The following is a 72,089-nucleotide window of genomic DNA, read 5'->3' as shown; positions in this document are numbered from 1 at the left end:
AATCAGCAGTTCCCAACTTAGAAGGATGAAAGCTACCTGTCCTGCCACCACAGTGCTTGCCACAAACCTTCCTAATGTAAAACAACTGGTCTGAAGCCCAAGTGCTTAATCCAAAAGACTTGAATGATAGCTACACTTTAATCAAGTTACAACCAAGCAGTAATAAATACCATTGAATACTTTAGAGAATGTCTGGATTAGTGCTCAAGTTACACAAACAAAGCTAGATCCAGCAGGCCCGAATCCAGTCTATGCCACAGCAAACAAACTTCAGTAAGAAACAGTTCGCACTATAAGCCTTTAACCAGAAATTCCCAGCTCAGAAGGGCAGAGTCCAGCCTCTCCTCCCACAAGAGTGCAGACCACGAACCCTCTTAATGTAAAATAACTGGCTTGAAAGCCCAAGTGCTTAAACCAGAATTAATACACTTTTAGAATAACAGACACTGAGCCCTCAATCAGCAGTTCTCAACCTAGAAGGATGTAAGCTACCTGTTCTGCCACAACAGTGCAGACCACAAACCCTCTCAGTGCAAAACAACTAACTGGTCCGAAGCCTAAGTGTTTAAACCAAAAGGCTTAGAATGAGTTACACCAAGCAGTAATAAATAAAATTGAGTATTTTAAGATGATGCAAAAGTAAAAAGAAGTAGGTAAAAACACAAGTACAGTAAAAGCAGATGAATTTTTTTTTTTTTTTTTTTCTGAACAAGTGCTGAAATCAAAGAAACAGATTTGAGTGCTGAAACTAGAAAACTGGCTAGTTATAAGAAAAAAAAAACAAGCTAGAAGGCTTCCCTCAAACACAGAAGGGCTTGGGGGCTCAGAAGCCTACAAATAGTCTGTACCACTTAACAAGAAAGGCAGGAAATAAGCTTAATTTTTTTTTCTATTTCCCAGATGCTCTCTTTGTACACAGTAGGAGTGCCTGAAATCAGAATATGATCTCACTGCACTCAGTTGAGTGAGCAAATGAGATGGGCCCAGAGGCAGGCTGAGGGGCGGGCAGTTTCAATGCCACAAGATTAACACCAAAAATGGCAGTCCTTGATGGTATACTTTTGATAACACCTGCATTAACAGTTCTCTACAAATGTGAAGACCGTATTTTCTTTAACGCATTCCCATACATGTAGACAGATACTTCTTGCTGCACGGTGGTAAGTCTAGGCACTAAACCAAAGGGTAAAAAGGTCACACAGACAAATTATTCACTAAACAAAGCAAGAGACAGAGCAAAGCAAGAGTTTCCACTACCTGATAAAATTCTTGTAATGCAGGCCCCTAAAATATAAGCAAATGACCCCATAAGGACCTGACATGTTTCAGCAACACAGCTTCCGAATGCCCATGACTTTTTCCTTTTTCAAAGGCTTAAAAGATACTTCAAGTATATACATGCAATGTACTCTAGAGCTTAAATTGTCTCTACACAAAACAGCCACAGTAGAAAGGTTTAAAAATATATAATAATAAATAATAAAAACACAAGACAAATCTCCTCAATTCAATACAGTGTTAGTCAAGAGTTGACATCACAGGAAAATGCTTAAAATAATACTGTAGAATAGTCTGACATAAATATAGAAAACAGCTAGTCTAATCTTACTATTTTCTATCTATTTCTAAGAGAAACAATGTTCTAAATAACTTGCATACATACAGAGCAAAGCAAAGGCAAAGAGCTGGTGAGTTGATGTGTTCAAGTTCAGACAAAATCCAAAATGCTCTGATTCTCTCTCTCTCTCTGAGAAAGTCTTAAATTGATGATACATCACTGCTGACTCATTTTAAATTACGTGATTCTTAACAGTTCTGTTTTAACTTCCCAGGCTAACAGAAGCTCAACATTTATATTTATTTTTGTAATGTGCACCTGCAGGAAGCCACAGCAATAAAATACATTATATATGTAAAATCTAGCAATTAACTCTGGTCTCAAAACAATAGAAAGAATTTGCTGGTCCAGGCATCATGGCTCAGAGTTTAAGATCAAACAGTCATACAATGCTTGACTTATCAGCTTTCTTCCAGCAAAGTGCACTGTGGTTACATTTTTGAAGCTCAGTAGAATATTTAGTTTAATCATAACATATAGTTCTCTTTTACATTTGTAAAACCAGCCTGTGGATTATATTAATATTTACAAATCACATAGCATTGTTTACAAGATTCTATCTGGCTGAGCTGGCAGCCTTTCAGTTTTTCACACCATCTTTAATGATTTTTCAAAAGGCAGCTATGGAGCCCTGAAAAATCACATTACATCAATCAACTATGAATTTATACTAGACCCTCTTCATAACCCATTGGTGAGTCATTCATGGCCTTCTACAGCATTTTAAATAACTGCATTAATAAATTCATCTCCACGAGGCACACACACAGTAAAAAAGTATACAATAAGCCTAAACAGTGGAGCTACAAAATCAACAAATGATTAAACCAAATAAAAGAGCATGAAAACCTTCAAACTTTACTTAACCCAATGCATCAACATTAAGGTAAACTATATCCATAAAGAGGATAAAAACGAACTCTCCCAAGAACAAGTGGTGTAAAAACACAAACAATGAAGATAAAATAAAAGTAGATACACCACACCACGGCAAAGAATAATAAAATCCAAAACAATTTATTGCAATGTCGGTAAGCGCTTTCACACGGAAATATGTGCTTCATCAGACCAGGTCTGATGAAGCATGTATTTCCGTGTGAAAGCGCTTACCAACATTGCAATAAATTGTTTTGGATTTTATTATTCTTTGCCGTGGCGTGGTGTATCTACTTTTATTTTATCTATATCCATAAAGAACTCACAAAAACAATTAAAAGAAGCAGAGATTAATCTTTGGTAAAATTTCTCAAACAGGCAGGCTACAATAACAAACCCATCTGCAACCACATGCAAAAAATAATAATAATAATAATAAATAAATAAAGAGCAGAAACAAAACAGTATTTCCATAATGGAGCCAACAGATATAGCCAACACTCTAGCTTATATGCTTGGAGCAAATTTCACTCCACTGTGGGGAACCCCATTCACTCTTCTTCTCTGCAACAAGATCTCAAGCAAGATCTGGCAGATGGTGCAAAGGGCTATGGTAACAATCTGTTAATGAGCTACTACCTTTGGTACAGTGTTTGATTCTTTCAGCCTTCATTTGTTTATTGTATGATCTTGAGTGAATTACTTAACCAGACAAGTGTTTTGTGGTAACTGGGAATTTGGGATGGGCTCTTTAATGGTCTCGTGGACTGCATGTCTAACTACTAATAAACTTCTAAGTTACTTCCAGTATGTTTACCTATGCTCTTAGTAAGGTAAGAAACACTAGCTCATGAGACTAGATAAGATACTAGGATTCCTTATTTGTGCAATTAAATATAATCCTCTGTATCCCTTACTCAGTGAAACCTTTTGCATGTGATACTCCACTGGTGCCATAAACACAAGAAGCTATTCAGCTTTAGAAAAAGAGTATTGAAAACTAGCTATATCCCTCATATCTGGAAGCAGACTATTAAGATCTCAATCCACAATGAACGTCCCCCCTACAGACTCTGATTATTACTGACTAATCAGCTTCACAAGTTTGTTTTGCAAGGTGTTGGAAAGAACCATCCTGTAATGTATACAAACAGGCACAAGAAACCTGTCTCCATGACCTGTGCCAGGACAGGTTTGTCGATACAAAAAGGCAGTAAAAACTGCAAGAAAAAAATCAACCAAACTGGAATTTCACACTCCTAACTCCTTACCTTACTGTGGGTGACTCTCTGGCAGCAATGATGTGATTCCCTTCCCGCGCACGTTTGTGTTTAAAATTCATGCGACGCACGCATGACTGTTGGGTCCTAAAACAGGTCTTTGCAGCTGAAAAGTGCTATGGTTCTGGGTGGCACCTATGCACAGAAGACAAAAACATATTGCAAACACCTGTTGCGTCTGTGCGACTGGACGGGATGCAAAGGGCATTCTTAAAGAGGAACGCCCTTTAAAAAAAACTTTTTTTTTTTAAATTAAAATAAAATCAGCCGGTTCCAGGGGGGGTGCAAGTGCACCCCTTTGCACCTGCCTGTGGGCGCCCTTGGTATCAACCCAAGTACCTATGTCCCTTACAAAATGTTAATTTTGTACTGGTGAAAATACTATACTTTTAGCATTTGAGCCCATTGTTTAGTACAACGACAATTTACTAGTGAGAGCTCATTCAGGAGAGTGTGGGTGTCATAGGATGAAATAGCAGTAACCTCCAGTTTGCAGTCATCTACAAACTTTGTTAGGCAGAGGTCTTGGCTTTCTGCTTAAATATCTAAGAAGTAAACAACAAAAAGGAAAGGTCCCATTAGTGAGCCTTAAGGGACACCACTGGTCATTTTCATACTTACTGATGAGGCATCTGCAGCTCACGCTCTGTGGGATGTCTTCCAGCCAGTCTGCTGTCCGTCTTACCACAGATGGGTCCATTTTTAAAGCAATTAGCTTCAGAATGGTGTCAGCATGGGGAATGGTGTTGATGGCCTTCACCAGGTCAAGATACACCATATCTACTGCATGGCCACCATCTACAGCGTCTGTAACCTTTTGAAGAAATTTATCAGGTTTAACAGACAAGATCTACCCCTTTACAAAGCCAAACAGGAGTGAGCCTTGATACAGTTTATGAGTTTAGTTATAATACACCCCATCATTTTGCAGATGAGGCTTGTAAGGCTGATAGGACTTTAATTACCCAGGTCAGTTGTAAGGCCACCTTTATGGAGGGGCATCACCACTGAAGGGAGCTACTCATCAGAGACAAAGCCTGTATGCTAACCTTAAGTTAAACAATTTGAGTGTGCATCTGCAAGGACATGTTTAACACTATTTATTATGCAACCTGGTGTATGACATGTAGCATAAAATAAAGATACAACAAAGAAATAAAGATACAATCAGAAGTGGCACACCTACAGAGTTTAATAACTACAGACCAATAGCGATTCTATCCCTCTCCAAAATATTAGAGAAATGCATCCAAACACAGCTGATGCAATATCTAACCTCAAATAACCTGCTCTTAGAAACACATCATGGCTTTAGGCCCCAATACAGCACCACTAATGCTCTGCTACATTTTACCAGTGTAATAAACCAACATAGAAACAATGGTCTGCTAGTGTCCACCATGTTCTTAGACATGTCAAAGGCATTTGATGCTGTTTTGCACTAGCAACTAGTCATTCAACTCTGCTCAATAGAACTTTCCCAAAATTCCTTGTCACGGTTACTTAGTTACCTACCTGGAAGGCAACAAGCTGTTAAATGGCAACAAACCTACTCATTCTTTCAACCAGTTACTACAGGTGTCCCTCAGGCTCATCCTGGGTCCTCTCTTATTTAATATATTTATTAATAACCTCCACTCACCACGCCAGTTTAGTTCAGTATATAGATGATTCAACATTAATATGTGCAGCCTCAACAATAAATAAGCTCCATGACATCACCCAAAAATGTTTCTCCTCTGTAGAAACCTGGCTCAAAGAATCAAACCTCCTACTCAACCCCAAGAAATCTAAATTAATGCTTTTTATCTCATAAAATTGCCAAAATCAAAAGGAATCTTTCACCATAAAGTCATCAAATAATACTGTCAATGAAACTGCAACTCTCAGTAAATGTCTAGGCATTATAATAGATGACAATCTCAAATATGACCAACATATACTACACACACCATTAAATCTATACACCAGAAACTAGGCTCCTTTTATAGGATCAATGGATTCCTTACAGATACTGCAAGAAAAACTCTAGCCACTGCCTTCTTACTGCCAACCCTTATATGCTGCTCTGATGCTAACAAACTTAAACAATACTCAAAGAATACAATGTAACTCCTGCTACAATAAAATAGCTAAATTTGCCACCAATCTCCCTCATAGGACCCACCATTGACATAGCTTAAAGCAATTAAACTGGTTTGAACTGCAAAATACCAAACATATGCACAACTAGCTACAGCACACAAACTCATTCATTATCCAGAAAAATGCCCTGCACTAAAAAACATATTACTGCCCTACTGTCCAATAAGGGACCTCCATTCTTGTAACAAATTCTTACTATTCACAAATAAGTCAAATAATATTACAGGAAACGCTCTCTACTCCCATTACATTGCTAAACTCTGGAATAGTATTCGCACACAAATAAAACTATCCAACAAACTCACTAGTTTTAAACCACTGCTTAAACATCTTAACCAGTCCTGATCCTGCACATGCTCATCACCAAGTTAAGATTTTGTGTTCACTGTATGATACTCTTCAAATACTCTCCTTAAACAAAATATTTTCAATCTCTCACTGAAATAAGAAAACAGTTTTTTATACATAACCGTTGTCTGTAAAATCCACTAAGTTGCACATGGCCTTTCTCTTTAGTAACTTCCACCTTTGTAAAATCTTAGAATGTATAAATATAACTACTGTATGTGTATAAATGTAAATAGAAATGCAACTACTTTGTGTCTGTTTATTTATTGGCATTTGTTTACTAGAATGGTCCATTAGGCCATTAAGAGACCATTTTCAGTGAAGGCCCAGGGAGAAAATCTCCACAAAACATAGAACAAATAATAGAATTAAACAATGTGATAATTTACACAAAAATATAACATTATATAGACTATATAAAATATACATAAAAAGTAAATGTAAAAGACAAACATTAGCAATTCATTCTTGGGGTTAAAAAAGTTAAATTAAAAGTGAAATGGGTATAATATGCAAGAACTTATACTGCAGTTGTAGTTAGGATATCAAGACAGACTTAACTGATAGAAAAATTTGAATATATATGAGAACTATTTCAGTCAGGTTATGAAGGGGGCAGGTTTAGTACAAGTACAGATCCAGTTAGTAGAGAGGTGTATACGCAAAGAAGTTTTGAAAAAAGCATGACTCTGGATGGTACAAATAACCATTGGGAGGGCATTCCAGTCTCTGACTACTACACAAGAGTAAAGTAGTTGGCCTGCAGGTAGTTTGGGCTTGTGAACTTGAAAAAGGTGCTGTTTTTCAGACCTCAGGGACCTGTTGGGAAGGTAGTGGGTAAATAAAGATATTACAGTAGGACATTCTGAGGGTTTGAAAATGATCTCGTATGTTGTAGTTAATTGAAGGTATGAGAAATAGTGTGGGAGTTCAATCCAGTTCAGAGATTGTGGGGATGTACAGTGATGGTTACAATGTGTAGAGTTTGTTGTGAACTTGGCGATCTTGTTATAACATGTTTCTAGTTTAGTTTTTAGGGAGGATAGTAGGTTAGTAAGTAAGGAGGCACCATAAATAAGACAGGGAAGCAGATAAGTGAAAGCAAGTACTTGTTTAGTGGGAGGAGAAAGGAAATGTTTATGCCTGTAAAATATACCTAGTTTTTTATATGTTTTTTTGATATGTTGTATGTGCAGGTTGAATTTTAGACTTTCATCAGTTATTACTCCTAGCAGTTTAGTGTGGCTAACTACTTCAAGTTTAGTGTTATTCTAGGAAAGTACAGAGAACTGACATTTGTTTATGAAAATGTTTTTCTTGGGCGTGAATATAATAAGTTCGGTTTTGTTGGGATTATCAGACAAGTGGTTATTATATAACCAGGTCTCTATGGAAGTAAATTCTGACTGAGTGATTTGTTGTAGATCTGATGTAGTGTTTGCGGAGCATATAATATAGAGTCATCTGCATATTGTATGAGAGGGGTTCACTACATAATCTCGAAATTTTGAAATATCAAATTTCAAAATCTCGAGACCGTATAGCTGAAACCCCTAAATACCGAAAGACCAGAAGTGTGAATTTCAAAATCCCGAAGTTCGGAGATGTTAAAGTAGTGCTTCTGGTGTTGCTGTTTGTGAATGGATAGGTTGAAGGTCAGTAAGTATCTATGTTTAAGTGTGTTGGTTAGGGGCTTTAGTGTGTGTGTAAGTGTGTGTTGTGACTGTGATGTGTGTGTGCGAGGGGAATGTAGGTAGGTGGTGGTGTTTTCATGTTTGTCTGTGTAGAGTGACCTTGGAGTTAGAATATTTAAGTGAGGGGGGCCCTGCTTGTATGTAGTGTAGGTTTGTGTGTTTGTGTTTTGGGCGAAGGTGTGTGTGTATATGTGTGGTGTATGTTTAGTGTAGGGTTTGGGATTTTGAAATTCGCACTTCTGGTCTTTTGGTGTTTAGGGATTTCAGCTATATGGTCTCAAGATTTTGAAATTCGATATTTCAAAATTTTGAGATTATGTAGTGAACCCGTATGAGAGACATGACTGAACGAAAAGTGTAAATGGTTAATAAAGACACTGAACAGTAGCCCTAATATAGATCCTTGGGGAACACCTGTAGAGGTGTGAAGATATGCTGATAAAGAGTTTTGCCACCTAACTGCCTGATGCCTGTCTGATAAGTAACTGAAAAAACAGCTAATGGATAGTAGGGTTGCTAGACCAGTATTTGAGAGTTGGATTAGAAGAAGTGAGTGAGATACTGTATCAAAGGCTTTTGTTAAGTCTAAAAATAGGGTGGACATAATTTTCCCAGAGTCTCGAGCTTTATTGACTGTGTCTATGAAGGATATTAAGACAGTTGTTGTGCTGTGTCCTGGTCTGAACCCATGCTGAGATGGAGACAGAATTTGGTTCTTAAGGAGGAATTGCAGGAGTTGCATGTGTATGCCTTTTTCAAGGAGCTTAGAGACTGGTGATAAGATGGCTATAGGTCGATAGTTTGAGATATCGGTCAAATTGCCTCCTTTGTCAAGGGATAGAATATAAGCTCTTTTCCAGAGTTTTGGGACATATGCCTCTTGGATGGACCTGTCGATTAGAATACTAACAGGGTAGGCAATGGCTTCTGCAGCAAGTTTTAGATATTCATTGGAAAGCTTATCTGCTGTGTTAGAGCTAAGTTTTAACTCTAGAAGTAATCTTTTAATAGTAGAAGTCAGACAGCTACAGGCCCATGGAACTAAGTATAATGGAATGTAAACAAATGGGGCTTTTTTCCTCGAGTCTCCACTGAAAATGGGCATTACCCAGTCGAACTTTCCCAGTTAACAAAACCAAATAAATAAAAAGGATTGTTGTATATTAGAAATCTGACAAAACAAAGACTCTTGCATTTTTTTATACAGATGTTAGTGTTATAAAATGCTTTATGGAGAGTAACAAACCCTGTTGATAAGCTGAGCGATACACTTAAATGGGGCAGTCCTTGGCGGTACTGAATATTTTGACTCTGACCTTTGGTGAAATGAAACCCTAGGAAAAGGACTCCATGGGCCCATACCTGTCCACTGTCCTTTCTGCATATCTCCAGTGTGCCTCCTACACCCCCCCTCCTGGCCTTGCTACACCATTCAGATTACTTTTTTTCCTGGTTTTCTCATACTTTGTTGTACTCTTCAAACTTTTCCTGCATTCTTTCAATATATCCTAACTGGCCAATACTGCACTATAATAAATGCAAAAGAAATAATCAGATTAAGCCAGAAATCTCAACTCCCCAGAAGATACTGGATCCCAGATGCTCTGAGTTGTACTTTAAAGCCTTTTTGTTTTGGAACTGTCTGCAAACAGCTAAAGTTAACTTTGAACCTAACACCACTCAAGTATTCAACTGCGGTACCACCTTTATCATTCTTATAAGAAAAGCGCAGTCCGGGTCTGAACTGTCTGCAAACAGCTAAAGTTAACTTTGAACCTAACAGCACTCTTAATTATTCAACTGCGGTACCACCTTTATCATTCTTATAAGAAAAGCGTAGCCTGGGTCTGAACTTTCTGCAAACAGCTAAAGTTAACTTTGAACCTAACACCACTCTTAAGTATTCAACTGCGTTACCACCTTTATCATTCTTATAAGAAAAGTGTAGTCCAGGTCTGAACTGTCTGCAAACAGCTAAAGTTAACTTTGAGTATGTGTCTACCTGTTTGAGCCAATATTCATTATCCCCTGGAGAGCACTCTGCTTTGGCTTGTAAGTACCTCCCCACCACCACTCATGTTCCATTTTCTCTCTTATTCCCTTCTGTTAGCAAATAGTATCCATAACTGATCAAATACTGTGTGTTTGGTAATTTAAACTGAGACCACAGTAGCCTACTGATACAAGGTTATCCTGTTTTTCCACCTGAGAAATGGTTAAGAAATGACTTACAGTTTCAGAGCAGTTCTTGGTCAATTCTGATTGTTAAACACAAACTTGTCTTTGCTTTAGCTCATTAGCAGCAGTACAAAAGAACTGCCTGCTCACACCCTTGTTCCCCCCCTCCCCCTTCTCTATTACCTTAAGCGAATCCCAAAGTTAATGAATATTACCTGTGGCAGGCACCATTTTTAAAACTACAATCCACCCTGCTACAGGCCCCATGAGGAGCTCAGTGTCCCTCCAGTAAGTGTTTTATAACTGTATATGCTTATTTATGTTGAATTGTGTTAGACATCTAATATGATTTATGGTTTATTACTGGAAGTTACTATGGCATGCTAGCATTTTGTTTGTCTGCACCAAGTTGTTTTTTGTATAATAGTATGGTCTATTTGCATAGCTGCACCTTGTTCACTAATGTTATTCATGTATATGTGTTGTGTGTAGACAGTTCATACTGGTGTCTAATTATTTCTATATAATTATGCTGTTACTGGTGGATAGAATCACGTTAGAGACCCAGGACAGAGTGCTGCTCACTATATTTTTATCTGTGACTGCATAACTGTCAGCTGTGGTCCCTTCTCACTGATATTTTTGCAATTGGCTCAGTATCTGCATATACTAGTAGTTGGTTCAAGACATATTTTCCTGTATGCAGTAGCTATTTGCTCAGTTTGTTTTTTGTAATCTTTATAATATATCTTTACCATCTCAAAAGTACTTACTCCTCTCTGTACTCTTCTTTTCTAGACCTAACAGCACTCTTAAGTATTCAACTGCGGTATCACCTTTATCATTCTTATAAGAAAAGCGCAGCCTGGGTCTGAACTTTCTGCAAACAGCTAAAGTTAACTTTGAACCTAACACCACTCTTAAGTATTCAACTGTGGTACCACCTTTACCATTCTTATAAGAAAAGTGCAGTCCAGGTCTGAACTGTCTGCAAACAGCTAAACTTAACTTTGAGTATGTGTCTACCTGTTTGACACAATATTCATTATCCCCTGGAGAGCACTCTGCTTTGGCTTGTAAGCAGCACCCCCCCCCCCATGCATACACACTCAGCTTCCATTTTTTCTCTTATTCCCTTCTGTTAGCAAATAGTATCCATAACTGATAAATACTGTGTGTTTGGTAATTTAAACTGAGACCACAGTAGCCTACTGATACAAGGTTATCCTGTTTTTCCACCTGAGAAATGGTTAAGAAATGACTTACAGTTTCAGAGCAGTTCTTGTTCAATTCTGATTGTTAAACACAAACTTGTCTTTGCTTTGGCTCATTAGCAGCAGTTCAAAAGAACTGCCTGCTCTCACTCTTGTTCTCCCCCACCCCCTTCCCTGTTTATTACCTTAAGCCAATCCCAAAGTTAATAAATATTACCTGTGGCAGGCACCATTTTTAAAACTACAATCCACTCTGCTACAGGCCCTATGAGGAGCTCAGTGTCCCTCCAGTAAGTGTTTTATAACTGTATATGCTTATTTATGTTGAATTGTGTTAGACATCTAATATAATTTATGGTTTATTACTGGAAGTTACTATGGCATGCTAGCATTTTGTTTGTCTGCCCCAAGTTGTTTTTTGTATAATAGTATGGTCTATTTGCATAGCTGCACCTTGTTCACTAATGTTATCCATGTATATGTGTTGTGTGTAAACAGTTCATACTGGTGTCTAATTATTTCTATATAATTGTGCTGTTACTGGTGGATAGAAACACATTAGAGACCCAGGACAGAGTGCTGCTCACTATATTTTTATCTGTGACTGCATAACTGTCAGCTGTGGTCCCTTCTCACTGATATTTTTGCAGTTGGCTCAGTATCTGCATATACTAGTAGTTGGTTCAAGACATATTTTCATGTATGCAGTAGCTATTTGCTCAATTTGTTTTTTGTAATCTTTATAATATATCTTTACCATCTCAAAAGTGCTTACTCCTCTCTGTACTCTTCTTTTCTAGACCTAACACCACTCTTAAGTATTCAACTGCGGTACCACCTTTATCATTCTTATTAGAAAAGCGCAGTCCGGGTCTGAACTGTCTGCAAACAGCTAAAGTTAACTTTGAGGATGTGTCTACCTGTTTGAGCCAATATTCATTATCCCCTGGAGAGCACTCTGCTTTGGCTTGTAAGCAGCCCCCCACACACACACACACACACACACACACATATACAGTCATCTTCCATTTTCTCTCCTATTATCTTCTGTTAGCAAATAGTATCCATAACTGATATATACTGCGTGTTTGTTAATTTAAACTGAGACCACAGTAGCCTACTGATACAAGGTTATCCTGTTTTTCCACCTGAGAAATGGTTAAGAAATGACTTACAGTTTCAGAGCAGTTCTTGGTTAATTCTGATTGTTAAACACAAACTTGTCTTTGCTTTGGCTCATTAGCAGCAGTACAAAAGAACTGCCTGCTCTCACCCTTGTTCTCCCCCTCTCCCTTCCCTGTTTATTACCTTAAGCCAATCCCAAAGTTAATAAATATTACTTGTGGCAGGCATAATTTTTAAAACTACTATCCACCCTGCTACAGGCCCCATGAGGAGCTCAGTGTCCCTCCAGTAAGTGTTTTACAACTGTATATGCTTATTTATGTTGAATTGTGTTAGACATCTAATATGATTTATGCTTTATTACTGGAAATTACTATGGCATGCTAGCATTTTGTTTGTCTGCACCAAGTTGTTTTTAGTATAATAGTATGTTCTATTTGCATAGCTGCACCGTGTTCACTAATGTTATTCATGTATATGTGTTGTGTGTAGACAGTTCATACTGGTGTCTAATTATTTCTATATAATTGTGCTGTTACTGGTGGATAGAATCACGTTAGAGACCCAGGACAGAGTGCTGCTCACTATATTTTTATCTGTGACTGCAATTGGTTCAGTATCTGCATATACTAGTAGTTGGTTCAAGACATATTTTCCTGTATGCAGTAGCTATTTGCTCAGTTTGTTTTTTGTAATCTTTATAATATATCTTTACCATCTCAAAAGTGCTTACTCCTCTCTGTACTCTTCTTTTCTAGACCTAACACCACTCTTAAGTATTCAACTGCGGTACCACCTTTATCATTCTTATAAGAAAAGTGCAGTCTGGGTCTGAGCTGTCTGCAAACAGCTAAAGTTAACTTTGAGTATGTGTCTACCTGTTTGAGCCAATATTCATTATCCCCTGGAGAGCACTCTGCTTTGGCTTGTAAGCAGCACCCACCCCCCACCCCATGCACACACACTCAGCTTCCATTTTCTCTCTTATTCCCTTCTGTTAGCAAATAGTATCCATAACTGATAAATACTGTGTGTTTGTTAATTTAAACTGAGACCACAGTAGCCTACTGATACAAGGTTATCCTGTTTTTCCACCTGAGAAATGGTTAAGAAATGATTTACAGTTTCAGAGCAGTTCTTGGTCATTTCTGATTGTTAAACACAAACCTGTCTTTGCTTTGGCTCATTAGCAGCAGTACAAAAGAACTGCCTGCTCACACCCTTGTTCTCCCCCTCCCCCTTCCCTGTTTATTACCTTAAGCCAATCCCAAAGTTAATAAATATTACCTGTGACAGGCACCGTTTGTAAAACTACAACCAGCCTTTGAGGACCTCATGCTCGGCTCTGCCATATAACTTATTAAAACTGCCTGAAATGGGACACAGCTAACTGATAGTTTGTGGAAATACAGGGTACCTACCTGAGTCTCCACATTCACTATCATATGTTCATTTATCAGTTTACTCTGTTACCTGATGGTTTCCAGCCCCCTCATAAGAGCAACTAACAGGGTCTCTACCCACTTCACTCCCCACCCTGCCCCCATTTCCTCCCACCCCCAGTGGTCCTACCTTTATTACACTCACAAACCCCTCCCATCATTCCAATAGCCAACCATGGCACTAAACCCAACACTACCTCCTCCATCTTCCCACTACTATCACTCCTCCTCAGCTAACATGTGCAAGCATACCTTACCTATGCTCACTGCATGCACTCTCCTTGCATATCTTACATCGTACCAAAATTCCATCATTCCCCCACTCAACCACTGCTACTGTACTACTACTCACACCACCACTCATGTCTCACCCTCACTCAGCTCCCCTCCCACCAACTCAAGAACCATCCCTATGTATCCCCCGCATATTCTAGCAACTATATTACTCAAGCATAAAGCATCCCTATAACTTAACATAGTAACCCTCCCACCATACCTATTACCCATAGAGCACAATCATAAAGTTTCCCTAATAACCAAACACATTCAAAAACTGAGAAAACTAATAACCTCATGCATATCAAAACTATCCCTAAGTGGAGGCATCCACCCCAACCCTGGCCCTACCATCTCCAACCCCAATCCTCATAATCAGACTAGAAACCACAACTTCTCCCATATCACAGCCAATAGAAAGCCAAGTGACTTCCTTCTACTAAGCCTAAATATTAGAAGTATATCCAACAAAGTCCATGAACTCCATGCCACCATAGACTTGTACTCCCCAGATATAGTCATCCTGACAGAAACCTGGCTAAAACCTCACATTACCAGTGAGTAAATCCTCCCTACCAGTTACGGCATACTAAGAGTAGACCGGCTAAACAAGAAAGGAGGTGGTGTAGCTATAATATTTAAACAGCATCTAAACATCCAGATCTTAAAATCATCAGGTCCACAAATAGGCAATGAAGAAATAATATATACCAACCTCAAAATAAATGAAAACAAAACCATCAACATAACTGAATGCTACTTCCCACCTGGCTAAAACATCCCTCCACTAGAAAACCTCCGCAGCTGGTCTACCCACCATCTCCCCCAAGAAACTATAATTTTAGGCGATTTCAATATTGACTGGCAATCCTGTTCTGGCAACCATCCAACCCATCATGTAAACCTTCATGGTTTCACCCAACTAGTCCAGTCACCAACCAGGATAAATAAAAACTCCAGCAAGTACACTACCCTCAATTGGATACTAGTCAGTAAGAGCCCCCAGTCATATATAACAGGCTGCTTATCATATAGCCTCAGTGATCACTCCCCAACATTCATACTCAAAAAATACCTATACCAAGCTAAACCTGTCATCTACCATCAAATACGTAAAAAACTAAACGTTAACCCACTCACATTCATCTCATCCCTCAAAGAATGTAACTGGCATCCTCTAAAGTACCTGAGTCTTGATGATGCAGTTGATTTTTTTTAATACTACCTTCCTGAGCATCCTTAATTACCATGCCCCCATAAGACTTTCCAGAAACAAAGCACAACCCTCCCCATGGCTACAGAAAACCACTAAGTCAGAAATGAAAAACAGGGATAAAGCCTGGGAGCACTGACGCAAAACCAAACCCCCTCAACTAGACAGAAATTCCTAGAACTACACAATAGAGTCAAAAACCTAATAAAACAGGACAAATTCCAATACTACCAGTCTGCCCTAGACTCCTCACAACACAGCCCCAAACAATTCTGGTCCTCCATAAACTCTATCCTCCACCCAGGTAAAGTCAGTACCCCTTCTCCTAACATCCCTCACTCCTCCAAAAATGTTGCTACCTCATTCAACACACACGTCACACAAACCATACTATTACTAGCTAAACAACACAACCCCCCTCCCCTCCAACCCAAACCTTCAACTAGTAATCTCCTCACTGCCCTCTCTTTTTCTCCTGTACCTGCCTCCAACACAAAACAACTCTTAATTAAACTTAAGCCCTCCAAATTAGCAGCAGACAACCTCCCAAGTGAATACTTACAAATCACAGCTGATGCTCTGGCCTACCCAGTATTCATCTTGATTAACCACTCTCTGTCAGAAAGTTACCATGGAAAGTATCACATATAATTCCCCTCCACAAAGGCGGCCCCTCCACATAACTAACCAATTACCACCCCATAGCTATTCTTTCTCCACTCTCCAAAATACTAGAGAGATGCATTCACTCTCAGGTCTCAGACTACCTCCTTACTAATAACCTCCTTTCCAGTACTCAGCATGGTTTCCGACCAAACCATAGCACCACCACTTCCTTACTCTCCTTTACTAACACTATCCTTCAGCATAAAAACAATGGCTATCTCTCCTCTGCTACTTTCCTAGACCTATCTAAAGCATTTGATATGGTTCCACAAAAACAACTCATCTCTGTCCTCAATAACCTATCCTTCTCTCAATCAGTCAACAACTGGTTTCAAAGTTACCTGTCTGACCGCCAACAATCCGTTAAATGGCAGAATGACATATCTCCCCAACTACCTGTCTCTATAGGGGTTCACCAAGGATCCATCCTTGGACCCCTACTCTTCTCTATTTTCACCAATAATCTAGCCTCTGCCACCATACATGGCACACTCATACAGTACGCAGATGACTCAACCATCATCTGCTCAGCCCAGTCCCTACTCAAACTGCAAAAAGTCACACAGGAAGCCTTTTCCTCTGTTGAAACTTAGTTATCTGATGTCCAATTAATACTCAACCCAAACAAAACTAAACTACTCATCTTCCAACCCACCAAACATACTCAAAACAACTCTCACTTTAACATCACAGCAAAAGACAACACCACTATACACCCAACAGAACACACCAAATTGCTAGGAGTGGAAATAGACAATAAACTAAAATTTGACATTCACATATCCATGACCATAAAAAGTCCACAAAAAACTAGGAGCATTATACAGAAATAAGCAACTTCTCACCAAAGCAGCAAAGATTTCAGTAGCAAATTCCTATCTTATTTCCACACTACTTTATGCCTCTCCAATATACACCAACCTAAGGCAATGCGATCTAAACAAGCTAGAGACCTGCTACAACAAAATCGCCAAATTCGTCACAGGCACATCCTACCGTAGTCACCATTGTCTCTCACTTGCTGAACTGGGCTGGCTTGAACTCCCTCACCTCCTTCAATGGTATCAACTCACACTCGCCCACAAACTAGTAAACCATCCACTAAATGTCCCATCCCTCCAGAATCTACTCCAACCATATCGCACCACCAGACCACTAAGATCCAGCAACAAAAAATCACTTGCAGATCACTAAAGCCAATAACTCTGCTGGTGAAGCACTATTCTTTTGCGCCATAGCCAAATTATGGAACTCCCTCCCACCCACAATTACCTCCGTACCATCATGCACCCACTTCAAAACTTTACTAAAAGCGCACATAAAACATGCTGGCTATGCCCTTGCAATTCCCACTCTAATATCACCCACCACATCCAACCACTACCTTTCTTTCCACCCCACTAACTACCTTGATTATAGCAAGCTCAGATGCTCATAAGCCTACTACTTATTATACAGCAGGAACTTCTTATTGTAACAGTTATTAATGTCTGTTATGTACTTCGCAGATAAAGATTCTAGTTGTCTACTGATGTACTATGTTATTCATCTGTAACTATGTTTATAATTAATTGCTATGTTAATCAAATTGTTAATCGCTATGTAAATCCAATGTAACTACTGTCTGTATATTTTAACTGTGGAGCTTTTCTGCCCGGGCCTCCGCTGAAAATGGACCTACGTCCAGTCTGACACTCCCGGTCAAAAATGTAAATAAATAAATAAATAAATCTTTTGAACTAAATATGGCCTGAATGAACAAAAACTGTGGATAAAGAAAGAAATGTGTTTTTACTCTTTATTTTATTCCTGTATCCTTTCACCACTCACTAAATAAGCTGGCTAAGACTTTGGAGGAAGTAATAAAATTAAACTGATAGTCTGCAGGCTGATTGGGCCTCTGAACTTAAGTCAGGGGGTTCTAGGAGCTGTGAGGTATATTATAGAGCTTTTTTTCCCCAGCCTTTTTTTTTTAACAATTATGGCCTGGACAAATATCATAGCTAAGTAAAGAAATTCAATAGTATTTTTTTTTATTCAAGGAAGAAAATAAGCTGTGCCTAAAGCTTAATGATCAAAGTTAACAATAAAGTATTTCCCAATAAATTAAGACTATAAATGCTTACAAAGCTACACAAATCATATTTTAGAACAGCCTCTGTCCCCCTGCCAAAAGGGAAAATATGATAGTTACCTTCTGTGCATCCCACTGATGTTAAATTGAGATGAAAGTTAATGAATAAATGGCCTCAGTTACATACATTATACAATTTGCCACTTCACCCCCAGCCCTAAAATACAACTACTCTTTGTATATTCATCTGACAACCAGAATATAGCAGATTTTAAATAGCTCTACATTCACAGTATGCTTCCTTACCTTCCTGCCCCCCCCCCAAAGTTAGCTACCTTTATTCGCTTCTGATATGATTGTGAGAAAAGTGAAGAATAAATTATCACAGTCATATATTCCAGCCTGTTGCTCCTAGACAGTACACAACTCCTACACAAGCTATAATGACCAGACTGTCACAGCCACACACAAGCTATAGCAACTTTCTGTGCACTGTGCACACCTGTAAGCAAGGCCAGTTGCAGAACAGGTGGGTTCAAGGCAGAAGTCCTCACTAAGTATGTATTAAAATCCACTTCTACAACCTGAGTAGTGGATGCAGTCAGGATTTATATATTCTGTGATGCATTTATCTTATTTTTGAAAGATAAGGACTTGTAGTGTATGGATAACTATGATTCTGCTCTGAATTAGGGGAAAAGACATGCTTCTTACACACCTTTCTCATATCAGAAAGGTTCTTAACAAGCTTTTGTTAAGTACTTTTTACTGTTGTTAAGCGCTAGTCACCACAGACAAGTAGTGGGAAGCTGTCCACTTCAGCAGGACTTTTTGTTTAAAGTATGAATGAAATGTTTAACAGCTTCCCATCTCTCTTCTGTGATGGTTGCTTGTCTGTGTGGCAACAGTATTTGTGTTATATCAATTCTTCTTTTGGCTTTTCCCAGTTAGGGGTCGCCACAGCAGATCACCTGTCCGCTCATGATTGGCAGTGGAGTTTTACAGTGTTGAGTTGCCAGCCTGGCACCCAACCTTTCACAGAAGGTGCGCACACTCACACCTAGGACCAATTTAGAGTGTCCAATCCACCTCTACAGCATGTCTTTGGGATGTGGGAGGAAACCAGAGCACCCGGAGGAAACCCACATGACCACAGGGAGGACATGCAGACTCCGCACAGAAGGCACCCCAGCCGAGGATCGAACTGGAAAACCTCTTGATGTGAGGCGGCAACGCTAACTGCTGCACCACCATGGCCACCCATTTGTGTTACATCACTACTGCACTTTTTTTTTCTCTAACTCTTGAGTACATGGCTGCTGGATCACATACCATGCAGGTGCAACATTAGATTAATTTATAATTTTCTTTGAAACTTCTGTGCAGTCATTCTGCAGGTACAGTTGATATAAAAAGTTTACAAGCCCCTGTTAAAATGCCAGGTTTTTGTGATATAAAAAAATGAGACCACCACAATCAATCATTTCAAAACTTTTCCCACCTTTAATGTGCCCTATAACCTCACAATTCAATTGAAAAACACATCTGTTGGGAAAAAATATAAATAATAAAAAACGTACAATACGCTGGTTGCATAAGTGTGCACATCCTTAAACTAATACTTTGTTGTGTGTGCACACCCTTAAACTAATACTTTGTTGAAGCACCTTTTGATTTAATTACAGCATTCAGTCTTCTCGGGTACACGCCTGCCATCAGTTACAGAGACTCTGATTAACCCCAAATAAAGTTCAGCTATCCTAGTAGGATTTTTCCTGACATTTACACTGTTGCCTGCTACAGCAAAAGCCATGGTTCGCAGAGAGCTTACAAAGCATCAAAGGGATCTCATTTTTGAAAAGCATCAGTCAGGAGAAGGGTACAAACAAATTTCCACAACATTGAATATAGCATGGAACACAGTGAAGACGGTCATCAAAAAGTGGAGAAAATATGGGACAACAGTGGCATTGCAAATAACTGGACATCCCCTCCAAAACAGATGAAAAGACAAGATGAAAACTGGTCAGGGAGGCTGCCAAGAGACCTACAATAACACTGAAGGAGCTGCAGGAATTTCTGGCAAGTACTGGTTGTGTACTACATGTGACAACAAGCTCCCGTATTCTCCATATGTCTGGACAATGGGGTAGGGTTGCAAGACGGAAGCCTTTTCTTACACAGAAAAACACCTAGGCCCAGCTAAAATTTGCAAAACAATACAAAGTCTCCCAAAAGCATGTGGGAAAATGTATTATAGTCTGATGAGACCAAGGCTAAACTTCTTGGCCACAGTTCCAAAAGGTACATTTGGTGCAAAAACAAAAAAAAAATAAGATGCATGAATAGATACAAAAGGTTTCAGGAAGGGAGGTTGGGTGGGCCAGGTGTTATTCAAAAAAGAACTAATGAAGAGGATTAAGGAAAGGCAGAAATCCTTCTTTAGGGATTGACATGATAATAAAAAGGCTGGAAGCAGAGAGAAGTGAAAAAAGGGAAGAGAGTTGAGGGTACAACAAACCAAAGGAGGAAGAGGCAGATGTTTTGCACAAATTCTTTTTTCACATCTATCTATCTATCTATCTATCTATCTATCTATCTATCTATCTATCTATCTATCTATCTACCTATCTACCTATGTATCTGTCTGTCTTTGTTGACTGGGAAAAGTACGATTAAGTAAAATCCATTTTCAGTAGAGGCCCAGGAAGAAAAGCTCCACATTTAATTTACACATGATGTACATTTATAATTGCAGGGTAAAAACATTACACATGAGCTTATTTACACGATTTTTTAAAATATTTTAAATATTTCTTATATGGACATAACTCCACACCTCCAAAGGAATTGCCCTTGCACTTTAAGGACCACTTACTTAAGTTGGCCACTGTCTTTCTCTTGACCAGTAGATTATACCATATATGACGTTACTAAGTCTCCTGAGTTACCAGGTTTCTGCATTCAGGAAAGGAAAGAAAATCTGTTCTACTTTGTACCTCTCTGTTAATTGCTTTGTACTGGCTATATAACGATTACTCTCTTATTATAATTTGACCTAAGGGTGGGAGGGTCACTGTAGTAGAATCTGTTGCTAAATCTCCCATCACTTTGGTCTCCGCTTCCACTCAGTCACCATCTTCCTCCACAGTGCAGGTATGTGTCATGTGTTATTACTTTTCTATTTCTTCTAAGGCTGTGGGGAACAATGAGAAGACCTTGGTAATGTGTACATTCAAGTCAGATAAGCTTTATGTATGTTGAGCCTATGTCTTTAACAAGTATGTATGTAACGTTAGTTGCTGGTGTTTTGGTACATATAACACTGTTCTGATGTACTGGTTAATCAAATGAATGATTACTAAGTGATGGTTTTATATTGTACTTATAAGTGTAGTGCTTTGTTATGATAATTTGCTCTATGCAGCTCTCTCTCTCTCTGTATATATATATATACATATATATATATATATATATATATATATATATATATATATATATATGTATGTATATGTATATATATATATATATATATATGTATGTATATGTATATATACACTGTATTACTATGGTTCTCTATCAGTATACCTCCTGCAAAACCTACTTTAAACTTATATTCATAAACTTTTTTTTACATCTATTTACTCTTATAATCTCTCCATATTCTCTTCCTCTGATGTGCTGTGGTCCTTCCTCCATCTCTTTTTATAATAAGAATGAACTTTATTGCCACAATATAATATGACAGTTTACTTGAATTCTTCTCTTTTCTTTCTTTTCGGAGTATGTGGTCACTAAATCTGACCCTGATACTGCAGGAGCTCTGCCACAAGACCCAACTCCCAAATGTTTTCACTGAGAATTTTGTCATTGTACAATGTGAGCAAATTTAACATGAAGAATTTTGCTGTGTATTAACTTCAACTTGTCAAACCAATACTTACTTGCCCTGTGATGGAAAACAGCTGCACAATCCCCCCACCCCCTAGGAGTAGCCTTTCCATTCTAAGGACCATTTACTAAGTTGGCCGCTGTCCTTTCTCTTGACCAGTAGTTTACACTGTATATGTCAGTTGCTTAGACTCCCTAGCTGCCTGGTTTCTGCAGTCAGGAAATAAAAGAAAACCTGTTCTACTTTGTGCCTCTTTATAAATTGTTTTATATTGGCTAAAAAGTGATTACTGTCTGTTATAATCTGAGCTGAGGGTGAGAAGCCAACTACCCACCATCTCTTACTCTACTATTATACTTCCTACATATACATTTCACTTGTGATTCTTATTCCCTAACCATCTCCAAACAACCCTACTACTATTATACAAACACTCATGTTTCTTTTGACTCAGTTCCCAACTTACAATTTAATCTTTTAGCATCATTCCCAACTACCTTTCTCCTTCCCATACTGCTTTGCACTATATCCATTAAAAATCACACCCCTACCTAACAATACCTATCTATTCTACACTATTAACCCTACTCTCCCTCCTATATTTTATTTTACCCTATGCTGAATTATGATAACTCCTTCCATCCCCTAACTGGATATTCCCCATAGGGGTCTGTTACACTCATACAAACTGCCCACTAGGTGGCACTCCTCTACCATCTTGCTGTCTCTACTAATTTTTCCCACTTGGTACCTTATTCTCTTCTTCATTGTTTCCTAGATATCTCTCCCACTGCTCTCTCTCTCACTATTCTCCCAGGGCTACCTATCCTCTTCCTCCAATCCACAAATTCCCATCTCCTTCAAGCTTAAAGCCTCTGACCCTTCTCTATTGTCATTTTAGTACATATCTCCATTCAACTCCACTTCACTGTCAGTCTTCAAACTTACTATACATTTCTGCAAACTTACCTTCTGGCTCTCACACTCTACTGATTGTTTTCCTCGCATTCTCCTTCCTTTGGCTCTTCCCGCTCTGTTCGCCCTGCGGGCTCACTCCGCTCCCCTACCCTGCCCCTATTTCCCACCCGCCCCCAGCACCTCTACCTTTATACCTCTCATAACCCCTCCCACATATACCAATTAACTAATCAGAGTCCTTTCCTCATTACCCCCTCCCACTCTTACTACTCCCACCCCACTATACTTCACTTTACCAATTAACCAATCATAGTCCTTCTTACTACCCCTCCCACTCTTTCTCATCCCACTCCATCATACTTCTCTCCTCACCACACATACTCCCTTTCTCTCCCCTGCAAATACTTTCAACCCCATCCATTTCTTAAGCTCCCCACCCCATTTTTGCCTGTACACTTCCACTACATCTATCTCTTCAATTTCCCTATGCTGAACATGCACTCCAAAATCCTTCATACTATCTGCATCCCATCCTCACTTCTTGTACTACTAATTCCTCTATATTATGCTACTTCCTACTCTCACAAAATACCCCTATGCCTACCTCCTACTCAAACTATCCCTTGTACTCACCTACAACCATCTCTATCGACCCACTACAACAACATATCTTCCTCTCTTATTCCTCCCAAAACACTGTACCTTTTCCATCCCAAACACTTCACCATAACAAAAACATTCACTCTTAAACTCCAGCTACCCCCCTAACAGCTTCCTACTTCATAAACCCAAAAGACTTAGAGTTACTCCCAATAATGACCTAGCCTTATCTGGCGATATTCATCCCAACCCTGGCCCCTGCCTCATTACTAACAACTTCTCCCCAACCCCTAATTCTCCCACTGGAAACAATCATAGTCCCCCTCCCACTTCTTCTACCACTTCCTCTCCTAACTCCCTTAAGTTCTTCACTGTCAGTGCTCAGAGCCTCAATAACAAAATACACCAACTACAAGCTTGGATTTGCCACAACCAACCTGACATCTTAGCCATCTCTGAAACCTGGCTAAAACCCCATATTGCTGACTCTGAAATCTTACCTCCTGGTTTCCAAATCCTCAGAAGTGACCGATTAAATAAAAAAGGTGGAGGCTCTGCAATAATCTTCTCTAACCTCCTCTCCTTAATCCCTTTACAAATCCTAACTCCACAATTCAAAAATGCTGAACTAACAGCTAGTCTCCTACGACTAAATAAAAATAAGAACATCTGCATTATCTCCCTATACATATCCCCAGGTGACAACATCCCTACCCTCGAAAATATTCTTTACTGGGCCTCAACAGAAATCAAATTCGAAACCTACATTCTAGGCGATGTTAACATCGATTGGAATAAAATCAACTCACCTTCCCCCTCCCAATTCATTAACCTCTACAACTTCACCCAAGTAATCCACTCAACCTCCCGTCCTAACAAAAACAGTCCCCCAGGATCCATCATTGACTGGATCCTAGTCTCTCATCCAAACAAAATAATTCTTTCTGGCACTATCCCTGATACCTTTAGTGACCATCTCCCCACTTTCATACACTGCTCAGCTAACTCCACCCAATATCAACACCATTACATCCACACTCGTAATCTCAGCAACTTCAACCCCACAATTTTCTCAAACATTTTTAAACATACTAACTGGCAGATCCTAAATACTCTTCCCCTAGACAATGCTGTAGAACAATTTAACTCTATCTTCCTAAATACTCTTAACTCCCTAGCCCCACCAAGAAACAAATGCGTCAAAGCTAATTCTGCCCCTTGGCTATCCAAAGAAACAAAACAAATCATGCATCAAAGGGACAAATCCTGGAAACTCTACCAGAAAAAAAAATGCCTTCTTCTCTGCTCCAATACACCCAACTCCGCAACCAAGCAAAAAAACTAATCACCCTGGACAAAAAAAAAACTAGTACAATAAACTTCAGTCCAACCATAATAAGAACCTAAAACAATTCTGGAAATCAGTTAATTCCCTTCTCCATCCAGGATCCAGGAATTACCCCTGCCCTAACCCTAGTATAACTGACACAGAACTAATCTGTTCTTTTAAAAACAATGGCTATCTCTCCTCTGCTACTTTCCTAGACCTATCTAAAGCATTTGACATGGTCCCACACAAACAACTTATCTCTGTCCTCAATAACCTATCCTTCTCACAATCGGTCACCAACTGGTTTCAGAGTTACCTGTCTGACCACCAACAATCAGTTGTATGGCAGAATGACACATCTCCCCAACTACCTGTCTCCATAGGGGTTCCTCAAGGATCCATCCTTGGACCCCTACTCTTCTCTGTTTACACCAATAATCTAGCCTCTGTCACCAAACATGGCACACTCATACAATACGCAGATGACTCGACCATCATCTGCTCAGCCTAGTCCCTACCAAAACTGCAAAAAGTCACACAGGAAGCCTTTTCCTCAGTTGAAACATGGTTATCCGATGTACGATTAATACTCTACCCAAACAAAACTAAACTACTCATCTTCCAACCCACCAAACATACTCAAAACAATCCTCACTTTAACATCACGGCAAAAGACAACACCACTATATACCCAACTGAACACACCAAATTGCTAGGAGTGGAAATAGACAATAAACTAAAATTTGACATTCACATATCCATGACTATAAAAAAGTCCACAAAAAACTAGGAGCGTTATACAGAAATAAGCAATTTCTCACCAAAGCAGCAAAGATTTCAATAGCAAATTCCCACCTTATCTCCACCCTACTTTATGCCTCTCCAATATATACCAACCTAAGGCAATGTGATCTAAACAAGCTAGAGACCTGCTACAACAAATTTGCCAAATTCGCCACAGGGGCATCCTACCGTAGTCACCATTGTCTCTCACTTGCTGAACTGGGCTGGCTTGAACTCCCTCACCTCCTTCAATGGTATCAACTCACACTCGCCCACAAACTAGTAAACCATCCACTAAATGTCCCATCCCTCCAGAATCTACTCTAACCCTATCGCACCACCAGACCACTAAGATCCAGCAGCAAAAAATCACTTGCAGATCACTAAAGCCAATAACTCTGCTGGTGAAGCACTATTCTCTTGCGCCATAGCCAAATTATGGAACTCACTCCCACCCACAATTACCTCCATACCATCATGCACCCACTTCAAAACTTTACTAAAAGCGAACTAAAAACATGCTGGCTATGCCCTTGCAACTCCCATTCTAATATCATCCACCCCATCCAACCACTACCTTTCTTTCCACTCCACTAACTACCTTGATTATAGCAAGCTCAGATGCTCATAAGCCAGTACTTATTATACAGCATGAACTTCTTCTTGTAACATTTGTTAATGTCTGGTATGCACTTCACAGATAAAGATTCTAGTTGTCTACTGATGTACTATGGTCTTCATCTGTAAATATGTTGTAAGTAATTGCTATGTAAATTGTTAATCACTATGTAATCCAATGTAAATACTGTCTGTTTATTTTAACTGTGGAGCTTTTCTCCTCGGGCCTCCACTGATAATGGACCTATGTCCAGTCGGACACTCCCGGTCAACAAATTTAAATAAATAAAATAAAATAAATAAATAAATAAAATAAGCTCTCACTTCAACAAATTCTTTACTGAATCTATAGCTAATCTAACTAAATCCTTCCCTAACAATAATACATCCAACTCTCTTTCCTTTACAACTAACAACCCTTTTAACTGTCCTCTCAATTTCCAGCTGAAACCTGTTTCAACCACTTTTATAAAAAGGCTCTTATCCAAACTAAAGCCATGCTCTAATGCCCCTGGCAACATCCCCTCCTCCTTCCTTAAATGTGCTGCTGAAGGTATTGCTCTCCCTATCAGCATCTTAATTAACAGATCTTTAAAAGATTCATACGTTCCTATTCCTTGGCGATCAGCCTACATTCTACCACTTCATAAAGGAGGCAAAATATTAATATCTCCAACTTCCGCCCAATTGCCCTACTCTCACCTATATCAAGAATTCTAGAAAAATGTGTCCACCACCAACTCATGCCTTTCTTAACCCAGAACCACCTCCTAACACCCACCCAACATGGCTTCCGCCCTGGACACAGCACCATTACTGCCTTATTATCCTTCTTAGAAACAGTCATTCAAGCCAGGGATTCTGGATTACTAGTTTCCACTGTACTGCTAGATCTTTCTAAAGTCTTTGACACCATCTCTCACAAACACATTCTCTTTCATCTAGCCAACCTTCATCTCTCCCCTGATACTCTATCCTGGTTCTCCAGCTACCTATCAGACAGATCTCAAGCTGTCAGATGGAAAAACTTTACCTCCTCCTTCTTACCTACACCCACTGATGTTCCCCAGGGGTCCATCCTTGGACCCATGCTTTTCAACATCTTCATAAATAACCTTCACACTGCCATCCCAGACACAACAGTTATCCAATACGCTGATGACTCTACCTTAGTCTGTGCCGCCTCTAACCTTCCTGAACTACTGACAAAAACCCAAATAGCGTTTTCCACTACTGAGAACTGGATGCACCAAAATCATCTCTCTCTCAACTCTAATAAATCTAAAATTCTTCTTTTCCCTCCCTCCAGGGCTTTCACTTTTGACAAAAATGCTTTCAAAATCCTAAGCCAAACCAACTCTACTATAGAAGTGGTCCCATCTGCAAAACTCCTTGGCATCACCATAGACGAGCACCTTAAATTTGATAACCACATACAACAAAACATAAAGAAAACCCACCAAAAGCTAGGTATGCTCTATAGGAACAACCGCTTTCTCTCCAACTCCTCTAGGCATACCTTAGCAACTACCTATCTTCTACCATCTTTACTATATGGAGCTCCACTCCTAACTAACCTGTCTTCTTCCAACTCCTCTAAACTCAAAATTTGCTATAATAAGATCTCTAAATTTGCAACCAAATCTAAAACCTCTACTCACCATTGCCTTTCCCTACAAACTCTGAACTGGCTAGAACTCTCTAACCACCTAGACTATCTCCAACTAACCACTGCTCACAAATTAATATTCTACCCTGATAAATGCCCAGCCTTAACAAACATCCTTCATCCGTACATCTCAAATAGATCTCTAAGATCTGAACACCAAAATTTAATCTCTATCCACAAACCCAAATGCCCTGCTGGCCAACTCCTTCCCTCCTACTCTCTAGGCAGGAAATGGAACTCTCTCCCTCCTTCACTTAGAACATTATCTAACTCAGAATCCTTCAAAACCCAACTTTTCTCTTACCTGTCTTCTAAACATAAATGTTCCTGCTTTCATCCCACTTAACTTTAAATAACTACCCATTGAACCCTCTATACTCTTTCACTTCACACTACTCTAGAACTATTATTTTTCTATTGCTACTAAAACAAACTTAAGCTACTTCTCAGTTTAAGTAATTCTCTCTCTCTACTCCTTGTATATAAATATTGTAAATATCTAGTAACCTCAGATCTCGATATTGCAGACAGTTGAAACTTGCTGCTCTGAAGGGAAACTACTGAAAATCTGTTTTATCTACTTTCCTTAATGATGTTTATGAGGTATACTGTATGCATTTGCTTTTTTACTAACTGTATGAATGTATTTATACATGTATTTTTTACCTTCAACATTACGTAACTTAGATTGTATTCGCATTGCTTATGGAGCTTTTCTCCCCGGGCCTCCACTGAAAATGGGCACGTTCTGGCCCAGTGGACTTCCCCGGTAATCAAACTGGAAATAAAATAAATAAATAATAAAATAAATATCTTCTACTTTTCCCAAATAAACCCTCACTTCTTCCTATTTTAACTACATCCTCATACTCTAACCTTTTAAACCCATCTATTTCTTACATTCCAAAGAAGATACCAAGACAATTTAATTGTCTTCCTTCATGAAAAAATACTTCTTTCCTACCTACCTCTACCAGTTTTTAGACTTCACTACCACTTAATATCCTACTGCCCTGAAACTTCTTATTTTTTTCTTGATTCCTATTACCTGCTATCAGTAAATTACAGATCCCTTTAACTTAACTATGCTGCTCCTCAGTTTATCTTCTATTCTTCTTCTCCTCCTACTGGGACTTCTCTTATCCTACCATGACTATAATAGCTCTCAGCATCTTTCCAACTCTATCTCAACCACCTACCCATAATTCCTGACTATATTCGCTACACATCGCATCAAACCTATTTAATGACACCCCTCACCTTTACTCAAAATATAAACTGATTAACTCCATTTCAACTTAAAACAAAACAAAATTAAGTGGGAAAAAATACTCTTCAGAAAACATGTATCAATAGCTCCCTAATATATTAAAATCCTTCTTGGAGGAGACATTCACCCTAATCCTGGCACCACCAATCAGAGCGAACATCAAGACTATTCTTTTCCGCACACTACTCTAACCTCACATTGGTCAAGCCCCCAACCCTGGTAATTTAACTTTTGATGCCATTAATGTTAGAAGCATAATAAATAAAGCTACTGAACTACATGCCTGGATTACCCAACGTGAGCCTGATATCCTTGCTGTAACTGAAACTTGGCTGAAACCCAACAAAAACAACTCCAAAATTACACCTCCTGGCTATCATATCATCCATAACGACCGCAAAAAGAGGAAAGGTGGTAGTATTGCTTTAATATTTCCCAATACCTATCACATTTCCCCATACAACAAAACAATACCAAAATTAAGTTCAGCAGAGCTTCTTATTACTTTCCTTAAAATAAAGAGTTATAAACAAATATGTATTACTGTCCTTTACAACCCCCCTGGTGACAATACAGCTATACTGGAAGATATCCTGCATTGGATATCCATAACAATTCCACAAGAAAAAATACTACTTGGTGATGTGAATTTCAATTGGATGGACATAAACTCTAACTCCCCTATATCTAGCATGAACGTATATGGTTTCACACAACTAATTAACAGCCCCACATATTACAGCAAGGCATCAAATTCCCTATTAGACTGGATCCTACTATCAGACCCTAACAAATACACCACCACAGGTACAGTGTCTGACTGTCTCAGTGATCATCTCCCAGTCTACAACCAGACATCTCACACAACCACTTAAACAGCATGTTTATAAAACAACATGCAACCTTTCCAAGTTTAACAAGTTTAACCCAGAGATGTTCATTATTACACTGTCATCTATTAACTGGAACTTCCTAAAAATCCACCCTTAGATGATAGTGTAAATGAATTCAGTACAACCTTCCTGAATATCCTAAATAACCTTTTACCTCCTAGAAGGAAGAGATTAAAAACACATAATGCAATTTGGCTATCCAAAAAGAGTAGAATGCTAAAGCAGGACAGAGAAAAAGCATAGAAAGAGCAAAAATATAAAACACCATGTCAAAGGAAAAATATACTTTAAAATGATCAATACATGGTAGGTTCAGGTTAAGGCACTTTAATCTTGCAGCAAAGAGACAAAAATGTGCTAATACAGAGTTTGTCTGATTAGAATCAGGAAATGCAAGCATTTTTATACATTTTCTAATAAGACATTGCCTACCAAGCTGACGTAGTGGATCACAAGTTTTATCATCATCATTTCGTAGTGATTGTTTTTACAATATTCTGCTTGTACTATCAATTTTTGTGAGAAACTTCCTAAGAAAAACAACATGGCCTTGGCTACCACCAGTTAGATATGTGCAATGTTACCATTCAAGGTACTATGGCTAATTTGAGCACAAAGCAAGTATAGATTGCAGTTCATTCCTTCAACAGTCCTTTGTCTGTTTTATCTCTTTCTTCTGCAGCTGTGCATGTTCTCATACTTCGAACAGAGCTAATTGTTCAAAATCATTACATTATAGAATATGGCATTGTTCATTCATTGCTTCCTGACCTAGTAGATAATCACCTGCTTCTCTAGTACATTTCCAAAAGGCATAAACATGAATTTTGCTGTGCTAGCAGTTACTAGGTCAGAGAGCATCTTGCAAGTTTCAGAAAGCACTCTCCAGTTTCAAAAGCATCTTTTAGTCTCATATAAAACTAAGCTGTATATAAAATAGTGCATATAAAAATAGAATGAAAAACGTGTTAACTCATTTGGTTTCTAATTAGCATTAAGCACACACAGTAATACATATTTTTCTGACATTTCCCCCCTGTTAATACTTTTTAATTCTATTTTAAAAAGAATAAACAGTTTGCTTCTTCTCCTAACCTCTTCCATTCAGGATTTGCAGTTAAGAGAGTCATTCATTTTAAACTTGTGAAAATGTTTCACTTTTCAGCAACTCTTCAATTTCAGTACTTTGATACAAAGTTTCAGAAACTGACATGTCTATAAAATCTTTGATTAACTTTTTCATGCAGGGAATACCACAACAAATGCATGCTCCTAATAGGAGTAATCCTACACAAATGGCAATCAGGATGTTCATTAGGATGGAACCCCACCCCCCCAAACAGATTCTGGAAAAAGTCCGTCAGAGGGTTTGGGCCTGGTTTGGTCATGGTCGACACTTGCTGGATCACCTCAAGATGGTCGTTTATTTCGTGCTGGTTGTCAGGAATATACGAACAGCATTCTTCTTTGATTAAAGCGCACATACCACCTCTCGCTGCTAGGGTGAAGTCAAGAGCCATGCGGTTCTGAAGCACCACAGTTCTCATAGCATTCAGTTCATCAGTCACTAATTTGAGAGCAGAAAAAGTTGCATTGCTCATAACTTTAAGAAGTTTAGACAGCTTTCTCAGCTCCCAAATTGATTTCACTGCACCATATGCAGGGGCTATGCCTGCCCATGATATAATGGTGTCACTCAAGTCCATGTGTGTCAGTTTATCTTTGTTTTTTACGGAGTTATGGTTTCTCCACCCTGCTTCGATTCATCCTACTGGATTCTCGGGTCTCTTAATTGGACTTCTAGGTTTACTGCTGACCTCTCTGACGTTTCAAAATTTTCCCTGAGGCAAAGCTGCAGTGTGTCATATGGCCAGAACCAGGTAACCCAAAAAAGAACTGCCGGACCAATTCTCAGGTAGCCATTTATATGCTTTTTTCCCACAAACAAAATAACAATTCTCTACTTTAGTATTGATATAAGCTTGCCGTGCATGAAACATTTTCTTATCAATAATAGAAAGCTGCTTTAAAAGAACAGGATTATGTTGTATCTCATCAACATTTCTATGCATTTTCACAAAATATGTATCATAATTTGTATCACAAATAGTTTTAGTCTTACTGGCTTTAATATAACATTTATAAGAAACAGTCACATTGCAATTGCTCCACCCCACCTGAATAGTGTAATTCTTGTAAAAACATACAATCCCTTTTTGTGTAACAGGTAGGTACAATGCTATTTTGTCTTGTGATTTCACAGGTGAAGTATCAAAAATCAAGTTTTCCCAGGTCTCTTTGACCCCTAGGGGGACAGCAGTCATTAATACTCCCCCGTATGCTGTTGGTATAGCTGTGCAAATCCAGCAGTTCAAAACATTAAAAGTCTCAGCATACACATATTTAATTGCTTGGTAAGTGTTAAAGTTTGGATGCCAGTCTATGAGTAATGCATCATGTTTGATCAGTTCAACTCTTTTGGCTGGGAAAAGGAAAGGCCACAGCAAAAAGATCAATGTTATCAGTATAGCTATCAGAATAATCATGCAAATTTTCTGAGGTTGTTCTGCATCTCTGTTTACTCTATACCTGGTCATTTTGTTCTCGTTGTACAACAGTAACAAGGTTTTTGTCCAGTTCAAAGTTCTTAACCAGTTTACAGTGTGTCAGATGAATCCAGGACGCTCGCTCTGTGATCCTGACTGCAGTGGGTGTTGACAGCAGCACCTGGTACGGTCCTTCCCACTTCGGAGAACTCCAGTTCTTTTTCTTCACAACCTTCACCCAGACCCACGTGCCTGGGGCTATTGCTGCTTCCGATGGTCTGGTTTGTTCTTTATCTGAAACAGAATTTAACTGCAAAAGTTTGTTATTCAAAAATCGCCTCATATACTCTGCAAGTGAACTGTCAGCCTCCTGCTCTGCAGGCATGAGAGGTTTCCACTGAGGTGTATAATATGCCCTCCCAAACAGAATTCCAAAAGGAGTTAACCCTTTTGCATTTGGAACAGTTCTCATGCTCAACAGTGCCAGAGGTAGACAGTGCACCCAGGTTTTTTGTGTCTCACTAATCAATTTCCTAAGCTTGTTTTTCAAAACCCCATTGTGCCTCTCTATTACTCCTGCAGATCGGGGGTGGTATGCGCAATGATTTTTCAGAGAAATCCCGAAATAACGGCTAAGTTGTTGTATAGTTTGATTTATAAAGTGTGTGCCATTGTCACTATAAATCTTTTCCGGTATGCCAAATGTAGGAATAATTTCTTTAATGAGGACTTTTGCAACAGTAGCTGCATCTGGATTTTTTGTTGGAAAAGCTTCCACCCATTTGGAAAACATATCTATAATGACAAGACAGTACTTCTTATTTTCGCATTTGTTCAGCTCTATAAAATCCATACAAATAGTATGGAACGGATACAGTGGTGTAGGGAAACTCCCTTGCTTAGGTTTTAATGCCCCTTGTGCATGATGCTTGTTACAAACATGGCATGCTGCACAAAAATTTTTTGTGTAGTTTGTAAATCCATACGACGTAAACACTCGATTCACTAACTGTACCATCCCCCCTGTTGAGACATGGCCCTGCCCATGGCTCAACAAAGCTGCATATCTAAACAAGTTAGATGGCAAAATCGGTTTCTTCTCTTTGGAGATGTACAGTCTTTTCTCAAGAATTGCTCCTCGTTTTATCCATTTTTGTTTTTCTATATTTGTAGTAAGTGTCTGCATTGTTTTTAACATTTCTAAGTCTAAAATCTCAGACGGTTGTAATTCCTCACTTAAAAGAAATACTTCTGAAGCTGAAGCTGCTTGTTTTGCAGCTGTATCAGCCCTCGCATTACCTTTTGAAATCCTATCCTGTTGCTTGGTATGAGATGCGCATTTGCAAATAGCTACTTTCTGAGGTAACTGAATGGAGTCTAACAAATCTAGAATAAATTGCGCATGGTTAATTGGTTTACCAGTAGATGTTATCATTCCTCTATTTTTCCACTGCTGCGCAAAAACATGTACAGTAGAAAAAGCATACTGACTGTCAGTAAAAATGTTCATTCGTTTACCTTTTGCCAAGGTACATGCCCTTGTCAGAGCAATCAATTCTGCTGCTTGTGCAGATAAGTTGTGCGGTAAAGACTTTGCTTCTAAAATCTCAGTATCAGAAACTACTGCATACCCCACTAGATTCTGTCCTGTAGGACCCCTCCTGCACGAGCAGTCCACATAGTATGTCACCTCGGCATCATCCAAGGGAACATCTGTAAGATCTTTTCTAGGTAGTGTCTTTTGCTCAATCTCCTGCAGACAGCAGCGTGGTTTGCCATCTGCAGGGGTTGGGAGCAAGGCTGACGGATTCAAAGTTGTGCATCGTTCAATTGTCGTATGAGGTTGGCTCAACAGTATAGTCATACAGGAAAGATGTCTAGCAGGAGAAAGATATGCTACTTTTTCTTGCAGTAAAATAATCGCGACTGCATGAGGCACTCTCAATGTGAGAGGATGGAACAATACTACTGAGGCTGAAGCCTGCACTGCCATTGCAGCTGCGACTACTGCTTGTACACAGTGGGGCAGGGATCATGCCACTGGGTCCAGCTGTGATGAATAGTAAGCTATGGGGCGTTGTTTGTCCCCATGCTGTTGTGTTAACACTGATGTCATATAACCTTGCTTACAATCTACAGTTTGGAAAAACCGTTTATGATAGTTTGGTAATCCTAAAACTAATGAAGAAGCTATCAGTTGTTTCAATTTGCAGAAAGCTGATTCTACTTCAGGTGTCCACTGTAATAAATCTTGTGCTGCCATAGGCTTTTTGAATATCAAGTTGGTCGGTGGAGCAGATTCCAAGGCATAGTTTGGAATCCAACTCCGACAAAAATTATTAGTACCTAGGAAGGACATCATTTCCTTCTTGGTAGTTGGTTTAGGTGCTTGTAATATTGCTGTTTTTCTGTCTTCATCTAATATTCTGCCTTCTTTGGATATTACATATCCCAGGTATTTGACCTGTTTTTTCCAAAGTTGCAGTTTGTTTTTGTTTACCTTGTGTCCTTGAGTGGCTAAAAATTGTAGTAATGCTATGATATCTTCTCTGCATTCTTGCTGGATGGGAGCTGCCAGCAGAATGTCGTCAACATAAAGTAAAATCTGACTGCCTTTCGGTGGGATAAATCCCGCCAGGTTACTTGCCATTTCCTGTGCGAATATTGTTGGACTTTCACAATATCCCTGTGGTAGTCGCGTATATGTATAACTTTTCCCCTGAAATGTAAATGCAAACCAATGTTGGCTGTCAGGGAGTATTGGTATTGAGAAAAATGCATTGCTAATATCTACCACAGAAAAATACTTTTGTTGAGGTTTCAAATCATTTAATAAAGTGTGTGGATCTGGCACCGTAGGTGCCCTGGGTATAACTGCATCATTTACAGTTTGTAAATCTTGGACCATACGCCATTCTCCATTTGCTTTCCTAACAGGAAATAAGGGTGCATTGCATGGTAAATCAGGAGATTCTATCAAGACTCCTTCCTTAAGTAAGGCTGCTATTATAGGTTTGATTCCTATTTCTGCAGCCTTTCTCAAGGGATACTGTCTCTTTTGAGGTCTAAATGCTGACTTTGGCGTGATAGTGACTGGTCCTGCTGTACAAATAAGTCCTACATCTGATTTCCCGGTTGACCAGAGAGTCTCTGGTATGTCTTGTAAGGCTTTTTCCTCTTCCTCTAATGAGTGCTACTCAGCTGTCCTCACTTGCCTGTGAGTGTACAGCTGGGTGTGTCTGCGTTATCCAATTTAGTTTTTGCTTTTGTACTCCCTGTTCAGAAAGTTCTAACTCTGTCTGCTTTTCCCACCTTGTGACTTTTTCTCCTAGGTCTGCCCACTTCACATTTCTATCTTTAGTTAAACTCACATGTGGTAATCGATTAGATTTGTAAAGTGCTAGGAATTCCTGGGGCAATGAACAGCTCACTACACTGTTTCCTTCTGTGTTCCAGTACAAATTTCGTAATACTAATCTGTTAGCATGGTTTTTAAACAGTTCTTGCTCATATTCCTTATCAGGTCCTGGCTTGCTACAGTAATATAGAGTGCAATGCAACAAATGCTGTTTATCAGTGTCAAGGGAGGGGGATTTACTTATGGCTACATTCATCAGTTCTTCGGTTACTGCCCCTGGACCAGTAGTAACGAAGTCCTGGCTGTACCAATAAAATGTTTCACCCTCCGGTTGCACTACAAAAGTATCCATTTGTCGCTGTGCTTCCATACCCTGCATAGTTGGAACTACGACTATGCCAAATATCTGCATTAGGTCTCTGCCCAAGAGATTCACTGGACATTTTACAGAAACAACAATTTTGCTTTTCTGGGTCATCCCTGAAACTGGGTCAGTTATCACTATGTTGTGGGAGAGTGGCTCCCAATACAGCTGTCCATTAGCTGCTTTCACTAATATGTAGTCAAGTGATTCTGAATTTTCTGGTAGTTTGGAAGGATGTATCAGGGTCTGTGAAGCCCCTGAGTCACACAGGAATCTAACTTCCCTCCCCTCTACCAGAAGTGTAACTTCTGGTTTTGTGTCTGCTAAGTAGAGCTCTAAGCTCAGTAATGCTAAGTCCAAAATTTCATTTTCTTCATTATCTGTGATTTCATGTACATCCTCTATTTCTTCTGTCACATCCTCTACCCCTTCTATCACATTTGCACTTGTCTCTTCTTGTTTATTCCTTTTCAGTGATTATTGACTATCATATAGTCAGTCCTCACCCTCATTGTCTTCTGTGGTTACCTTTTTATTTTGCCTGCAATCCCTTGCTAATGTCCCTTTTTCCCGCATTTAAAACATTCACCCCTTTTCTTTCTCTCTTCAAAGTCCTCTGATTGTTTATCAGATTGTTTGTTTCCCTGGGAATTTTTCTTACCCTTCTTCCCAGTTTGTATTACAAAGACTTCTGATCCGTCTTCTACTGCAAATACTTGAGTTTTCTTTTTCTTTTTGCTATTAAAATGCCTTTCGGCATGTCTTGCATATTCAAGTAATGACTGTAATCTACTTGTATGATGATCTACCATGTGCTTTGTAATAAAGCTGCTAATGGGTGCAATACTGCCTTTCAAAAATGCATTCTTTAGCTGCTGTTCATATGGGGAATCATGTGTTTGGTCTTCAGGTACTTGCATTCCACAATGGTTATTAAAACATTCTAACAATCTGGCATAATATCTATCAACAGTTTCACCTTCTTGTTGTATGCATTGATTAATGCAAGTCCAATCAGCCCTTGGCTTCCATTTCTCAGAGATTCGGTCCATTAGACCTTTCATTCTGTTATCCAGTTCTGCATTACTATGTGGGAGTGGTCTAAGCTCTGCGTCACGGGGATTCCAGTTGCCACTGATCATGTGCCAATCTGGACCTATGATTTGTCTGACTACTTTCTCTACTTCCTCTCCATTCAAATGGTAACTTAACCTCATGCCCTGTAAGTCTTCTAAGAATTTTCTAAAGTTAACTTTCAGATGGGGAATTCCCTCTGTGGCTTTCCGGATGTCCTCCAGTGTCCATGGTCTATATACTAGAAGAGTAGGGTCCTGTCCTGCCTGTCCTGCTTGTGGATTTGGTACTTCTATGAGTGGACATATCTCTTCTTCACTCATAGCTTGTGAATTTTTATTAATTTCATACAATTCAATATCCCCTCTTAAATTGCGTGTTCGAGACCTAGTCCCGATAAGATCTCTGACAAATGGTTTTAGTTTTGCAGGAACAGCTGGGTATAGTGGAGGTGGATCAACTTGTCCACTTGCTTCATATTCTGGTAAGGGAAGCGGAGGGGGTGGAGGGGCTGTTGCTATTACCAAGTTATTGTCTTCTTTATCTAAAAACATTGCTTTTGAATTTTTAATCTTTTGTTCCCTGCGGTTTGCTTCCTCAAGCCACCTGTGTGCCTGAGGGACTCCTAATTGTCGTTGCTTTTTTAGTTGACCTTTCGCGTCTGTTTTAAGTTGTCTAACAAGTTTAATAAGTGAAGGTTTGTCTAAATTACCATCAAATTTGTATTTATTAACCCATTTTGTATAATACCTAACATTATCGGCACGCTGTAATTGCATATATTTCACGTCTTTGGTTAAGGGCGGGTCTCGGGAACTTTTTGTGCACTGATTTCCCATGTTGCCTTAGCTAAGTTAGAAATTGTTACGTAACCCTTTTTATCACGTGGTACCATGACTTACACTTCTTCACAGTTTATCTAGAATAACTGCCTACCTATTCTGTTTCCCTGATCTATGACAAGACAGCAATCTTTTTTGTCCCTGATCTGCACTTGCAAATCTCCCTGACAAAAACAATAATACTGTAACAAGTCCCTGATCTAAAACAGAAAAAAAGATAATTCCTCCTTACCTGAGCCTCTGTGTTTGATCCCACTGGAACATTGACTCGTCCTCCAATCGCAGATCAGAAACAGTGGCTGGCCTCTTTTGAACGACAATTCAGTCGGAGGTCTTTCAAAGCAGAAGAACCGATGTGGTCTCTTCTCCATAGGGATTCATGCCACCGGGCCCAATTCTGACCTGAGCTAGAGTGAGAGATATGTATCCGGCTCGAAAGACCAATCTGTCAAAGGAAAAATATACTTTAAAAATGATCAATACACGGTAGGTTCAGGTTAAGGCACTTTAATCTTGCAGCAAAGAGACAAAAACGTGCTAATACAGAGTTTGTCTGACTAGAATCAGGAAATGCAAGCATTTTTATACATTTTCTAATAAGACATTGCCTACCAAGCTGACGTAGTGAATCACAAGTTTTATCATCATCATTTCGTAGTGATTGTTTTTACAATATTCTGCTTGTACTATCAATTTTTGTGAGAAACTTCCTAAGAAAAACAATGTGGCCTTTGCTACCACAGGTTAGATATATGCAATGTTACCATTCAAGGTACAATTTCTAATTTGAACACAAAGCAAGTATAGATTACAGTTCATTTCTTCAACAGTCCTTTGTCTGTTTTATCTCTTTCTTCTGCAGCTGTGTGTGTTCTCATACTTCGAACAGAGCTAATTGTTCAAAATCATTACATTATAGAATATGGCATTGTTCATTCATTGCTTCCTGACCTAACAGATAATCACCTGCTTCTCAAGTACATTTCCAAAAGGCATAATGAATTTTGCTGTGCTAGCAGTTACTAGGTCAGAGGGCATCTTGCAAGTTTCAGAAAGCACACTGCAGTTTCAAAAGCATCTTTTAGTCTCATATAAAACTAAGCTGTATATAAAATAGTGCATATAAAATAGAATGAAAAACGTGTTAACTCATTTGGTTTCTAATTAGTATTAAGCACACACAATAATACATATTTTTCTGACACACCACAATATCTTGAAAACTACAGAATGCTTCACAATCATATTAAAAAGCATGAAGACCAAAAACATAACAACTTTTAGAATAATAGAAAACACAACCCTAAAAATTCTGGAGGGCCATTAAAGAAATCTTGCATCCTGGCCAGATATTCAACCCTAATCCTTTGTATTTCATAGATAGAATAGCATCTCTAACCAAAGATTCCCCAACATATAATCCCATTTCCTAGCCAACAGCCAGTTATCACCACATCCACTTTGATTTTCAAACCTGTGCCACATCCTATATAAAACTACTCAAACAAACTCAAAGCATGCTCTACTTCAACTGATAACCTGCCAAGCAAGTACCTTAAAATAGAAGCCAATAGCATTGCATAATCTGTCTCAATCCTTATAAATAGATCAAGACAGGAATCCCACATTCCCTATCTCTGGAAAAAGTCACATATTATCCCTCTGCACAAAGGAGAAAATTCAACATAGATTAATAACTTTAGACCTAAGAAATCGTATCCATCCTCTCCAATATACTTGAAAAATGTATTCAAAAATAATTGCAAAACTATTTTTTGGAGGAAGAACTCCTATCCTCCATACAACATGGCTTCTGTCCTTTCCATAGTACTAACACTGCATTTCTAACCTATATACATGCTACCAATAAAGCTAGACATAATGGAAAACTAGTATCCTCCTTATTTCTAGACTTATTTAAAGCCTTCAACACAGTTTCATAGCAAACTTCTACTTCAAATGTCCTCACTAGGTGTCTCTCAGTCCACCCTTCTATGGCTCAAAAGCTACCTATCCAATAGGTATCAGTCAGTAAAATAGCAGTCTGCCCTCTCAACATCCCTCCCGGTCACCACGGATGTACCACAATACTCTATCTTTAGTCCCCCCTCTTTAACATTCTCACCAACACCTAACATACATCCACACAACAGGCCTCCCTAATATAGTACACAGATGACTCTACACTCATTTACACATCTGATGACATGGCACACCTCAGAAAATGCTCAGGAAGCTTTAACAGCCACTGAAACATGGCTTTGTAACTCACAACTCATGTTCACCCCCACCCAAAAAAAAACTACTACTTTTTTCCCCAAAATTATCTCACATGTAAAAACAAAATTTAGAGTCCTCTCTCTTGATAATACAACCATTGAAGTCACTTCGCATAGCAAAACATTAGGATCTTAAATTCAACCTGCATATACAAAATTGCATACGAAAAAAATCATCAAAAATTAGGGACGCTATACAGAGCCAAAACTTTATCACCAGTGCAACTAAAACTACACTTGTCACTACTTATCATCTCCTCCACACTTCTTTATGGTGCTCCCATCTTTACAAATCTTCAGGCATCATAAAATCAAAACCTGAACAATGCTATAGAAAGCTGCTAAATTTGCAGCAAATACCCCTCTCACAACCCATCACAGTATGTCACTAAAAAGCTTAAACTGGTGAGAGCAACCCCATCAGCTAACATGTACACAATTTCTTACCACCTATAGCATTATCCATCATCCATCTACTTGAGCGGCACTAAACATCATTCTACACAACTATGTTCCCATCACTTATTACAATCCAGTAATGAAAAACTCCTATCTGTCCACAAACCTATCAAATCTGCTGGGCATTATCTGTACTTGTACCATGTTTTTAAGGCCTGGTACTCCTTAACTCTATCCATCAGGTCAATACCCTCCCTCCCATCCACCAAAACCATTCTGAAAGACTTTCTAGCCAATATCTGGCTCTGTTCTGCTCAAAACCAAGATAAACTATATCCCTAAATGTGAACAAATACCTGTTCATACCTTAGTACTGCTTACTTCACTCACTTCCTTATTTCTATCAATTTCTCTGCCCTGGCTTTCTCTCAGAATATACTATAGGCCTGCTTTGCCTCTGACTTCATATTGCAATTCCTGTTTGGATTATATAACTTACCTTTAATTTATATTTCTCTATAAACTGGCTAAAATTTCTCTAAATATTATGTTGTATCTATTCTTAATCAATGTTTTTATATTCTGCCTAATTTGGCATTATTATTTAAACCATAGACATTTTTGAATTATTTTTGAAGACTGCAAAATTATTATTCTTAAAATGTTTTGTAATACTTTGGAGCTTTTCTCCCTGGGCCTCCACTGAAAAATGGGGTCCAACCCAGTCAGACTTTCCCAATAATCAAATGTCAATAAATGAATAATAAAGTATAACACTGGGGGTAAAAGAGCAGGTTGTATCTGAACAGTTCTTAGATATCCAGCTGTGCCGGTTGAGATTTTTAACTAATTCACGGAAAATGATAATTCCTCCAAATGGGTCACTGCATGGTGGTTTCTCTTTATGTCTGTGTTGCATCTGTCTTGGAGTTATTTATGACAGTAACATAAGCAAAGAGGCATAGCCTTTTCCATGAGGACTGTGGGGACATGGTAGCCCTTTGTATGAGGAGTGTGGGGACATGGTGGCCCTTTGCATGAGGAGTGTGAAGACATGGTAGCCCTTTGTATCAGGAGTGTGGGGACATGGTGGCCCTTTGCATCAGGAGTGTGGGGACATGGTGGTCCTTTGTATGAGGACTGTGGGGACATGGTAGCCCTTTGTATGAGGACTGTGGAGACATGGTAGCCCTTTGTATCAGGAGTGTGGGGACATGGTGGCCCTTTGTATCAGGAGTGTGGGGACATAGTAGCCCTTTGTCTCAGGAGTGTGGGACATGGTGGTCCTTTGTATGAGGACTGTGGGGACATGGTAGCCCTTTGTATCAGGAGTGTGGGGACATGGTGGCCCTTTCATGAGGAGTGTGGGGACATGGTAGCCCTTTGTATCAGGAGTGTGGGGAGATGGTAATACTTTGTATCAGGAGTGTGGGGACATGGTAGCCCTTTGTATTAGGAATGTGGGGACATGGTGGCCTTTTCATGAGAAGTGTGGGGACATGGTAGCCCTTTGTATCAGGAGTATGGGGACATGGTAGCCCTTTGCATCAGGAGTGTGTGGAGATGGTAATACTTTGTATCTGGAGTGTGGGGACATGGTAGCCCTTTGTATCAGGAATGTGGGGACATGGACCCCTAGAAACATTTTCTTCGAATGCAGTTTTGATAAAAGAGTAATACATCATGCTTAATGTTACCTAGAGTGCTAACAGTGCTAATAAAACTTCATGGTTATAGTATGAAACAAAGTTGGTCTTAACACATTCTGTCAGGGGATATAATTTTAGTACTAGGCTTCCTATTTTAAATGTAGCAGAGTATCTTTCTTGTCCTCATGCTCCTTCATAATAGATAATGAAATATTTTCCCAAAATATAGTTCTTTCCCTTGTGATAATATATCTGATGGAGTGTAAAAGCTAGTTTGTACTTCACACTAACTTGATTAATATATATCAAATAATAATCAATAATTTCCATAAGAGTAGCCATTGAGAGTGGTGTAATACACTGCCTGTCTATTTTATTTCCAGAATGGTCCCAGTCTGACATCAAAGGGGTACACAGAAGTGGTGGTCTTTGGGCTTAGGAATGAGGAGGCGTGCTTTATATATGTATGACAGCAGCAACTTGAAATATTGTTGTGGGCATTTGCCCCATAATTTTCAACACAATTTCATTCCAAAGAAAGTAACTACCTTTTTTTGAGGGGTGGTGGGGAGGCAGGCACTATTCCCAGATATGGTTTATATATCTTCACAAGTATTTGTCTTCTTGGTTTATTGGGAACTGCTCTTTGGTCAGCTTCAAACATTAATCTTTTGATAAAACTTATTTCGTCCTTGAAATGAAAAAGTAAAAATAAATTTCTTTCCTTATGCATGTTTTTTGTTCAGGTCATCATTGAATCAAAAGTGTGGGGAAAAAAATCTCTAAAATTAATTTCAGAGCATTTATAACACTGTGGCTTCTGGGTGCCTAGCAGCATCTAAACACAGCTTAATTAAGTTATTATGGTGTAGTCTTGGTCAGTTAGGATGTAGTTAAAGGATCAGAGAAAAGCAAAGCTGAATAGCAAGATGGAATGTCTTCCCTTAATTATGAATTGTGTTCAGGCCATCACTGATGAAAAGATTACTTAAAAAAACTGTAAAATGAATCTCAGAACATCTAGCATCTCCATGGCTTCTGGGGGCTTTGTCTGTCCAGATCCCCAGGTTACTGCAGTTATTTCCACAGCAGTTATTAAAGCCGAAACTTCGTCAGTTGAAGTATTCACGAAAACCAAAGATGTAGAACAAGACTGAATTTCTTCCCTAAATCATGATTTTGGTTCAAGCCATCACTGGTGAAAATGTTGTTTAAAGGAAACTTTAAAATACACCCCAAGAGCAACTAGAATCTCTATGGCTTAATGACGCTGTTTCCTAAATAGTTATCAAAGAGCAGCCCTGCCTTGCTTACTTAAAATATGTTGAATGAAATGCAGGAAAACATGAAGAGTAAGACAAACTGTGAGTAGCAGGAAGAAAAAGGTAATCTGGGTGGTATATGTATGTGCAGAGGGCAGCTGTGGAGTCCTTTTATCTAGGGTGCCAGTGGGCCTAAGCACAGCCCTGGATACAGTAACCTCATACTTAATGGATGTTCCCTTCATTCACTCCTGTAATTCTGCAGTTCTGAGCATTACAGATATGGCCCTCCCACTTTCACCTGGCACCTATCTACAAGACCATTAAAAGGTACTTGGCGGGAACTGAACTAAAACATAAGAACACATGAAGAACAAGTGGAAGTAACCCACAGCTGGAAGGGAGCAGTTTGTGTGTGGTTATAACTACTTCTTCGCAGAAAAGGGTACAGACAGATAGAAATATATTCTCATGGGCAGCACACAGCAAAGCCAATGAATCATGCAAGTAGTTTTGGACCGCAGATCAACAGCCTAGTAAGTACCTATTAACATCAGCTATGATATGGGAGAGAAAATTAAGACCATGTGACACAGATAAAGAGTGAGAGGTGTTTGGAGGGGCATCTGACTCAAGTGCTAGGGAAAATTTACACTCCATTGCTAGAATCACCCACCCTTGTGGCATTTCCTTGAACATGACAGTTCAAATATTATTTATTTTTATTTGATAACAGAGAAGGCAAAGAAAGTCCTCAGTAAATCACAGTGCTACATCCCATCCCAGTTTGGCTTTGTCAAAGGCAGATCATGCCTCTTAAACTTGGTTGACTTTTTCGAAACAGTCACCAAGGCCATTGATGAGGGCAAGGCAGTCCATACAGCCTACCTCGACCTGGCAAAGGCTTTCGACACAATACCCCACTCAGGTATCATCGAAAAACTCATCAGCTTAAATGTAAACCCATACATCACAAGATGGGTTGCAAACTGGCTAAGTGACAGAACCCACAGGGTCAGAGTTGCTGGCGCCATGTCAGACTCAAAGCCTGTCACAAGTGGTGTCCCACAGGGTTCAGTCCTGGGACCACTCTTGTTCAGCATCTACTTTTCTGAAGTACAAGCAAACACAGGAGGGTTATGGCTGACAAAGTTTGCAGATGACTGCAAACTGGGCGCCATAGTCAAAAACACATCTGACACAGATATCCTTCAGAAGGGCCTCACAGAAACGGATAACTGGTGCCAGAGCCATGGCCTAAAGTTAAACGCCAAGAAATGCATATTCATACCCTTCGGGAAAAACAAGGTTACCCCTAGCTACCACATAGGTGGCAATCCACTGAGCACAGAAGAAGTCATCAGGGATCTGGGGACCCAGGTTGACAGTAACCTTTCGTTTGACACTCATGTTGCCAAAGTGGTTAGGAAAACCTTCTACATTGCCCACCTGATCATGAAAGGATTCACATCTAGATCTAGGGAGGTCATCGTCCCCCTGTACTCATCACTCATTAGACCTATGATTGAGTACAATGCCCCATTCGGAATGTATCTGACCCGACACCTGCAGCAGCTGGAAAGGCCCCAAAAGTTCCTCACCAAAAGGATAAAGGGTCTCAAAAATATGTCTTATGCTGCCAGACTGAAAGAACTCCAGCTCTATTCAGTCACATACCGCTTGCTCAGAGGTGACCTGTGCCTGACATATAAGGCCATGTCAAACCCAGATTTGATGAATATGCTTCACCTCAAAAAATCTAGATCCCTCAGAACCACAAGGGCGGGAGACTTAAACCTAGACATGGTTATTAATAGAACATGCTGGAGGGACAGATTCATCACCCAGAGACTCCCTATGCTGTGGAACAAAATCCCGGTACATGTGAGGCAGAGCACCTCGCTGGCCTTGTTCAAGAGGAATCTTGACCAATGGATGGGAGATCGCAGATATACCCCAGGGATTACTTCAGTGTCACTGCTTGACAGAGGCACAGTAAAATAATAGGCATAGTTTCTTCAAACTAATGGGGTGGCGAAAGCCACATAACTATGGGCTAGGCTTATAAATGCCCTTGGGCAGATAGCCTAGTATGAACCTATGAACCTACATCTATCATTTCTTATTATACATATCTTATTGTACAAATATATATGCCGTTAAGTAAAAAGTTTTGGTTACACTATAAGCAAATATTTACATTTACACTACTTTGTTTATACATAATGGCTTAATGTGGTACTTACGTAAGGGTTTTAATTACATTATACACATATTTATACTGAGCTGCTGTAATACATAAAGACATAAATGAAACTTGGGTCTTTAATTGTTCATTCACTTTTGACTAAAACACATATCAGGGAGAGAGACAGAGAGATCATTGAATCTTTGTCTTTTTCTTAGGTGAAACTATCAGCCTCCTATAGAAAAGGTGAAACAGACTTTACATGCTCTGCTAGTGTGCTTTCATTCTCTGAGGTGCAGGAACCCCAGAGTTAGAATAATAAAGTCCAGTGGTACAGGGAGCTTGCTCCCCCAGCCCCACCCCTCCATGGGAGATACATACAAAAATGATGTTTAACCCATTAGCACCTCTGAGTTGTGGAATGTCACACCTCTAGTAGACTACACACATCCTGACATTCCAGAGATATTTTCTGAAAATCAAATTTACAAGCATAAGACAACAAATGAAAATACTTTGAGAACAATAAAATGTATTAAAAGGGTTCAAATGGCAGTTACCAACAAATCAGTTTACTTTTCAGTAACATAGTAAGTGCATTTAGTCTTTACATCAATACTATAATATATTATTAATGCACACAAGTTCATATGATATGACAAGCTTTTGTGTTATTAACTCGTGTCTCATACCTTAGAAACTGTACAACCTAGATTAAATTTTCAGAACACTTTTGATAATCAGAAATGCACTTTCACATAATAGCAAGAAATTCCTCAGTGACTGCTGGCTTATAGATATATTTACAGAAATATGAAACATTATGTTTAATTGTATAATTACCAACATAAAGAGCAGAGAATATCTGTTAAGATGTACAACTTACAGTACAAACATTAGTAAGTTTTCTTCATCATCATCTAGGGTATCACCTGATGCCATACAAATACTTTGCAAGTCACTTGGTTTGGGAAATACTAATATACAAATGCAAGTACTGTATACCTTTACAATTACTATCAAATAATAGCAGTATCTCCAGTGCAGTGTACTGTAAGTGGACATTGACAATATATTTGCCTACCATAGGTTCATAGGTTCACAGGTGTGTATTAGGCTAATGGCCCTGGATCCTTTAAAGCCTAGCCCATAGGATTACCCTGGCATCATGCCACCTGACCTTACTTCCCAATGCCTCTGTTGAGCAGAGCCACTGTAGTGATCCCCGGGGTGAATTTTCTATTTCCCATCCACTCATCAAGATTTCTCTTGAAGAGGGCCAGTGAGGTGCTCTGTTTGGCATGTATGGGAAGTCTATTCCATAGCATGGGTAGTCTCTGGGTTATGAACCTGTCACTCCAGCTTGTTCTGTTGATTGTGGTAATGAGGTCAAAGTCTCTGGAGCATGTGGTGTGGAGGAATTGGGATTTCTTTAGATGTAGCATTTCAAACTGAGCTGGGTCAGACATGACTTTGTAAGTCAAGCAGAGATCACCTCTAAGTAGGTGATATGAGACAGAGAACAGTTGGAGTTTTTTGATTCTGTCCATACAGGACAAGTGTTTAAGGCCTAGGATCCCCTTTGTTAGGTACTTTTGCAGCCTCTCCAGTTATTGCAAGTGTCTAGTGAGGTACATGCTAAATGGGGCATTGTACTTGATGAGTGGCCTAATGAGGGAAGAGTAGAAGGAGACAATGACCTCTTTCTTCCTGGATGCAAAACCCTTAGTAATGAGATGTGCCACATAGAAGGATTTTCTGACCGCAGTGGCAATGTGGTAGTCAAAGAGAGGTTGCTGTCGACCTGCGTTTCCAAATCTCTTATAATGCCTTCTGTGTTCAATGGACTACCATTGATGTGGTTAATTCATGGGAACCGGGTTTTTCCCAAAGGGGATGACAACACATTTTTTTGGCAATGAGCTTAAGGCCATGGTTCTGACACCGGTTGTTGGTCTCAGTGAGGCCTTTCTGTAAGATGTCAACATCACTTGTGGAGTTAATAATAGCTCCCAACTTGCAATCGTTTGTGAACTTTATCAGCCAGTGTCCTTTCGTGTTGGCCTGGACTTCAGAGAAGTAGATACCAAACAGGAGAGGACCCAGACCCGAACCCTGTGGGACTCCAGTCATGACTAGTCAGCAGTCTGACTTGGAGTTGGCTACTTTCACACTGTGGGTTCTATCTGTGAGCCAGTTTGCAACCCACCTAGTGATATAGGGGTTGATGCCTAGCTTAGTGAGGTTTTATATGATTCCTAGGTGGGGAATGGTATCAAAGGCCTTGGCCAGATCAAGGTAGGCTGTATGAACCACCTTGCCTTCATCCACAGTTCTGGTGACTGATTCAAAGAAGTCGACCAGGTTGAGCAGGCATGATCTGCTCTAAACAAAACCAAACTGTGTGGGATCCAGAGTTTGGAGATTCCCTATATCCTTGTTTATTAGGTCCATGATGATGCGTTCCATAGCTTTGCATATCAGACTCGTCAGGCTAATGGGGTGATAGTTCCCAGGGTCTGTAGTCGCTCCTCCTTTGTGGAGAGGGATGACTGCAGCAGTGCACCATTCAGTAGGGAGAAAGTCTGAGGTGAGGCTGTGATTGAACAGGGCACACAGGTGAGGAGCCAGTTCACTCTGTAGTTCATGTAGAACACAGCCAGAGATATTGTCAGGTCCCATGGAAGCTGTATTCTTGATCTTGAACGGTGCTGTTTTAACCTGTGCAGCAGTAATTCTGGGTGCCCGGCAATCTACTTATATTGTGATTGGTCCTTTGGTGGGGGAGAGAGGGGTAAAGTTGGCGCTGAATCTATCAGCCAGTATATTGGCAATATCTGTTGGCTTGGTGTAGGAGATGCCATTGTGCAGTAGTTACTATCTGCTGCAATTCTGTTTTCATAGCTAGCTTTAGAGGATTTGATGAGGGATCTCAAATTTTTGTTGAGGCTGATAAGGGAGTTTTTTCAGTCTTGGGACTTCACCTTATTCTGCATCAGTTTCCTCCTTCTGTTGAATAGTTTGCTTATGGCAGGGGACCATCAGACTGGCTTCCTTTTTTTGGAGGAGAGCGTCTTGGTTCTATTGGGTATGGTGAGATCCATGCATTTGTGTATGTGTTCATACAGTGCATTGGTGCATGACATTTCACACCATGCTCTTCAATAACTTGTAACTCTCAGTTTTGAAAATATGAATATAAATGTGAAAATATGAATAACTGACAAACACTGATTAATAATTCCAGTGCAGGATATGCAAACAATTATGCCAAATAGGATGGTACGATATTGTGGTTCCTGATATATTGATATACTGTTTTGTTATTACTGTTACTGTGACTAACTACAGGATGAAACTGTATGTGATTACTTATATCCTGTTTATTTTCATTATACTTATTGTATCTTTGACACTTTATTTTATGTATAAAGTTTTGGAGCTTTTTTTTCTCCATTTCTCCGCTAAAAAAGGGTAGGGCACCTGCCCAGTTGGACTAACGCAGTCAACAAATGTCAAATAATTAAATAAATGTCATTGTGTAAATAATATATGCCCAGGGGTGTTGTGAGACCTGAAGCTGCAGGTTCACAGACACACACACACGCACACACGCACACACGCACACGCACACACACACGCACACACACACACACACACACACACACTCAGCATTTATAATCATTTTCATCTTCAGATCCACCGACATCTAAGATATATATATTTAAAAAATAACACACCCTGGAGGGCATTATTGTACTTACAGAATGAGCTATCTGTTAAATCGTTTCATAATTTTTTAATCAATTTATATATATATATATATATATATATATATATATATATATATATATATATATATATAGATATATATAGATATAGATATATCTATATACATATATATAGAAATATATACACATATATATACTTTTTATTAATACTTTTGATGTAATATAGTTCATCTGCTTAATGTTTCAAACTTGCTGTAGTAGGAAGCATTATACATCCAAAATGTAAACTATATAATTAGTTAATGTCTACAAACACACACATGTACAAACACACAATTAGTGACATAAAGAATATTGAATATCTGTCAAGATGTGGAATTTATAGTATAAACACACATTCAGAACCACTGACAGACATACTCATATATACAAAGAAACCCAGACATTCATAAATACAGACAGACATACACAAAGGCAAACTTACACACATATACAAAGAAGCAAACACACACACGTACGTACACACACACACACACACACACACACACACACACACACACACACACACACACACACTGCAGCAGCATTTACTATTACTTTCATCCTCAGGTCCATCCATCCATGATGTCTAATAAAAGAAAAAAAAACATAGAAAGCAAGGTATTGCAGCTCTCTCCTGCTCTCTCTCTCTCTTCACCCCACCCCCTTCTTCTTCCCCTTCCTGCTCCTTTTATTGCCCCTGATTTTGCTCATAGTGCTGCTCTGTTTAGTTATTTCCTATAAATCACTGAGGATTAATGTCAGACAGTAATGTCAGACATTAAGCATTTTGTGGTATTGTGTGTGGTATCGCTGAAGGGTTAGCAGGATAGGTCATGTAAATTATTGCAGTCCAAATTATCTCTCTTGTACGTCTGTGCTGATGGACTGCTGCTGCAGTCAATGCTCTGTCTGTCTGTCTGTTTCCTTTCTCTCTCTCTTGCTAACTCTTTCACACACACAAACATGCATACATTCACACGCACAGAAAGACACACATTTTGTTTTCTTTTTATTTACTTTCTGTTTAAGACACTGTTTAGTGAGTGTAAAAAGGTAGCCATTTATTTTCTTTACTATCCAAGTTTCACAGCATCTTAATATGCTACCATGAAGTGGTGGACTTGTTTTCGAGCAGACATACCTCTACATTAACACCCTGCTGGAAAACATTTGTTCTCCAATCAGGGAGGTGATGTATACAGATTTTCCATTCTCTAATCTAGATTAACATTCTTCTTGTTTTACTTATTTATTTATTTATTTATTTATATTTGCTATCTGCGTAAGTGAGCTGGTCCAAAATCCCTTTTCACTTTTGACCCATGCCTGTTAGGCAAGAGCACAAATATTTCAACTTGACAGCAGGGCTATACAGATAAACAATTGTATATTTCAGTTACTACAGTTGAAAATTGAGTACAAATCATATTGACATAGGAGCAGTAAGACAGAAATCACAGTTAACATACACTGAGACAAGGGTAGGATACAGATAATATTATCATGAAGTTGTATAGAGTAGGTTAAGCATAACTAGTAATGCTTAAGACTTGTATATATTATATACGATATGCAAGATACATCATCTACATCACATGTAATATTAGTTAGACTCCATTTAGTAGTTCCATTAAAGTATATTACAATATTGGTTCCACTCTGTTTAGTATGCGTGTGTTAACATTACAGTTTTGTAAAGATTTTTGATTAGTCTGTGTATTGTTTTGTGCCGACCATTACACATGTAGTACTTACACGCTATTTCTCTGTGGAAATTGGCTTCTTGTCTCAAGAGGAAGGTTGTTGTTCCATACAGTATGGCCTAATTTGGAAAAGGAGTGCTTTCCTATTTCTGTTTAAAAAGAGGTCTACTTAATGGGATTACATTTTCTATTTAATGAAATTACTATTTCACAGGAGTATGTGTGTTGCCTGAAAGAGAATTTTATCTTCAGAGGAGGGCAGTAGCCTTCATTCAGAGGTTTATATATTGATGTGCTTAGCAGCAGGTTGAGCTTTTGTTGACAGATAGTCAGTTTAGCATCTTGAGGAGGTTGTAATGATGTCACAAGGGTCTGCAAGCAATACAAATCTGAAACTTTAGATTTCTGCTGTCTGGAACCTGAATATACTGGAAATAAAATGACAGACTAGTAACAGTAACCCTCATTTGGAAGAAGTATGCTTTTTACAAAGTGAAATGTGAGCAGCAGGGAAGTGAATGTGTGAAATTCTACAGCACAGTTTCAGTTGTGATAGGACCTTGTCAACTATATTGTCAGAATGTAGAAGTTTAAGGATGGTCAAGAGTTAGGCCTAACTATTGTAGGTGACTCAATGGTAATAGTGTTCCTATGGTTATCAGTTATTTTTATGCATGGCAGTTGTGTTTTGTTAGGGGAAATAAACAGCATTACATTGGTCTTTTTATGTTTAATGTGGAGATTGTTATTTTTGGCCCAGTTGCAAAGGTTTGAAAGACTGTTGGAGTACTCATTGCAGACTAGAGGGAGACTGGTGTGATTCTAAGAGAAGAATATCATCAGCATATAATGTATTATTTAATGAGGGAGATTCTTCCATAAGGTCAATAATAAATAATGAGACTTGGGACTTCCAACATGGATGCACATTGAGTAACAGCTTATTTCTAGCTCTCCCAGTGTGAAAACAGAAACTCAACAGAGAAGGCCAGCAGACTTGTGTTTATGGGTAAATTTAGGTAACTGGCTAGTAAGTGCACTGACTGGATGCCAGGAATAAAGAAACACAGAAGACCTGGAAAAATCAGCTACAAAAAGTGAAGAAGAAACACTGACTGGGGAAAGTTCTGCAGCTGCTCAGTAAAAAGCAATGTAACTTTCAGACATGACTTCCAATAACCTATAGGAAGATATAAGACAAATGTATACAGACCTGGTTAAAATAAACAAAAGGCTGGAAAAATGGAAGAAGCTTTAAACAGATACTCAGATAAGATGATAAAGCTGCAAAAATCAGAGGTCAAAATGAAGAAAAGGCTGACTGAATATGACACTGCTCATGAACATATGTTTCAAAAAATAATAGAATTAGAGGACAGAGCATGTAGGGGAAAACCTGAGATTTTGAGATATACCAGAGAAGATGGAAGGAACAGACTGCATTCATTTTATGAAAGCACAAATAATCAACTGGACTGGTGTTCCACAGCAGGAGTTGTTGCTGAAAGGCCATATTGTATGTATGCTCCAAATCTGGCTATAAGAAAGGAACCTAGACCTTTAATAGTAAAGATGCAATAATACCAGAAGAAGGAGTTAATTCTGACAAAACTGTGGCAGAAGGACAAAATACTAAATGTTGGATACAGCAGAGTATTTGTGGAGAATAATTACTCATTGTACACCAGACAGAAGAGGAGCAAATTTATTCCACTATTCAGGGAATGTGAAGATGCAGGTGTGAGATTCAAACTGCTGTACCCAGCTGTCTTCAAGGCATTCTTCCCTGGAGGGACAGAATTTTTTGATGAAGTACATGCTAAGGAGGAAATATAAAAATTTGTCCAACAAAAAGTAAGATGTGAAACAGGAGATTCTGCTTCTTGTTCTTCTGGTAATAAAGACCACAGAGGGACTGTGCCTGTGAAACCTTTTTAAAATTTTCACCAGAAAATATTTGAGAGAAGGAAGGGAGCATGAGAGTTGACTAGAAGATTTGAGAGTATGTTGGAAATGAAACAGAGACAGAATTTGAGAGATGAACAGTGATAAAACCAGTAACTTAATATGGGATTACAATGCAATCATTATATTTGTGAAATATGCCAGAAAATCAATATTGGAATTTTTCTGAATTTGTTGAACTTGTGGAGGACTCTAAAGCATATGCCCAACTTCATGCTATTATTATTCAGAAAAGGTGTTTTGGGGGAGGGGAAGAGGAGGGACAAACTTAACTGTAAGTACAGATTTCTTTCTTCCTTCTTCTCTCCTTCTTGTTCAGTTTTAAGAAATGTAGGCATTGCAATGTAAAAAAAGCCTGGTTAAAAAGCACGATAAAAGAAAAATTAATGTGCCTTTTCTCATTCTTGCATGGAGGAATGACTGGATTAAAGACCTTAGATTGATTTAGTAACAAGTTTTAAGAGAGAGCATGTAAATGAAAAAGAACATTGAATATTATGAGGCTTTTTTTTCTAGCAAATACATGTATGCTCACTAACAACTCTGCAGCTGGTCTTCATATTTCCATGGAAACAATCTGATAAAGAGAAATTGGCTTTGTGGTTCACATGTCTCTATGGCAATAATCTGATAAAGAGAAATTGCCTACAGTCTGGTGGAGAGTGATTGGCTGAGGAAAAAAAAAGAAAAGAAATTGGTTAGGAGACAATGTTCTCTGAAAGAATTCATGGGCTTTCCCAAAGTAGATAATGTTCTATAAAAGTGTCCAGGGGCTGTCCCAAGGTAGTTAATGTTCTCTGAAAACATTCAGGGGTTTCTCCAGCTGGAAGATCTATAAAGATAAGACAAAACTAATCAGCACTTAGTAGAAGCACAGGCTGCACCATGCATCTTAGCATGGATAATCTTTCTTTTAGGTCAACCCAAGTCTATGAGTGTGGCTGTCAGTTTGGGACTTTTGTTTATATTAGCAGGGTAAAACTTCAATACTTGAAGGAGTACATAGTTTTGTGTTTTAGTATTAAGTTGATGGGGTTCAGGTGGTATTCGGGTGTGTTTGTTTTTTGTTTGAGGGCTTTCAATGAAACAAAAAGTTTTGTTAGATGCAACATAGGCTCAAATGGATATGACAAGAAACAACTGTGTAGTGGTTCAACCTGCCAAACACTGTTTGCATGTAGCACAAAATATGGAACCATTTAACAAAAAAGGTGTTATGCATAAAAGGTGGGAATAATGGCTTTTTTTTAATACAATGATGCTTTCTTTAATGTCTTTAAATGTAATTGAACTCACAGATAAATACAAACAAGAAAGAGTAGTGAACTATATTAAAAATGTAGAGTGAAAATAGCTATGTTACAGGAGACACACTTAGAAAGAACTGAACATGTGAATTTGATAAAGAAAGGTTTTCAGAATGGTTATTCAGTGGAATACCTGGGACAAAGGAAAAGAGGAGTACTTATATTGATTGCAGGAAGAGCTCCAATAGTGATAGAAGAAGGTAAAAAAGATAATAATGGCAGATTTGCTACTGGCAAGGGAGGAGGATTATACTAGCATGTATTTACATTCTGCCTAAAACTGCTATAATGGAGCTTAAGCAAATTCTGGGAGAAATAACCAGTTTTCAGCAAGGAATAGTATTTATAGGTGGGGACTGGAATTTGATTTGCAGCAGTGAAGATGTGTCTGGGGGGCCCAGAATGGAAAATCTAACAAAGGAGGGCATTATATCTATAAATTAGCAGAAAGTATTCTAAGAACTAAATGAACACGGGAATAGAGAAAGGAGGTTCTGATGATAGGGCTGACTGCAATTAGGGATACAGAAAATAGGCAAGAGGGGGCTGGAATTTTTAGGAGAAAACTGACAAAGGAACCAAGGTACTGAGAGCAAATAACTAGAGATGGAAAGATGATAGAATGGGAAGATGCCAATAATTTATTTGGACTGCAAGTTAGAGCTTGCCTTCCCTATCAGGGATTGATATCAGAGTATAGGCAAAGAGAAAGAAACAGGGGGTCCTAAATGAAAGACCAACACTAGTAGAGTTTTTAATAGAATCTAGAACAGAAGGTGCCTTTAAAAAAGTAATAATTGGTAGCACATATAAAGTATTGCATGATAACTATAAGACTCAATCAGAGGAGTTTGGAAAGGATTGGGAAGAGAGAATGGATATGCAATTCACAAAGAAACAATGGGAGGATATATGTATGTCTCCCAAATATGCAACAGAAATCTAGAAGATTTTTGCCTGGAAATGTTTACATAGATATTTTTATAGCCCAAGTAGATTCCAGAGAATATTTCCTCAGGCAGACAACAAATGTTGGAGGTGTGAAGGGGAAGAAAGTGGTAATTAGCAACATATTTTCTGGGAGTGCAGTGAGTTGGCAGACTTTAAGGATTCCCTGTGTGATGCATTGTCAGAAATGCTGAGTGAGCAGGCTGGTCTGATGAGGGAGATGATTTTTTTCTTAGCTATGATACAGACTCATAATTGCGTAGACATGGTAAGACCTTGCTGTGTCTAACAATGGTAGCTGCCCAAAAGCAATTACTATAAAATGGAAATAAAAATCTAAACCAACTATATTGGAAGTAGTGAATATAGTAACAGAGATAAAACAACTGGAACTGAGATCTTTAGAAAAGGGTAGGAGCAAACTACATAGGAAAAATGGCAATTGTGGGAACAATACATACAAGGAAGGAATTAAGTTTAAAAGGTGGCAGGACTTAAATGAGCTATACAATGTTTGAGTGAGAAAGACTGGGTAGACTGTAAGTGATGTAAAATGCTTGCAACTAGGACAGTGTCAGAGTGATTTGCTTTCATTTATATAAATGTATGATTGCCTGTATAGTGAGTGATGGTTTAATAAAGATGTTTCTTGTTTAAAAAAAGGCAGGAATTGAATAATGTATGTAATATTGCTTAGGTTATATGATATATAGTAATATATGTGAAGTACAATGTCTGTTATGTTAATATAGTTTGATTACTTTTATATGAATGTAATTTTTCCTATGACATGAGTGATAATTCAATAAAGGTGTTTGAAAATAAATAAATAAATAAATAATGAGAAAAGCAGTAGCCGAAAGGCAGATCTCTGAGGGACACCTGTACTGAGTATGCAGAAAGTTGGTTACCTGAAAGGCTTGAAAAGTTCCATCTTCAAGATACTTTTAAACTTATTTTATTGTATTGCTACTGAAGTTGTTTTTTATTTGGTAATAAGCAGGTTGAGGTTTACAATTTTAAAAGCCCTAGTCATATCAACAAATATGCTGGCTGTAATGTCCCCCTGCACCACATATCCCTTACTTATTTTACCTTCAAGGTTTATACAATTTGAAATAAGTTTAACTATTTCTTTGCACTTAATGAAAGAAAACTAGTTCATTTTGAAACTTTGTCTACCTTTACTGTTTTCATTATAACATGTTATTGTGTAATACATTTTACTTATTTGTGTTTTACACACAATGTTCTCAATAGATTGTGTTTTTGTAATATCTGCTTCAAACAGCTGAGCCCGAAGCAGCAGAGTGTTTAATTTCTGTCAAGCAAGGAACTTTTGCGCAGCTCCCTTGAAATACAAATATAACAATCTGGGTGAAACATGCAGTATAAATATGTAACACCATTCTCCCCACATCATTAACAAGGTATTGTATCACCTCCCTTACAGCCACCTCCATTACATACATGAGCAGACACATAGGCATACTAACTGTTATTGTCAGTTCTAATACTACCAATTATTAATTGGTAGGTCACTTAGTTAAGGGAGTCAGCTGCAGAAAATGAGTTATGGACGTTAACAGGGAGTATACAAAAGAGCCACTATATACCTGAATAAGTTAAAAACATGTTGTATTTCCTTGGGCTGCTTACAAACTTGAGTACCTCTCGTACTATTTTCTGAGTACTTAAGTTCGTAATGATATTACAAGCTTTTGTATTATGAACGTGGGTATCTCAAGGATACACAGTTGAACCACTGTGGAAATGCAAGGTGCTTGAAAAGGATGTATGCTTTGACACAAGCACCGCTAGACAGATATTTATTTATTTAATTTGGTAACCAGGGTAAAGCACTGATCCAAATGGACCTATTTCAGACTCAGCCCAGACAAATATAAATGACAACAGACAAGCAAGTTAACAAGAAGTATTATGAATACAAAGTGTTGTGTGCAGATAGCAATAAATCAATAAAATAGTTGTAATAATAATAAAGTACATAGTAGAAAAGACAACAGGGAGGGATGGTCAGAGTAAGATGGGAAAAAGAGGAAGAGAGTTAAATAGTGAAGGGATAGAGGACAAAGGACACACAGAAATTAACTATATACAATATATAAAATGTGGAAGAGATGTCATATATAAGTGTACGGAAATAATGTGAGAAAGAAAAATGTGCCTGACGGGTGAGGAGAGAGTGGGGGATTAAGTGATGTGTCCAGAGGGAAAGCATTTGTAAACTGACTCTGACTTGAGATGATCTTTAAGCTGAGCACAAAATGATGGGTATGTCAAGAGGTCTTTAAGATTAGTAGTGACTGATTCCGAGTTTTGGGCCTAGGATGGAGAAGGCGTGGCTGGTGCAATGCAATGAAGTTTGGTTCTGGGACATTAAAGAACTAGCTCAGAGTAGTTAAGACTTCTTAGATTGTAACTGGGGAGGTCATCCGAAGAGGTCTGAGGGAAGTTCTTTGAGCTTGTAGATTTGGGATCAAAGAATCAGGCTGTCACGTTGTTGGACAGGTAGCCAACTGGTCTTATTAACGGTGATACAATAATGCTCATTTCTAGGGGGGAGAGAGTAATGAAACAGTAGATAGAGATGCTTATAGACTGGATGGTGGAGGAGTTTTTCTTGGATGTTGATGCAGTCAGTGGAAGTTCATATTCAAGCTGGGCAAGTAGAATGCCTTTGCTTATGAAATTCTGGTTGGCCTGGACAGAGAAAGAGGGACATTTTATAGTACCAAAACAATATTCTATATTTGCTCCAGGTGAAGGTGAAAGTTCAGTGCTGGCTTAATCCACATGCCAAGGTATTTGAAGGAGATGACTTGATCACTGAGGTTGTTAAGATGGTCATGGATATGAAGAGCTTGAGTTTTTCTGCCATACAATGTAATCACTCACACACCAACAGAGAATGGAGGTTTCTTCTACAAAATTCAGACATCTAATGACCAAGATGTAAAATAGACTTATTTCACTTGCCATTTATGACAGCACTGTAGGTGGAGGTGTTGTGAAAATGTTTTGGATACATAAGGAGTCAAACATACAGGAAAAGGGTTAAAAGACTACTAATGACATTTTATTTTCAGAAGGACAGGTAATGACTGTGAGTGGTAAAGAAAACAGAATGCTATGATTCTGTAACCTATACTGGGTGAGGAAAAGAGAAGCAAGTCCCTGGAAAAATCATCATTCAGCCTGCATCCATGCACAGAAATGAATACACGTTTTTTGTGACATCTGACTTTGCAGTCATCAATATGTCTTGACAGCTGTCACACACCATGACACAAGACACTATATTTATTTTACATTTGTTGACCAGAATAGTCCGACTGGATACATGTCCATTTTCAGCAGAGGCCAGGGGAGAAAAGCTCCAAAGTTAGTTACAAAAGCAAACATGACAAAAACACACATTTGAAAAAGTTTACAGACTCAGTTGAGACATTTGAGTTATACAATCTGAAAAAATTATGATATAGCATACTTAAAATAACAGATTGAATAGTAATAGTACACAAGTATTGCCAAAGATTTAGTCAGGTTTAGAGCAAGAACATAGCAATGCGAATTAAAATACTGCTTGAGACTTTTCTTAAATTGTGTTAGGGAGGTCTCTAGAGTGATGTCATAAGGCAGTGAGTCCCAAGTTTAACAAAATAATTGGCAAACAGAGAGTCTCCAGCAAAGTTTTTGAATTTAACAGTTTGTACTACCAATCTATTAGATGAGCAAAGTGGTCTAAAATTATGGTGGGGGTAGATAATATTTTTAAGAGCAGGTATATTATCTGGTTGGTTAAGTACTTTATGAGCCATTATTAGTTGATTGTACTTTAATAGACTGGGTAGCTCTAGCCAACCAAGATAGTTTAAGTTTTTACAATGATGTGTTCTATAAGGCATACCAGTGGCAAATCTAACTATGTGGTTATAACAGGAAGAGAGTTTATTAAGATCACTTTTGTTTAAGTTCATGAGTAAAGGGAAGGCATAGAAAAGGGTAGAGAGTAGCTGAGAACGGGCTATGGCTATTCTAGCAGGTGGGATAAGTAATGGTTTAATTCTATATAATGTACCAAGTTTTTTATTGATGGTTTTAATAGTTTGGTTGTCATGCTTATCAAATTTAAGATTATCAACCAAGACACCTAGAAGTTTTGTGTAAAAGTCAGGGGAAATTGTAGTACCATTATTTGATTTAATGGACAAGGGTAGTATAGAGGATCTTTAAGTGGGAGAGAAAAGTAGAAGCTTTGTTTTGTTTGGATTTAAAATTAGACAATGCTCAGAAAGCCAGTTTTTGACTATATTAAATGTATTTGGGGTTAGTGTCTGCGATATTGGTTGGGATGTGGCAGAGCAAATCAGAGTGAGTCATCTGCGTATTGAATGCAATTAGCATTTGGAATGTCCATATGAAGGTCATTAATGAAAATGGAAAACAAAAGAGGTCCCAGAATAGATCCCTGGGGGACTCGAAGGGGATTAGGAAGGAGGTTAGATAGGTTATTCTTCCATCGGATGGCTTGTTGTCTATTGCAAAGATATGACTGGAACCATTGGAGAGAATGATTGTCTAAGGAAATTGCTTTCAAGGTGGAAATAAGTAGTTGGTGGTTAACCATATCAAAAGCCTTTGAGAGATCTAAAAAAGGGCAGAGGATGGTTTGTTATTGTTTCTGTTATAGTTAACAGCATCAGAGAAGGAAAGAAGGGCTGAGGTGGTACTATGATGTGGCCTAAAGCCATGCTGAGGTTTTACTAGTAGATGGTTCTGGATTAGATAGTGCAGAAGCCTCTTATGGATGCACTTTTCCATAATTTTAGCCAGTGGTGACAAGATAGCTATAGGTCTATAACTGGAAAGTTTGGTTGAGCTACCACCTTTATGGAGTGGTATGACATGAGAAGTTTTCCAGAGATAGGGGACTGTAGCTTCTGATATACTACGATTGATTAGAATGGAAATGGGATATGCTATAGTATTTGCAGCTTTTTGCAGATACTCAGCAGGGAGAAGATCAGCAGATAGGGTTGTGGGCTTTAGTTTTTTGATTAGGGAACAGATACTAGATCTAGAGACTGGAAGGAGGCTGAAGGAGTACTGTATACTGGGAATGGGAAGCTGTAAGTTAGAGGAACTCATAGGTAGCTCACTGGCTAGGGCCTAGATAGTCTCCGTGAAGAAACTATTAAAGTTATTAGCAACATCCTCTGATGGTTTATCTGTGGAGGCTGAAGAGTAGGTGTGGTGGTTTGACCAGGATGCAGTAGTTTATTTATACCTGCCTAGAATTTTTGAGGGTTTTTTCGTTACTATTCTGAAGATGAAAGTAGTAGTTTTTTATCTAGTAAAATGGCTCTTTTAGTCTCATTCCTTAACTGCCGATATATATTTTGAGCTTGAGGAGATTTAGTGGTACGCCACGTGGCCCATGCCTTATTTCTGAGTGAAATTCTTGATTTGGTTTCCTTAGAGAGCCAGGGTGCAGTTTTTGTTTTAGTCCTAATGGTGCGAGCAGAAGCATGGGAGTCAAGTATGGCCAGGAATTTTTTATTAAAGTAAGAGACACCTTCATCTAGGGGCAAGTTTTTCAGGGGAGACCAATTGCATGATTTAAGTTCCTCTTGAAATTTGATAGGGTCAAAATTCTTATTATTTCTAACTGTTCTATAGGTGGGCTGGTGGAGGTTATTGGTTTTGTGTTTAATCATAAAGATGAAAAAGTGATCACTGAGGTCATCGGGGAGAGACCCAAATGTATACAAATGGGGGTGACTATTGGTAAGAATCCAGTCTAATATACTTTTCTTGTGATTAGATTTGTCTATATTGGTGGGGGTGGATATTATCTGTATAAACCCATATAGGTTAATATGGGTAGTGGGAGATTCTGAGGAACAAGTGTTCTAGTCTATGTTAAAATCACCACGTACTATCATTTCTTGGGGATGGTTACTTGATAACCGCTGGGATATCTTCAAGGGTTTTGGCATTATTCCCTGGAGGAATATAAATACAGACAATATTTATGCTTTTGTTATTATTAATCCCATACAAAGGGAACAAAGTGTGAAAGTGGTTGGTCCAGCTGCTTCTCAACTCCAGGGTTCAGGGTTTGATCCTGGTTTCCTTATGTTGTATAGGTAGAGTCTCCGTGTTGTCACTTATCTCCATATCCACATGTATTTTTGGGTGCACTCCAGATTTCAACCACCACCTGAAGATATGCTGCTTAAGCAGAATGGCCCCTCTAGAATGATGGTTCAAGCTTTTCTTTACAGGTCTCCCACATAAAGCCTTTGGCTTAGTGGGATTAACTTGGTAAACAAAATGAAATAAAATGTTGTATCCTTGCATATTTCAAAACAAGTAGAGAACTGCAGGCTTTTCTGACTAACAAAGTCTGCAAACCACATTGTGTTTAACTTTTTTCATCTCACAGCTTTGAAAACACTGATACAGACTTTTCTATCTTCTGGCCTACATATTAATTTTAGCTTTTTTTATCTTTCTTTATTTCTTTATTTCTTTCTTTTTCCATTCAGTGTTATTACTTTATTAGTAGTCTGCTCCATCCTGCTCAGTGTAAATGTTTCTAGTTCACATTTTTGAAGCAGCATCTAATGAAACACAATTCAATTAACATATTTTATTAGAAAGCCTTACACAGAAACACATTACAATGAAAATAACAATAGGACAGGGGAAAAAAAACAAAATAATTAAATTAGAAAGCATGCTGCTGGAGTGGCAAGCCCCCCTGCACCCTGCACCTCTTACTCTAACTTCAAGGTCTATGGAATTTGAAATAAAGCCTAATCATTTGTTTGCACTTAATGAAATAAAGTTAGTTTGTTTTGAAACTTTGTATGCCTTTCCCATTTTCATTATAGCACGTTTCTCTTTAATGCTTTTCAATTATTTGTGTTTTCTGTGAAATATTTGCAGTGGATGTGTTTCTGTAACATCTGCTTCAGGCAGCTAAACAAGAAGCAGAAAAGTACAAGCAAGGATCTTTTGTGATTTATACTCCTCAACCTTTCATCATTTTGTAGCTCCTTTGAGCTACATATATAATAATCTGAGTGAAACATGCAGTCTACGTATGTAGCACCCCTTGCCCACATCATTACCAGCCAAGGTATTCTATCACTTCTCTATTGCCCCCAACGCACACACATAATTTCTAGTAATAGTCACCCTGTACACTTTAAGCTGATGTATGCATGAAACATTTTCATTTTAATAAAACCTGTGGTGTTGAGTGACAGATGATCATCGCCTAGCTGGAAGATTTTATACTGATTTACTTTTAGGGGAAGCAGAGATGCAGAAAACAAAAAGGTCTGACATATTTTAACTATTAGCCATAGCCCTAGAACCAGCATGGCTGCATAAATAGTCCCCTAGTCTGTACAGAAATGAAAGTGCCAGCCTCTGTGCTAGAACCCTGCTCCCTCTTAGGAATGTTACATACTTCCATTTCTGTTCAGTGTTCCAGGAAAGCAGTCACCCTCTGCACTGGTGCAGAAGCTGTCCATACTATTCTTAGTTACAACTAATTTGTGACTATTCAGGATGATTTTAGAAATGGCTAATTTTATTGTGTGAATGCACAAAAAAAAAAAAAAAAAAAAAAAAAAAAACCAGATGAAAAAGACTTCTTGGATCCCAAGTCTACTCATTTCTGAGATCTGCCCAGTAGTGATTATCATGGTTAGCAATAGTTTCCTTACCTAATGATCATGCTGTGGGTACTGTTAATTGAGAGGTTAATTCTCCTGACCCCTGCAAGGACTGTCTTACGTCTGGCTCATGCACTGCTGAATTCCAGCAGTTTCAAGAATGTAAGGGGCAAACACAAGACAACAGTTTCCATCATCTGTCAAATTCTGCCTTCCATTATTTCTGTATTTTCATAAATACTACATGTCACACAAGTAAAACACAGACTTAAATTGGGCATGTGTTGTATCAAACTAATGCAGCTGTATGAGGTTTTGTTGTAAACATTACCATTTGTCACAAAAAACAATTTGTCACAGTCTTTTACAAATCTGAAGGACAGCACAATCTCAAAATTAAATTGTGATAATGGTGCTTCCATTTCATAGTATATGAAGTAAGTAAATTAGCTTTACCACCACCTACTTCTACTAGTCATTGACATATTTTGTGTCTTATAATCTCTGAATTTAGAAGTTAGCTTATAAAAGTATAACGTCAGAATAAAATAAGTAATACAGGATACAATACTAGGGTACATGGAAATGTAACAGGAACAAAGACATCATTAAATACAAAAGTACCTGTTCAAATGACTTGCATAAAATACATTATATATATATATATATATATATATATATATATATATATATATATATATATACACATACACATTCTTAACTGCCATTTATCTATTTTTTGTGAACAACATTCAGTTTAAGAAGTACCTAAGGAAAGTACATTTTCATGTTTTAACTGTACTTAGAACTGATATACGTTCATTAGAATGTCAAATTGTAGAATACTGAAAAAAGCAGAGATAAGGTCTTAAGATAAACACACACACACATACACACACACACAAACAAAATGGAAGAAAAAAGTTGAAGCAGCTGCTTACATCTTTAAAGGACCAAGTGCTGGTACACTAAAAATGATACCAGAAAGCTTGTTTTATGTCAGACGGGGCCCTTACAAAGTAATGGTGGGTAATAAAACTAGGATATCCTCACTGCAGTTTGTAAGAAAAATAAACAAGGCCACTCAGATCAGCATTTTTCTTACACTCTCCTGATTAACATTTTATTTGCCAAACAAACTTTATGATCCTCTTTGATGCTGTGAGATAATATTTACTAAGCTATTTTGCAACCCTCTTGTCCAAAGACCATGTAGACAAAGCAATTTTAATATGTCAGAATATCTGTGGTTAAAGATCATATGAGGAATGCAAGAACTTCAGTCTCTTTCAAAAAATAAATAAATAGAAAATCAGAAAGTTTTCAAATGATCTCAAAGCTTGCTCATTTTCATATCAAAAACCTAAGGTTAAGAAAGTAAAATTTGGCAACACTTATTAAAATAATTAATTCTCAACACTGCATCCTCTATCTGTTTGCTTTGATATAAAAACAATGTAAAGCTGCATGCAAGTGCAACTAGCTAAAGCAGAACAGTGAGAAATAACTAATCTGTTTTCATACTCAAAATATAAGACAATGCCATTATATTTCTGTATTTTAGGAAACCAGAAAAGAAGGATAAAGGAATACACGACAGTACAGGAAATAGCAAAACTGGGACAAAAAGAAAGTTTTTAACCTTCTCTAAAGTTGGTCAGCAAGACCCCATCTAGAGGAATATGCAAGGCCTGAGACATCAGTAGTATAGTGACACAGACAAGGCACAGGTCGTTTAAAGGAGGGCAAAGGAAATGGATGCATGGTCTATATCAGAAGTAATAAGAGCACTGGTCTAGTAAACCAGGGGTCATGAGTGTTGGGAGGGTGGCCTAATGGTTAAGGTGTTTGCCTTGCAAACACAAGGTGCAGGGTTTAAGTCTCACAAGGGACAATTGGGTAAAATAAAAAATGCAACAAGGGCAGTTAGCTTAGTACAAACCTATGATTCATCAATATAAAGAGAGGCAGATAGAATAAAAACCACAACATGCATATAGCCCAGAAAGACTGCCTTGGCAGCAACATTTAAATACTTCATGGAAAACCATAAACTCAAAGTGAATATCATAACAAGAAATCAAATTCATAAAAATAAGAGGACCCCAACTGAGGATACAACACGTGTAGTTCAGGGAAGACATGAAGAACTATTATGGCACAAAAAAGTGGTAGATGACTGGGACGGCCTTTCTGAAGATTTGGCTCTGTCAAGAACAGTGAGTGAATCTGAGTGTAAGAAATAAGTATAAAGATACCATTATGAAAACTTAGATATGCTAAGTTGTTAGGTAAGTAGAACCATTGTTTCCAAAAAAGAAACAATATACAAGTTAGGAAGGCTCTGTAATCTTTATAAGTCTTCAAAATCTGTTTCAATATTACCTCAAGTTAAAGCTCTAAACACATTAAATAAGCAAATGACAATTGTCTTTATTTCAACACAAACTGTCCTTTAATAAAGGACTAATGTTGTTCTTTAAAGTTTGCTTTTTCCAATTCTGAAAGAAATTATTTTTATTTCATTTTTCAGAATAACACAAATCAAGCACAGAGCCAAATATATACCTAAAATATAGAACTAATAACCATGCACACTCACTACACTTTTTTATTTTCTATTGCATCTTCTACCCAATACCCCTTCATTGTTTTGATAAAGGGTATAATAACTAAATTCACAATGACAGTCAACTGAAATGGACCACAAACTATGTACATGAAACAGTACCAGCCTTGAATGAAATAAGCAGAAAAAAAGTCAGAGTTAGCACACATGTATATAGGTGTGGAAACAGGAGAATATGTAATAGTTATGCAGCCCCGTGCACTTCCTCTCTGCCTCCTGGCTTTGTCTCTGCTCCTCATCTAGGACATAACTCTCTGACAACCTTGATTACCTTTCTTATACCCCCTTTAAAGAACAAATTCACTTAACATGCTTATCCCCTTCTAATACCTCACTTTACTGTACATCTTAAACTACTATATCTACTTATAATTAGCACAACCAAATTACCACTCCAGCACTACTTCACTGCTTACACTCAGACTTGCTTATCTCGTCTAATACATCACTCTACTGTATTTCTTAAACTACTCCTACCTATTCTTATACACCACTCTTCTATCTTGAAAGTCTCAGTACAAGGTTGTAAATTTAATGTTTGTAAATATCAAAAGAAATTTTAATATACTATTACGCTATTTATTCACAAATACTGCATTATAAAATTTGTTACTGTAAATATTGATTGTATTAAATATACCTTGGAACTTTTCTTCCTGAGCCTCCGCTGAAGAAGGACACCTGTGCCCAGTCAAACTTTCTCAGTAAACACATACCAATAAATAAATAAACAATCCCTTGGATAACTACTTACTCCTCCAAGCGATGAAGTCACAAAGATTGTGTGATGAATACCAGTAATAGATCATTTGATCAAGTCTGAATGATCAAAGCATTTTAATTCATTTTTTATGCTGTGGCCAAGCTCCACCCCCAGGGAGCAGGCTGCACACCCTGCTTGTTTTATTAAACTCTGCAGTCATAGGTTCATACTTGCACCCCTTTAAATATCAAGACAAACCCATTGTTGTTATGCCTCACATTTACAAGCTTAACTGAGAATCCCCTGGGCTATCTGCGGTGGCATCCATTAAGGTCTGAATTTCTCTTGAACATATCCGTAGTGCTCTGCCTCCACATGTGGGATTTTGTTCGACGGCATAAGGAGTCTTGCCCAGATCTTCCCCTCCCAGCCGTCCTAGGCATAGTGGGCTTTAGGGTTTGAAGTCTCCCCTATACAGCACCAGTGGATCTGGATTTTTGAGGTTTATCATATTCAGCTAAGAGTCTGTAACACCGCAGTATTCATATCACCCATCCATTCACCTTGAGATTTTCGGTAGCGACTAAAGAGGCTCTGGTTCAACAGTCACGGCTATTTGGGACCACAGCATAGGGACCTTTTTGTGATGAAGAGTGAACTTTTGGCCTCTCCGGTCCTGCAAGTGTTGGGTCAGATACATTCCAGATAGGCTGATGGCGCTCAATCATTCTTCTGATGAGTGCTGAGTAAAGGGAGACTACTGGCTCCCTTGATGGGGACATTAAACCCCTCATGATTCTGTTAGCTGATGACCCTTGATGGTCTTGTGTAGCTGCTTAGGCATACTGACATCTCCGAAGACCAGACTACTATCAAATGATGCATTTTGAATTACAATGCTTCTTCTTACCTTGACACATTCCATGGTTGGTAGCTAGGGGCCAATCATTGTTCTTTAGAGGATTATGGCCTCAGTTGATTGGCATTTAACTGTAGATTGTAGCTCTGGCACCAGCTAGTCTTCACTTCTTGGAACCCTTCTGAGATATCTGTGTGAGATGTGTTTTCTAACCAAATTCCGTGGTTCTGAGACAATGCTTTTCATCATCTGTGTCCCTCCTGTTTTTACTTGTACTTTGGGACCTTGATGCCAACAGAGAGCAGGCAGTCACTGAGCCTGTTGTCTACACCACTTCTGGTAACCGCCAGACAGGTCTGACATTGATGAACTCTGGTCTATTAGGTTTCTACCCACTGTGGGTGTTTGCATGGCTGTAAATGATGTTGAGGTTGACGATTTTAAGCTGATGGGTTTTCAGCCGAACCAGTGTTGTATCCAGTTCGAAGGCAAACCTATAATTTGACAAGGCTGGCTATGGACTGCCACTGTATGACTCTGCTTTCCTGGTTGTTTGAAAAAAAGTCAACCAATGCCCAAAGCATGATTTGCACTTTAATAACTGCCAAACTCATTTGTTTCAAAATAAGTGAATTCCTATCTTTTATATGTAGGGTCCATGGGTATCCTCTCCATGGCTTTGCAGATAAGGCTTTAATTGCTAATTTCACAGTAATTCCCAGATGTCTTCCATGGCACCGCCTTTGAGGCCAACCAAGGAGTTGCAGTCGTGGCTGTGGGTATGTCAGAGGGGTAAGAGGTTGATTGGACAGCATCCGCTATGTGGGTTTATTCCCTGTTGAGTTCATGGACAGTAGAGATTGAGTTCATCAGGTCCCATGGATGGGTGGTTTTAACTTTTTAAGGCAAAAGTTCTCACTTTTGCGGAGGGAGCACACAGGGGGCTGCAATGTCAGGTGTCCTATATGTTGTCTCCTTTTTCTTGAGGAGGGGGCAAGTGGGCACTGAACCTGTTGGTCCAGTAGCCAGCTTGATGTCTGTAGGATCAGGGATCTTAAATCATCACCAATAGGGCCTGTCAGCCATCTGGGAGTTTCCTCCATCTTTTCTCTAACTTTTATAGCTAAAAAGAGAAAGCCCTAGTTGTTTTTTGAGTTTTAGCTATTTTTCTCTTAATCTGCTTTAAGGCTTTTTTAGTTTGATACTTAGTTTCTTTTTTTATAGTGATTTCTACTGTCTTACCTTTTAATTTTTTGCTCTATCTTAGTCTGTTAGTCCTTTGTTTGCTAGAGTTTGTTTTAGCTGGCTCCTAGTTTTACTTCAGCTCCTGTTTAGTAGGTTCAATTTTAAGGGTTTGGGTCCTCATCTTGCAAGTCCCGCCAGTCCCTGTAGGTTTGTTTAGAAGGCCAGACTGACGCTGCCAGCGGCTTTGCTAGTGTTTTCTTTTGAGTGGGGGCACTTGAAGATAGTCACACTAGCAGGTAGAAGTGTGAGTCTCCTTGAAGAGTGGTGTTTTTTATCTTTTCCTTTTTGTTTCAGGTTATTTTTGGGATGAGGGACCTCCAGTTTCGATTTTGAGATGATCAGTGATCACCAGTGTCTTATTATACTTCAGGATGCTGACATTGTGCTCCCATGTTCGTTTGTGATCTGATCTTCCCATGTTGTATCTTGTGTGAGTTGAACATTGTGTTCACATGTTGGCATTTGAGTTTACAGTTTCCAGAACTTTTGGGCTAGGAGTGTTTGGGCTTGAGAGAGTAGGTACTTGGAGTTGTCTAATTTAGTGAAGTTTAAGGTTATATAGTGGTGTTTGTGTTTTATTGTGTAGTGTTTCAGGAAGGTCATCAGTGTGGTTCAGTGAGATGTGAGGGTGTTTGTTTTCGTGAGGGTGCTTGCAAGATGGTTGCAATGTGAGGGTCAGTCTGCCAATGGTCTCCGAGCACCTCGTCATGTTGAATTGAGTCTTGAGTGTCCAGGTCGCACGATAATTGATGAACCCCTATGTATTCCCTCCTATCCGGATTGGACACCCGGGCATGATATGAGGTAAAACCACAGTAAGCGCTGGGAAGGCTTGGGAGGTGAACCGGAGCCTTGAACCAGGTTTCTGCCACTGGTTCCTTGAGACCAGCCTTCATACTGAGAAGGGCTGATTTTTGAGTTTGGGTTTCTGGCATTGAATTGAATTTTTTGAGATTTTTTCCTTTTTGTGTTCTGGGGTGGTAGGTTTTGGGGTTTTTTTCCTTTGAAGGCACTATGGGGGTGGCAAGGCAGCCTGCCAATATCCGGAATCCCAGGGTGACAGGTGCAACAATATCTTACTTGACCAGCGGCTAGCGGCAGGTCGTCATCTGGTGAAAGCACACTGGATGACAGATGACGCAGTGTTTAAACCAATTAGCGGGAAGCTGATCATCTTATCTCTGTATTGTGGCATTGTTACAGGTGATCATGGATACTGCTCAAGGGTCTACTCTTGGTGAAGGTAGGATCAGCTTTAATCCTCAAGGTCTCAATGTCTCTTTTCATGGTCAGGAGGAAGCCCGAGGTTGGTCCCTTACACCAGGGTGGACAATGATGACCGCATGTGTTTCGCCCTGACACTTTGAGAGGAGACTTTAACTTGAATTTATGGTTACCTTCTAGCGCAGCACAGGGCTTAAGTGCTCTCCTAGGTACTCAGTCTGGTGAAAGCGGGCGTCGTCTTGTCTGACCTAATACCAGGGACGGGCTGTGTGTCTGGCATCTCATTTGGCCTTAAGGAAGTGCTGCTGTTGTTTCCTCTGACTGTCTGTGGTTGCTGGTGTTGGTGTTGTTGGTGTGTTCTGTGGTTGTGGCAGTTTTGTTGTCTTGCTTTGTTTGCTGCTGTTTTGGTAATTTTCCTGCCTTCTCCAGTATTGTTTTGTGTGTTTATGTGTGCATATGAGGTTGTGAGGTTGGTAATGGGAGACTGGGTCTATAGTGTGTGGTAAGGGTCTCCTCCTCCTGTCCACTGGTCTTGCCATGTCCTCCTGGAAGAGTCCAGCCCCCAGTTTGGCCGTATAGTTGCATCTCTCGCATGTATTTGTTTAAGCATCTGAGGAGAGGAGAGTCTGTGTGTGCACAGGAAACACAACATTGCCTCAATATGGCAAGTTCACCTGCTTCAGCTGAGCAGACAAGGTAGCTGTTGATCTGAGCACATGCTAGAAGGAATAGACAAAAAAAAGCTTTAAAAAAGATGCCGGGGGGGCGTGAGTGATCGAGAGATGGGGGCTTGCCTTTTGGGGTACTATGACAGACAAGAGTGGCGTATCAAGGTAATAAGTACTGTAGGAGCAAGTGCTACATTTAACAGGAGAGAGAATAGTCTACTTGGAGTATAGGAGAGATCTGATCAAATTATAGGATCGCTGATTAGATCAGTGGTATGGTTAGGGTAGAAGTTTGGAGGGGAGGATTTGAAGGTGAAAAGACTTTAGGTGGATAGTTTAAACCTGTAAACTTAAACGCTGCGCCCTAGTGTGCAACAGTGGCAGCTCCGCAAAATCTAAATCAGCCCGGCTTGGCGTTTACTGCGCTTTATACCAGGGGGCTGGAAAAAGCTGAAACTGGCCAAAGCGACCAATAAACTACTAGTTACTAAGCAAAACTCCTCACAAACTGGACAAAAGGCAAGCCTCAATTTCACTCCCACTGGTAAGCAAGGTAACTTCCTCTCCCCCAAATAAGGCAAGGAAACAGTACACAGGTCATCAAACCTCATACAAAAATATAAGTATAAACTAAGAATTGCTGTCAAATCATGGACTTGTCAATCTCTTTTAATCAAACAGTCATGAGCATGCATACATGCTCTCATTTTAAAGCCCTTTTATACAACACCTATATGGACTGTGTTATGATGCATTCTGGATTTCTCTCAAACATATGCAGTTTCCCTGCATTGTTTCATTCATACACAACCTCCCCATACATGCACTACCTCCCTACAGTACACATAGCTTCTGCACACATCTCTATGCAATGCTTTGGTCCTGTACTACAGCTTCTCTGTATGCCCCATACTGTTTCACCCTGTGTTATAGTATCCCTGCATGCCCCATACTGTTTCATCCTGTTTCAAAGTGTCTCTCCAGGCCTCATATTGTTTCACCCTGAGTTACGGTATATCTGCATGCCTCATACAGTTTCATCCCTGTGGTACAATATCCCTGCATGCCCAATACTGTTTCATCCTGGGTATAGTATCCCTGCATGCCTCATACTGTTTTACATGGTGTCCCTGCATACCCCATACTCTTACATCCCTATGGTACAATGTCCCTGTATACATAATTCACTTTTTCTTTTTTTGTGTGTGTGTGTGTGTTTAGTATTTACAATTTATATGAATGTTTGCTTACTTGTATTGTTGTAGCA

Source organism: Protopterus annectens, chromosome 12.part0 (assembly GCF_019279795.1).
Source record: "Protopterus annectens isolate FY-2018-M chromosome 12.part0, PAN1.0, whole genome shotgun sequence".
Classification (NCBI taxonomy): domain Eukaryota; kingdom Metazoa; phylum Chordata; order Ceratodontiformes; family Protopteridae; genus Protopterus; species Protopterus annectens.
The sequence above is the reverse complement of the archived record's forward strand: the minus strand, read 5'-3'. Positions refer to the sequence as shown.